A 72,089-nucleotide genomic window follows, 5' to 3' on the forward strand; every position below is an offset into this window, starting at 1 on the left:
CTTACTGTTGGAATGTGTTATACTGAGAAGCATTGTCTTTGGCACTGCATAATATACAACACACACCAACCTAACACACGCAGACCTGCATATTGTACACATGCTACAATCTTTCCTGCTACTTTGGCCAACTCAGGTAATCTGTGCTCCACTGTTATTATACCAACACATACATGTTACTACATTTCCACATAGGACTGGGGGGCACACCTGACTGTTACTATATGTCTACATAGGATTGGAGTTAGGCACACCTGACTGTTACTACATTTCTACATTGGATTGGGGGGAGCACACTAGACTGTTACTACAATTCTACATAGGATTGTGGGGGGGCACACCTGACTGTTACTGCATTTCTACATAGGATTGGGGGGCAAACCAGACTGTTACTACAATTCTACATAGGATTGTGTGTGGGGGGGGCACACCTGACTGTTACTACGTGTATACATAGGTATGGTGGGGGCACACCTGACTGTTACTACATTTCTACATAGGCTTGTGGGGGGCACACCTGACTGTTACTACGTGTCTACATAGGTATGGTGGGGGTACACCTGACTGTTATGACATTTCTACATAGGATTGGGAGAGGCACACGTGACTGTACTACATTTCTACATAGGACTGGGGAGGCACACCGGACTGTTACTACATTTCTACATAGAATTTGGGGGGGGGTACACTGGACTGTTACTACATTTCTACATAGGATTGGGGGGGGACACCTGACACTTGTACACATTTGCTATGACTGTACTGGTATGTCAGGTACTCCATTTCATTCTGTATTCTAACCTATCATGCTGACTAGAGGCATATCAGTGTACTACAGGTCTTAGGTTTGATTGACCTACATTTCAGTTTCTGACTTCTTACCCTTCAGAACTAACATCCCACTGCCTGACCTGTTGTAGTCTGTCTGTGTAAGCCTGTGGGGGGAGGTTGCCCATAGCCATCAATCAGAGGCCTTAGCACAGTCTTAGTTTGTGTTTGTCTACACCTGTCCTTCTGGCTGAGACTGTTGTTGGGTATATGAGCCTCCCTGACTGGCATTTGTGTCATATGGACACACATGTAGCCCAGCATATTTCCTGCAGTGGGTTTCATTACCTTGTCTAGTACTGGCTGCTATGGTGATACCAGTATTTGTAACAGATGTCATGCTGCCACTATAGGTGTCTACTATCTGCTGGCATCCCATTCAGCCACCCAATTCCCTTGCATGCTCACATTCATACCATAGATGCAAGTAACAACACATACTACTGCATTTGGCAATTAGTAGGAAAAGTGACTTACCTTGTGGCTGTGCCACTATTGAGGATGGTGCTGGAGGGCTGACTATGTCAGATGCACATAGTACACTCCCTATACATGGTTAATCACAGGTACTGTCATGTTTGGCATCCCTTTTACTGTATGTGAGAGTCAGAGAGAGGTGTCATTCCCTGGGTCCTTACTGTGTCAGTGTATGTGCTATGCATTGCCTCTTTGCCAAGGCCAGGGCATACTGGGCACACCTCCTTCTGCCTACTGGGGCAGGCTCAGGTTTTCCTCCTCTGAGTCAATCTGTGCCTTGCAGGCCTTGGCAATGGTGGGGGGCTGTGTGGCCTGGCCCCATGGTGTTCCTGCTGCAACTATTTCTGCAGGATCATATTGTGTAGCATGGCACATACGATGACAATTTGGGTACATGTAGCTGGTGAGTACTGCAAGGCTCTACCGGATGTGTCCAGGCACTGGAACCATGACTTGAGCATCCCAAACACATGCTCTATTATGATTTTGGTCTGTGCGTGTGCCTCATTATGGAGTTTTTGTTTGGGTGTGTGTGCATTTCTGATGGATGTCATTAGCCACAGCTCCAGTGCGTAACCAGCATCCCCCACTAAGTGACCGTAAGGGATGTCCCCATTGACAAATCTCTGGTACACCTGCATCAGATGCCAGATGTGGGAGTCATGATAGCTTCCAGGACAGCCAGCACACACATTCATTATAATGCCCCGGACATTGCACACAACCTGGCAGTTGATGTAGGGGAAGCCCTTGCAGTTGAAGTAGACCCTACCCTACTCACTGGGTAGTGCTTTGATACATATGTGCATGCAGTCTATAGCACCCACTACCTCAGGGTATTTTGCTATTTGGTGGAAGAGACGCATATTGCTGGCAAACACCTCATGGGTGTTGGGGAAATATATGTGCTCACCAGCATTTGCTGACATGGCATCTAGGAACTGGTTAAGTACCATAGATGCTGATGCCTGAGGGATCCCCAATGATATCCCCATTTGGCCTTTGGAAGGTACCTATGGCTAGTATTCTTAGGTGTACACATACCTTGGTATCCACTGGGATGGGTTCCCCTCTGTTAGTTCTGTGTGTCAGGTGTGGCCGGCACAGCTTAACAATTTGCTGTAGGAGGTCCCTGTCCACTCTATAGCACGCCACTATCTCCAGCTCATGTAGCCCCTGGTAGGTTACCCTGGGTCTGTACACTGTTCTCCATCTCCTCACTGTGGGTTGGTCGACAGCATTCTCATCCTCACCACTCTCAACCTCTTCCACATGTTGATGTATGATAGCTGCTGCAGCCCTATCATTTTGTTGCTTTTGTTTGTTAAAAATTCCCCGCTTGTATACACTGGTGATGTAGAGTATGTGGGAAAAACAGAGGGAAAGGTGTTTGCATAGTTTATTGCAGTGTTCTGGGCTGGGCTGCTGCCTGTGTAACTGGCTGATTCTGATGCATTTCACTTGCCAGCTATGCTAGTTCTCCTTGATTACCTTCCTACTTTTGTTTTCCATTCCCATTGCCTTCCTGTTTAAGCCCGTTGCTGCGCAAACACTATGCTCAGATGTGCACAGAGCTGCTATTTCCTGGTTTACTTTTTTTTTTTCCTTTAAAACCCGGTGCACACTGCGCACACCTGCTTAAGCAATGTAAACAGTGCTAGGCAGCCTCAGACATGCCCACTTGTTTAGCTCGGCTAAGCTAAGGGCAAACCCGAGCCATGGGGCTCCAATAAGCTTACAGTATGCCTGACACCCCCCCCCCCCCCTATAATGTCAGCTAACTCTTAGGCTTGAACCATGCTATTCCTGCACTTATACGGTTGGGTGCTGGCTAGCATTGAGGGGAAATCTGGGATTCAGTATCATTCCCCTCATTTGCATAGGATTGCTTGCTAATGCATAGTCCCACACTGAGCCTTCCCCCTTAGCAATCACTATTCACTGGCCATGTTGTCTTCTGCCTGCCATTGAGTATAATGGCAAAATAGTGATTTTGGTTAGAATGCTTATTTCAGTTTTTTTTTTTTTTGGCCCAATCCCGTTTGCACACCACTTCCCTACACTTAGCCGAAATCGGCTAAAAAAATAAAAGTTTTTTTTTTTGCCAACTGTTTTCCATGCCAATGGCCATATATTTGGCCATTGGCATGCTTTACACATACTATACACCCTTTATTTGGAGTTGTCATGGCTCCATTTTGTAGTTACTAACCGAGTACATTTCTGCTCACTACACTAGTCCTGCACAGCCAGCTGACAGCTTCCTGGATCTCAAATTCACCTCATTTGCATGGTTTTCACCTGCAAATGGAGAAATTTGCATACAGGAGCAGTGTCTGCACAGGAATGGTACAGGAGCGCTTGTGCACATCCCTGGAGCTTATTCCTGGATTGCACGGTGGCCATATTGCCTCCAGGAGCTCCTGCACTATTCCTGCACACCATGCAGGGCTTGCTGAATCCGGGGGATAGTCTGATTTTTTAAAAACTAAAAGTGAAAATAATTAAATTGTCTTTCATCTAAGTTGTGTACAGCCCAAATAATTATTAAAGTGACATAAGGCTTACAAGTGAGTTATGAATCTGAGTTTAAAATGTACTTTCCATTATAACATAACATACTCCTCTTTCTATGCAGAACTTAAAGGACATATTAATGGTTCTGTAATATGCTAGGATTGTAGCCTAGACTTCAGTGTGTTGATTCAAATATGAGATATCCTGCATTACCACCATTTGAGATTTCAGTAATTTTTTCATATATAACAGGACTTTACATTTTAGCCATATCCAGTGTATCTCCTTACATGCCTTTTGCCCCCTACACTTTTTACATTCCCATTACTTGCCACTTGATTTTCTGTACTAATGTACTTTGGATTTTATTTGTATTTCAGCTGTGAAGCTCCCCCAACACCTTCTCCCACATTTTCTTGAAAGCAGTTTGAAATTTGATGCACAGAAGCCTGCAGTCTAACTTTGCCTGGCTTATGCAGCAAGATGTATTATCATTCTCATCCACAGTGCACCGGTCATGTAACAGAGGTATTTCTATAGCTTCCTTATACCCATCTATTCCGATATTGTTTCTCTTTTTCTTTAATTTTTTTATTTTATTTATTTATTTATTTTTTTTTACAAATATGTCATTTAGGCTTAAACTGTTAGCTTGCTTTGAGGTACCAGCCTGTGAATTATATTCATTTATCACACACAAAAGATACTTCTGTAAAGAGCCACCCACACAATCGCAGTGTGCTTTTATTTTAAGTGAAAACTGACAAGGCCATTTTTCTTAAAAAAAAAAAAAAAAAAAGGAAATGGATCCAGACTGCAGAAATAACTTATAATTCAACTGACTTGCTAGCTTGTAATTATGGTGAAAAGGTTTAAAAATAAGTTTTGCCATTTTCAGAAATGTAAAAAGTACACCTGCCACAAAATCCCAGCTGTAATAAAATGTTATATAAATAAAACTGCTGACGGGGGGTTATCCTGTTTTTTTTTCAGTTTTGCATATTGCTGTCTAGAGATAATTTTAACTCTTATGTCCTTTTGATTTTTGTAGCATTAGTTCAGTGGTGTACACATAAGCACTATGCCTCACAGAAACTTACAAGCTGTCACCATGTATTTGGAATAACATTCAGTGCCCTTTGCCCTTCCTCCATCATAGTGAAAAATGTATTTGCTAATCTAATAAATATGTATGCATGTGTGGGTATGTGGGTGTCTGTGTTTAAAAGATTTGTACATGCAGCTACCTTATCTGTTTGCCTTGTGTTTGTGGCCGGCCAGTTTAGTAAAGAGAGGTAAAAGCAGTGGACTGCTAGGAAGATATGTCTAGTAGAATTGCATTTCATTAATTCAAAATCTGTTTCTGTAATATCTACTTCTGAGAAAGTGACACCAAAACCATCCCTAAAAAATTAATTTGTACTCTTAAAAAGATAGACTAAAAAAATAAAATTTAAGAAAGAGTTGTCCTAGGTACATTGAAAATCCCAATTATATTTTAGTTGTATGAATTTACATTCTACATGCTTAACAGTGTCTGAAAATCTTAAATGGACTATTCCTAGGAGAAAAAAGTAAACTAAAAAAAAAATACAGGTAATATGATAACATAAAAAAAAATAATGAAACAAAAAGTGGGAGCGGTATGGTGTTCAGATTAGAATTCTACATCTATTTTTAATTTAGTTTATTGCTTTTGTTGACCAGGAAATCTCACTTGTTGCATGTCTTTTTTCAGTAGAGTCCATGGGAGAAAAGTCCCATATCATATAGCATATAGTTTACAGAAGACATTGATTACATAATAGCATGCAAGAGGCTTTAGTTCAGACTCAGTGCAATAAGAATTAAATAATGGTAGATAAATTAGCATGTTTATATCAATAATATGATTATTCTGAGTAGTAACTTTTAGGTTGGTACATGCAAAGCAAGCAAACCAGCAGGAAAGAACAGGCTGGATTCATACCAAATAGAGGGCATATCAATCAGATCTTCAATATCCGTCAGCTAATGGAGGAATGACTCCAATGTGGGAAATGTACAGTTATCATCTTTATTGATTTGAAGTCCACATTTGAGTGTATCCACTGGTCTGCCCTATGGAAGATGGTGAAGACTGACCATGTGCTGAAGAAAATCATCACACTCCTTCAAACGTCATACAATGGTTCATCCAACCAGGTGCACATTCAGAACTAACTGTCAGAAGAGCTTACCATCCAGACTGAGGACTATCAAAAAGATGTGGTCTCTCCACTGCTGTTCAAAAGAGTAGTAGATGCCATCATGAGGAGAGTATTTGAGGGCAGTAGTATAGTCTATTACAATGAAGTCCATTCTGTGACTGACATGTTCACTGATGACAGTGCCGTTTTCACATACAGTGATGCTGAGTCCACAGATATCCTCTACAACATCGGCCGCATCACCCAATTGTATGTCCTATAGATAAATGTGGACAAGATCAAAGTGATGGCAACTGACAGGTCATAAAACACTGTCTACCTTGGGGGAATTTGGATCCAACAAATGCAAGAAATCAAGTTTATGGATTCACTGGTCCAGGAGAAGAAAGTGACATCAACAGCTGAAGTCCATAGCAGGATTGGACAAGCCACTGCAGCATTTGCCTCACTCAAGTGGTGTCTGTGGAAGAAGGCAAACCTCTCTATAACCACCAAGATTCACCTTTTCTGGGCACTGATGTTGCCAATTCTCTTATGGATCAATCCTCCTCAAGCCAGACCTGAACAAGCTTGAGGTTTTCCAAATGTGATGCCTGTGCCAAATCTTGGGGATCTAACTTCATGACTGGACTAGAAATGAAAGCATCTGGACCAGATGTAATCAACAGCCAATGATTAGCAAACAGATCCATAAGAGGAGGCTACACTGGTTTGGTCACATGTACAAGATGGACACCTGCCTTTTGCCATGCAGACTATTATGGACAGAGAGCTCCCCAAACTGGAGAGTTCAGAAATCTGCACCAAAGAAGATGTGGGAAAAACAGGTTAAAGAGGACCAGAGAAGCTGGTGAGTTGAGCTACAGGAGGCCAATAACATTGCCATGGACTGAACAGCATGAAAAGGCATCATGAAGGAAGCCCAGAATCCAGTGGCACCCACAGTAGTGTACTGATTATGGGGTGAACCACCTCCAGTGGCAACCAGCTAGGGACAAAAGAAGAAAGGTGGTATATTTGAGGTCAGCAGAAGTGGGAAGGTAGAGAAGAGACAGTGAGTGTGAATGGTAGGGAAGAGGTTGTAGAAGTAATGTAAGGAAAGGGTAAGTAATGAGGAGGTGCATATTGAGGACAGAGAGTGGGGGAGAGACTGGAAATTAAAAGGTGGTAACTAGTCTGTTATCCTGAGGTGGAACAGGAGTACAGCCAAGAGTCTCTTAAGTGGGACTTCAGCATAGTTTGAAGGAGGTATTGCAGGTATTTTCTCTTAAAGACAGAGGAAAGTTGTTCCATATCTTTGCTACATGTGTAGCTTACAGTGTGTCACCAGCTGTGTTATTTGATTTTGCTAGATGTAGTAGAAGTTTGTTACTGGAATGTAGAGGCCTGGTTTTATATAGGCCTCTAGCAAGCCAGTTAGGAAGGGACAGAGAGTTGGTTTGTGATTGAGGTTGTGAATGGTGAGTAAGAAATCACATTCTGAAGCTCTGCTATAGTCAAATACCCCCCCCCCCTCAAAAAAAAATGTTTTGAGAAGGTAAGTATACTTCATTTCAATTATGTTCTTGCAGAATTTGAAGCAGGAGTTGAAAGGAAATAAGAGCTGCTTCTCAGTAAGTCTACCATACCATATAAATGGCAAAAATAAAATTTATCTGTATTATCTAGGTCTTCACCTCTCCCAATTAAAATTAAAGTTGTATCTAATTAATAACCAAATCAGATTGTGTCAAGTCTTGCATCATTAACATCATGATTCAACAACCCCCCTATGTAGTGAACCTCTAGGAAAGGCTTCAACATGGGTCCAGAAGTGGGACTAATCCTATTCTCCTCATTCTTAGTGCTCAGTGAACCAGGTTGCAATGAACTGGGTCAGAGATACAAACCTTGATCAAGCCCAGCTTGATGAAACTTACAGGATCCAATTAAAAAGAACATACTCTTGTTATAACAACATTATTAGAAAGCATACCTGGTACATAAAAATGAGTAAGTTATTTAATGATGCTAGCCAGTACCAATTACCTTCTTCTAAATTGTTGCTTTAATTAAATCAGTAAGGGAATAAATGAAGCTTCAAGCTAGAATTAGTATTGCACTTTTCAGTTTGTTTTGCCAGGGTGACAGCAAATATAAAATTATACTCTAATACTAAATGATAACTAAACACAGAAGGATCAAACTTTCATGATGCACAACCTGCATAGGTGTCAGGCATACAAGATTTTAAGGCAGGTAAACACATGGTCTCATGGTAAAAAGACAATAGTAAAATTATATGACAAAGAATCAGGGATAATATGCAAAGTATAGCCTTAAACATCACAATAATGGATGTACATCCATACCTATGAACAAAGAAATACATGATTTATTACTTGCCAATATCATCTCATTGATGGATATCTGTGCCACAATGAAATTAAACATACATTTTGTTACTTTGCTATGAAGCATAAATATAACAACAGTTATCAAATGTAGATATACATAAGGATCAAAGTAACACAGTAAGCTACATGCATATAAAATATGAATACCTCTACATTATGCAAATTGCTGATGCAAATATCAGTTAATACTACAGCAATCAATTACAGCAATATCTTAGTAAAATACTGATATAATATACAAATTCAGTAAAAGTACAGAGACAAACTCTAAAACAAGAGTATTTATTCCTTGTCTTCCTGTGACAAAAGTACACAATATTGCAACAAAACAAAATAGCTACACAACAGTAATGTGACTATGTGCAACATTCATTACAAATATGGTGACTATGATGTACACCCTTACAGTATATGAAATGTACCCTCTTTTCTTCCACATTTTTCTATTTTTATATTTTTTATGAGATAAAGGTAAGTTGTATCAGAGAATGAAAAATACTTCCTGCACACCACTACAGGGAGTATCATCTTAAGCAATACATCATGTCAGTATGTGTGTAATTCTTATTTTTACTCACAGCTGGGGAACTATTTCATCATGAGGACTCCACCTTTATGACAAAGCTGTAGTCCCTAGCTGCTGGTTGACTTATCCACTGCACTGCTACACAGTAGTAATGTTATATGCTGGCATTATTTAAAACAAAGTCTTACTTTTTGAAATGTATAAACAATATCCATTTTACTTCTCTCCAGATTTGCTGATGTATGTTAGCATAGAGTAATAATGTACTCTGCATGCATATGACAGTTAATATAGTGGCACATCTCTAGTACACAGGTACAATAGAGCAATGTGGCAAACAATGCTATGTATGATATGGCATTTAAACAAGATTTTGTGATCTACCTAGACACACACACACACACACACACACACACAACTATATATATATATATATATATATATATATATATATATATATATATATAATTATATAATCAATGGTCAAAATATCACTTGGTCAACATGCAAAACATGCATCATAACATGTCGACCATTCATTATATCATACAAACAACACATCAACACTCAAAACTCTGAGAAAGGACACAGAATTCCTTTTTCACTGCACTACCCATAACTCGATCACATTCAGCTGAAATTTGTCTGAAAAGTAGTACTGTTATGGCTTTTTTAAAGTTAAGATACATGTTAGGTTTAGGGTTAGGATTAGGGTTAGGGTTAGTTTTAGGGTTAGGGTTAGCGCTCATTACTAAGATGGGCAGGGAAACATTAGAAAGTAAGCAAAAGATAAAAGACACATCATCTTAAGAACTTCAGCACTAAGCAAATATAACTAGCATTGGGGAAGCTTAAGGAACAATCTTATTTAAAATGTCTTTCAATGTTATGACACTCAAAAGAGGTCTTCAGCCTTCTCCATCCCTGCCTTATCTTTTATATTCGCAAGGAAGAGAAGAAGGAGGGCCTGGCTTAACAAAGTAGAATAAGATGCAACATTAAACAACTCAGGGTATCTCAAAATCTAACCATGATATAACTAAAATAAATATGAAATAATATGATGATAAAACAGTTGCTAAACACTGAATCTTAAAGCTAGTAGGTCACAGTATATTATAAAGGTGTTTGATTCTCCAGAATGCCTATGTTATGTTTATCAAGATGTTTCCTAACCTGGGTCAGTTTTTAATCCCATTTCACTCACTTTTAATATGTAATTTTGTTGCATTGTGCTTCCTTACAATAAACAGCCCTTCACAAATTAATGCATTCAAGAAAAGGAAGCGCATACATGTTTTTAATTTCTTTGTTATGACGTTTTTTGTGTCAGCCAAAATATACCACAACTATGGATGCTGACATAGAAACACATGTATACGAGTATGAGTATTAAAGAAGACCAACAGAATTATCAATTCAAATTTAACAGTCCTTACAGGTTGTGCAAAGGTTTCAAAATCTTGCAAAAATCATTGTTAACTAAATCACATCTGCAGTTCTTTTCTTGCTGTTTGCTGCTTCATGCATGTTGTGCTAGTTGCATGGACTGCCTTGTCTCATTCGACTTCTTAAGCCCTATAACGCTTTTTTTTCAACAAGTATGCTCTATTTGTGTGACATTTTAAAGACTTAGTGAAGCAATACTGAAAAGTCTACTTTCGGCACCTGAAGTAAAGACCACATTTCTGAGACTTCTTAAAACCTATAATGCTTTGTACGTTTTCCCCTAAATTAAATTAAATTTTTTCTCTTTCACTATATTGTCTCTCTGTATGCAAACATTAGTGGCATGCACACTTTCACCAGTTTCTGGTTGAACCCCCCCCCCTTTTTTGCTAATGTATTAGATAGCCCTAGACATTTCCTTTAGTTGCCTATTCCTTCTAAACTCCCAAAGTAATTTTGTCTCAGTAAACCTTAGCAGCTTTTGTGTTGCTAACTTGATGGTTTAGTTATTGGCAGTTCAAATAAAGATGGGCTTTATATTATAAGCCTTCAGGATAGTTTCACTATTAACCTTATGTATATACATTGTTCCTATCGTTTGAAGCTATGACTCCTATTATTTTTAGTTACTCTATCACTGTAAGTATTGACCTGTATTTCAGATCTTCTACAGATTGTTTATTTTTTTTCATCTCCCACAGTTTTTTTTGTGTCAGCTCATCCCGCTCCATTTGCCCTAGCTACAATCAGGCTCACTTCACTACCCTACCCTACCCCCATTCTCACCCACCCCCCATTCTCATTAGATTTATCTCCATCCTGAACCCCACCCTCTCTCCATCATCCAATTAAATCCTTCCACCTTCAACAAACTGAAAGGCCCATCTTATCAACTACACCCACATAACTCCTCTATCATTATAGACCCTCCTATCCACTCATACCACCATTCACTTAGTATCATTCCCTGGATTATCTATATTTTAACTCTAATCCTACTAATAAAAACACATTCATACATGCAGCTATTTACCTTCACCTACCACCTTCTGCACACACACACACACACACACACACACACACACACACACACACACACACACACACACACACACACACACACTCTCTTCCTATAAAACTAAACAAGCTTAAGTACTCAAAATCTCTCCCTCTTTACTAGCAGTTAATACCATTACCTCAGACTGATTACAGCTACTACCACCTACCCCCAAACTTAAATTATGTCTAGCACTACATTAAAAACCCATCCCACATAAACCACAAACTCATACCAAATGTTTCTACTACATACATTAATGCAATGTGGGGATATCCATCCAAATCCAGGCCCAATTAACACTCATATTTCCACCGTGACCCAAGCTGACCAAATATTTCTCCACACCAAAACATCCACTGCTAGGCTAGATAATCACACATCTCAACACACACTTCACATAGTAACAATAAATACTCACAGCATCTGCAACAAAACTATCGAATTCCATGTCTGGTTAACTACTCACACCCTAAATATTATTGGAATAACAGAAACATGGCTAAAACTGCACATTGCTGACACTGAAATTCTCTCTCCAGTATATAATATAATTCATTCAGTCAGACTTCATAAAAAGGGTGGTGGTGTAGCATTAATATATCAATGCTCACTACATATAACAACCTATACAAAACCCATCCCCACTTTCAGTAACTGTGAGGTCCTACTTACATCCTTTCGCATAAATAGGAACAAAGAAATATGCATAGCAGTCATTTATATTCCCCCAGGCCATAATATCCACATACTCGAAGACATTTTTATCTTGGATAAATCAGACTATACTGCATGAAGCTATAATTCTAGGAGATACCAACATTAATCGGTTAAACTTAGACAACCTCTCCCTAACAAACAGCATAAACCTTCACAGTTTTGCCCAACTCATCACTACTCCCACTCATGGTCTATGAACAGACTCTGAATCAACCCTAGATTGGATACTTGCAACCCATCCCCAGAACTACTCAAACTCAGGCACCCTACCAAATACATTAAGCGATCCCCTTCCAGCATATACCTATAGGACTCACCCTCAAGCAGTCAAATTGCATTCATATAGTACCTGCAGGAATTTTGCCCACTTTGACCAAAATAAGTTTTTAAGTATCCTAAACTCCCAAAACTGTAACCCATTAAAATACTCCCCTTAGATGAAGCCACTGACTATTTCAACAAACTCCTTTTAAATACTCTCAATAGTCTAGCTCCAATGCATACAAAATGAACCAAAACTAACCATGCCCCCTGATTAACAAAACTAACAAAACAGACTATCTTTCTTAGAAACAAAGCATGGAAAATATAGCTAAGAGACAGAACAAAACAAAATGAACTCTATTACAAACAACTCCATAACAAATAAAAAAGAACTAGTGATACAAGATAAAAAATATTATTTTTTCTGCTAAACTCTTTACCTCATATAACAATCCCCAAAAATTGTGGAAGTCTGTCTCCTCTCTACTTAACTCTGGCACCATCCAAAACCCATCCCCTGCACCAGAAAAAAACCCACAAAAAAATACATAAGATTTTAATACCCATTTCATCTCTACCATCAAAAAGCTACTCAAAGACTGCCCATACAGCCCAAACATATACTATCCAGCACCTACAGAACATTCCCCCTCCCCTTCAGCTTACTCTAATACACAACCAGCCAGCTCTTTGATCTTGAAACTCCTAAGACAACTCAAATCTTGCTCATTGTCTGCAGATAATCTTCCCCCAGGATATCTGCAACTAGCAGCCAGCACAATAGCATATTCAGTTACCATTAGTATAAATCACTCTCTCTCTGAACCCCACATTCCTTTTCTATGGAAAAAATCCATCATTACCCCTATACACAAAGGAAGTAACTTCCATGATCTTTCTAATTACCACCATATCTCTATACTCTCCCCACTATCAAAAATCTTGGAAAAATGTGTTCACTCACAACTGATTCAGCCCCTCTCATGTAATGCTCTTCTTTCCCCTACCCAACATGGTTTATGGTCAGGGCATAGCACTATTACTGCCCTACTATCTTTCACTGACATTGTCAACAAAGCCTTGGATATATGACGTCCTACCTCTGTAATCTTACTAGACCTATCTAAGGCTTTTGACACAGTGTCACACACTAAGCTAGTTGTTCCCCAAAATCTCTCATCTAGTTTCCCTCTTACCTACAGAACAGGGAGCAATCAGTAAGATGGTTAAATGCACAATCCTATTACCAACCTTACAATATAGGAGTACTGCAAGGATCCATTTTAGGTCCACTTCTATTCAACATTTTCATCAATGACCTACACAAAGCCCCCCTAATCCAGAATCTCACCCAGTATGCTTATGATTCAACACTGATATCCACCTCCAACAATTTCTTTGACCTCCACACAGCTACACAACAGGCCTTTACTTCTATTGAATCATGGCTTATTGATGCACAACTTATGAAAACCCCCCAAAAAACTAAACTTTTACTATTCTCTACAAAATCACCTGACTTTGATTTCAAAATCCTTGCTAAAGATGGCACAGAAATGGAACTAGTGAAAACAGCCAAGCTACTAGGTATAATAATAGATAACAAACACATATGAACCACACATCCTAACTGCAATAAAGAAAACCCCCTTCAAACTAGGCAAACTATATCGCCAGAAGCTCTACCTGGATAAATATACCAAAATAAAATGAGCCAATACCCTACTAATTCCCTCCCTTTTATATGGTAGTGCAGTTTTTACTAATCTGCACACAACCCTTAGTAATAAATTACAATCTTGTTACAATAAAATAGCCAAATTTGCCTCCAAAAAAACACACCATTCTCATCATTGCCATGCTATCACCAAGCTAAAATGGCTAGAGATTTCCCATAATCTACAATACACTCAACTAACCTTAGCCCTCAAACTAATTTCTAAACCTAATGACTGCCCTGCTCTGAACTGAATCCTACATACATACACCCCCACAAGAACATTAAGATCTTCCTGTAATCTGATGCTTGCTGTAACTAAACCCAACAAAAGAGCTGAACAATGTTTTTTCTCCCATACCATAGCCAGACTATGGAATAACCTTCCATCTGAAATAACCCAAATTGACCACCCAAAGTTTTTAAAGTAGCTCTAAAAACACATTATCTAAACAATACTTCCTGCACATGCCTTAGGAGCAAACTACCTTAAACAGTACTTTCACCAAATACTAACATGACAAAACTTTACCAATGAAAGTATTTGTTTCTTAGTCCATTCTATTTCTATTGATGAAACATTACAACCTAGTGTAAGGATTTTTCTAGTTTTGTAATCACAATAAATATAAATTGAATTGTAATATGTTCTCTGCCTGCTATATCTGTTATACTTTTAATTTATTTTAACATTGTCATTATCTGTAATGCTTGTGGAACTTTTCTTCCTGGACCTCCACTGAAAATGGGTCTCTGACCGAGTGGACTTTCCCAGTTAACAAATGTTAATAAGTAAATAAATAATAAATAAAGTATTTAAAAGCAGATAAGTGATGAAAACGCGTTTATCTAAAAATCAAAAAAAAAATTGCTTTATTTGTTCAGCTTTACATATTTTTTCTTACATTTTGGTTTCCTTTTACCCTGTGCCCTAGGTAATTATTATGCAGTCTACCAGCAGTCAAAATGTGACAGCTCATTAACTGACTTCCCGAAAAATCTAATGAGCTAATACTTCACACGAAAATCTGATCCTAATTAGTTTTGTTTTCCATATCCCCAGCATACATTAATATTGTATTTAAATATTTTAGTGATTTCATAGGACTTAAAAAAACCTGTACAACTAAACTTCCATGTAAACCTTCTGCAGAATAAGAATGGCTTAATCTGACAAGGAAAGCCCAAAACAACATGTTTATGGATATGAATTAGATCTTAGAAAGAAAAATGTATCATACGAGTCCAATACGCATAATGGATTCCAACCTTTTGAACTAAAACATATTTATAAAGGACTGATAAGTGTGACTTATTACTATTATCATAGGTTTATAAATTGCCTTAAATAACATAAGAATCCAGGACAGGTATTAACCTGATATCAGTATACCTTGCTTTTTGCTTTAAATAATTTCTAACGTTCAATATCTAACCAGTACTCTTTTGTTAAATTAAATTTATCTAAATCTCATCTAGGCTTATGTGGTCAGTTTTTCCTAAACAATTATACTAAAAGACAAGACCAGATATATTTCATTTTCTTCTTTGCTTCATTTTTTTTGTATAAATATATCATAGAATGTTTTCAATGGAGAAAGTGGAACATAACCAGCATTCTAATGAAATATTTTATGAATATAATTTTAATAGATTTTGAAATGATAATAACATATTCAGATTTAGTAAAAGAATAAATGGAAAATGGAAATGATTATGATTAAAAATAAAATCATTTAATTATTTAGATTACGTCAAGAAGAGAAAATTTAAATTGCATATTTTATTCAACATAAAATGAATATCTTTGTAAATAGTTACATAGTTTGAAAAATTTGTCAAATGTTCAGTTACTTTGATTGTAGAAGCTAGTAGGTGTGTTTCAGTATAAAGAAAGCCAACAGCTTTTGTCCCAGGGACTAATATATGTTTTAATGAAATTTTATGTTTTACTAGAGCACAAAGAAAGATAATATTTTGTTGTTTTATGTGTGTGTGTGTGTGTGTGTGTGTGTGTGTGTGTGTGTGTGTGTGTGTGTGTGTGTGTGTGTGTGTGTGTGTATTCCTGTACAAGTGCTCAAGTCCCAAGCACTCAAAGATCACTATCTCAGAGCCAGGAACTTGGACATGTTGTACCTCTCATGGATTGTTGCTTGTGTGCCATTTCTGCTCCTTACTTAAACACATTATTTGAGTCTGAGCAAGGTAAGTGTGGCAGCCATGGGAGTGGAGGGAGTGAGAGGGCGTTCTAGTTTAGATTAATGCTGTAATTAGAAAGGGCATTTAGGTTTGGGTAGTGGGTGGAGAGTGTTAGGGTTAGGGAAAGGAGATCTAGGGTTATGAAGGGGAATTTAGTATTAGGGACCAGTCAAGCAGTTTAGGGCAGGCCAGTGGAGAGGGATTGGAGTATTAGGTTTAGGGAGCAATTAGGGACTTTAGGGTTAGGGAATGAGCACTCGGGTTAGAAACTGGATGGGAATTTTAAGGTTAGAGTTAGGGCTCTGGAAAGACTGTAAGGTTTCATTGAGTGGGGCACTGGGAGGGATACATAGTTAAGTAAGATCAGGCTAGCAGGTGTTAGGGTACTTGCATTTTTAAGCAAGTGGCAGTGAGTTTCTGGTAGGGCTGAGGATTTGTGTGTGCCTGTGAGTGTTTTAGGGCTAGGGTAATGTATAAGTAAGGGGATAGATTTAATATTTGTACAAGTGTACATGGGAAAGTTAGGGTTAGAGCTAGGATCAGGTAATGGAATAGATTTAGTGGTTTTTTGTGTGTGTGTGTGTGTGTGTGTGTGTGTGTGTGTGTGTGTGTGTGTGTGTGTGTGTGTGTGTGTGTGTGCAAGTGTCTGAGCTGTATTGTGGAGTGGTAGTGTTACAGAAGCTGCTGACCACCTTAGTAATGCATACTAACCCAAACCATACCCTTGTTCTTAACCCTAACCATGCACCTTACCTTCAAAAATACCTTTCTGAAACAAGTACACTATTTAGATAAATTTACACTGAGTGGTTGGTAGAGTTATGGATGGTATATCAGAAAAATAAATCTGTTTCCTTTTTCAATGTTATGGATATCAGTAATGCTTGTTGACATTATAATAAACTGTTGGCATTTTTTACTCAGTATTTTCAGTGCCAGTCATTTAACATGCCTACCATTTATTTTTCATATGTGTATATATATATATATAGAGAGAGAGAGAGAGAGAAAGACAGAGAGAGAGAGAGAGTTTATCCATGTGCAACTAACAGTGGGTAAAACTGCCTTCCAGTTTATAGCCTGCTACAGACCACCCTCCCAAACCCAGGAACCCCACTCAGCCTTCCTGAGAACACTGGAAATTATGAAGGTCTCTCCAAACACCATTATATTGGGCAACTTCAACTACCCAAACATAAACTGGGAGCATTACTCTAGCTCCAACACCCTAGCCCAAAGGTTCCTAGAATTTATAAACTCAAATGCTATGGAACAACTTGTTACCACTCCCACAAGAGGGGAAAATATACTGGACCTAATCATCACCAACATGGGGACTCTATGCTCCAGACCAGAAGTGTATCCCTCACTGGTAAGATCAGACCATAAACTAATCTCACTGGATATTCACATCCTGACTCCACCCCCTGCCCTGAAAACCACAGTGAAAAACTTCTCTAAAGCAAATTTCACACTCCTCAAAACCGAGGTGGAATCCTTCAAAGCCCCTGGGCCTGTGGAAAATACGGCCCAGACCACAGAATCCTTTATAAACGCATTCTATGAACACCTTCAGGAAAGCATGGATCATGCAATCCCAAATAAAACCAAGACCCAATCCTCCAAAGGCAGACATCCTGTCTGGTGGACCCCAGCCATAAACAAACTATACAATAGAAGGAGGAAGCTACTACATGATAGAGCAAAATCCCAAAAAGGGAAGGCATCTCTGATCAGTATTAGCAAAAAACTACGGGCACTCATAAAATCGTCTAAGGCCAGCTTCTAGAGAAAAATTGCACAGGACACTAAGGATAATCACAAGGCTTTCTTTAGTTATGTTAGGAACCTGGGTGGGAATTCCCAGATATGCTCAGAATTAGTCCAAAATGACAAAAAATACACCGAACCCACAGACATTGCCAACATCCTAGCTGACAGGTTCAACGTAACCCCCCCCCCCAGCAAAAGGGCAAATATCTATCCCAGCAGAGTACTGCCCCCCTGACATCTCAGATGCTCAGGTAAGAGCTGCCCTCTCCCAAGCAAAAAACACAGCATCAATGGGACCAGACGGTGTCCGGGACTGCATCCTACATGAACTCCAAGAAGAACTAAACCCAAACATAAAACTACTGTTCAATCTCAGCCTTACTACAGGATATGTACCCAAAGAGTGGCGTACAGCAACAGCGGTCCCTCTCCACAAAGGTGGTGCCTCAACGGATCCTGGAAACTATCACCCCATAAGCCTGACTAGCTTGGTCTGCAAAGCTATGGAAAGGATCATCATGGACCTCATAAATAAATATATTGGGGACCTACAGACACTGGATCCTACCCAGTTCAGCTTTGTTAAGGGCAGATCCTGCCTCTTAAACCTGGTTGATTTCTTTGAAACAGTCACCAAAGCCATTGACGAGGGGAAGGTGGTCCACACAGCCTACCTGGACCTTGCAAAAGCCTTCGATACAATACCTCACTTGGGCATTATAGATAAGCTCACCAGCTTAAATATAAACCCCTATGTCACTAGATGGGTTGCAAACTGGCTCAAGGACAGAACCCACATGGTTAGAATTGCTGGAGCCATGTCAGACTCCAAACCAGTTACAAGTGGCATCCCACAAGGCTCAGTCCTGGGACCTCTATTGTTCGGTGTATATTTCTCAGAGGTACAGGCCAACACGGAAGGACTATGGCTGACCAAGTTCGCAGATGACTGCAAACTGGGCGCCATAATCGACTCTCCAGCCGACACAAGCACCCTCCAAAAGGGCCTCATAGAAACAGACAACTGGTGCCAGAGCCATGGCCTCAAGCTAAATGCCAAAAAGTGTATAGTCATCCCCTTTGGCAAAAACAAAGTGCCCACAAATTACCACATAGGTGGTAATCCATTAAGTACAGAAGAAGTAATTAGGGACCTGAGGACCCAAGTTGATAGCAATCTCTCATTTGACAACCACGTGGCCAAAGTGGTTAGAAAAACATTTTATATAGCCCACCTAATCATGAAGGGATTCACATCTAGATCAGGGGAGGTCATCGTGCCTCTTTACGCATCCCTCATCAGGTCCATAATTGAGTACAATGCCCCTTTTGGGATGTACCTTACCAGACACTTGCAGCAACTGGAAAGACCCCAAAAGTACCTCACCAAGAGGATCAAAGGGCTCAAACAGATGCCATATGCTGCCCGTTTAAAGAAACACCAGCTCTACTCAGTGGCATACCGCCTGCTCAGAGGTGATCTGTGCCTGATGTATAAAGCCATGTCCAACCCGGAATTAATGGACATGCTGCACCTCAGAAAATCCAAATCCCATCGAGCTACGCGCTCGAGAGACTTGAACCTCAGCAATGAAATAAATAGGACATGCTGGAGGGACAGATTCATACCCCAGAGGCTCCCTTCACTCTGGAATAAAATCCCAGTCCAGGTTAGACAGAGTCCCTCACTGACTCTCTTCAAGAGGAATCTTGATGAGTGGATGGGAGATCGTAGGTTTACCCTGGGTATCACTTCTGTGTCACTGTTAGACAGAGGCACGGTATACTAACCTCGAAAAAGGGCATAGCAAAATTAATTTAAAATGGGTGGCGAAAGCCAAACACACTCTGGCTAGGCTTATAAATGCCCTAGGGCAGATAGCCTAGTATGAACCTATGAACCTAAGTAGTAGAAGCTGATAGATATATAAAATATTGGGCAATAATACAATTTTAGTAAGACTGTCAAATTAAAAAATACCTTTTAGACCACTGGGGAACTAACCACTTCAGTTTAGTAATAACATGTAATAACATCCTCATAATTATTTGGCTATTGAAGCTAAATAATGTTTTATGATTATTCCTAAAAAATTGCTTGGAGTCCAAGTTTAAAGAGTAATTTTAGTAGGTCAGAATTTCATTTTTGATTTATCAAGAGTAAGAATGCATTAGTTTTGTTGTCACTGAATTGTAAATTGATAATGTTACAGAATTTCATCAAACTGCCATTTGCATGTGAAAAAGTCATTTATGTTAGTACTGGCAAAAGCATGTCATCTATAAACAATGATAACTGATTCTTTGAATGCTTAACCAAATCATAGATACCATTTAATATTGTATTCTCTAATATGGTTTGCTTGAAATTCTATTGCTATTTCAAAAACTAAAGGCCATAGCAGACACCTTTATTTCATAACAGCAATAATTAAACTTTTGTTTTAAGAAAAACAAATCAATTCTAAAGTAGATTTTAAAGTTAATATATAACTTTTAAAATATGTCTAAATTAATAGAAATTTGTATCTCTATAAAATTTTAAATAAGACTAATTGAAACTTTGCTTGTTCTAATATCTAAACTAATTAAGGTTAAGCTCCTGCTTGCTTGATTTGCATGGTCTAAGATGCTCATATTCTTTGGTATGTTATCTTACATTTATCTTATTAGCATTAGTCCTGTCTGGCATGGCAAGAAATCAAGATTTTGAGAGCAGCAGTTTACATAGACATGATTATGTTGTGGCTAGCATTTAATAATGCTTTTGTTTATTTATTTATTTATTTGACATTTGTTTAACAGGAAAGTCCAATTGGACATGAATCCCATTTTCAGCAGAGGTCCGAGGAGAAAAGCTCCAAAAAAATATAGTTCAGTTAATAAACTGCATAATATTATCACATGAAATGCAGTAACAAATAATAGAATCAACATCCGGGATAATTAAAGCCAGATCAGAAAATCATACAGTGAATATTAAACAACAATCATAGGATATTGAACACCTAGTAAAGTACAATCAATAGCGATAACCAACGGTAAAGATGTGAAGCATTTTAAATATTGGCAAAAGACTAAGAGAAAGGAAAGAGATGAGATTAGGAAATGGATTTAAAGAACGGAGCCATCAGAGAAGTAGCTGGTACTTTGGCTAATAAGAGAAGGGAGGAAAGGAAGGGAGAAAAGAGCTATGGTCAGAAAAGGAAGAAGGGAGAAGGAAGGAAAAAGGAAGAGAAGGGAGAGAAAGGAAGAGAAGGAAGGAGTAAGGGGTAGTGCCAGCCTGGTGTAAGACATGTTCAGAGGCAGGAGTTAAGGAGAAATCTCTTTAGAGATTGTTTGAATATGTGACTACATGACATCACTCGAATATCTGTAGGAATACTGTTCCAGACCTTGGCTACTGAGTAGGAACATAGGCAGTGACCAATAGATTTTTTCAGTTTACGGATTTCAAGGAGCTGCTCCTCAGATGAGTGAAGAGGGTGATTAGGGAGGTAATGGTTAAGAATAGTGCTGGTTGCTGGGCAGGATGAGGATTTGTATACCATTTTATGAGCAAGGAGGAGTTGGGTGAAGTTCAGGTAGTTAGGTAACTCAAGCTAGTTCAAATATCTAAGGGCGGAGCACTGTTGGGAGTTGTACGACTGACTGGCTGCAAATCTAGCTACTTTGTTATAGCAAAGCTCAAATTTTGATCTTAGGGAGATCTGAATGTTGGTGAAATGCGTGAAGCACATAGTAGTGAAATAAGGAGGTATGCATTCGATATAGCAACTCTTAAGGAGCTGGTAAGAAATCTTTTTGATCTATAGAGCATGCCCAGTTTTTGGTATGTTATTTTTATGCACTTTTGAATATGTAAATCAAATTTCAGTTGATCATCTATTATGACACCAAGTAACTTTGCATGAGGTACTATTTCAATTTCAGTATTGTTGAGAGAGTAAATTTTGAAAGTGCCTTTATGTGTGTTTGGGATTTGGCAAGAAATAAGAGCAGTTTTATTTGGATTTAGGAAAAGCTGATTGTCACTGAACCAGGTTTTCAATAGAGTTGAAAGCCTGCAGAGTGATAGATTGTAACTGGGAAGGACTATTAGATGAGCAAATGACAGTGGAGTCATCTGCTCATCTAATAGTTCTATAAAAACTACAATCTACTACATTTTTATCTTGGTTTAAAATATGGGGTAATAAGGAAATATTTCTACAAAGCAGTAGTGGAGAATATTGCATACTCATTGAACATTTCATGATCAAAATATTATATATGGAAACTTTTATATATTGCAGACATTGCACCATCTGTTCAATGGCTTTGCTATCCTTTAGATTTTTACTTTGTCTTTAATTCCTGACAGTTTGATATCTGTAATTAGATAATTGATATTTATCTCCTTTATTGTTTCTCAACATTATTCTAATACAATCATCCACTGTTTGTATATATTTATTATTCAGTGCTTTAGTTATACTGTAAATAATGTCAAAATATAATATAAATTGCTTAGAATATATTCACTATTACTTTCAATTTTATTTTCAGGTGAATTTTATTATTTCAAATATATTTGTGAAGCTAAAATTTTAGATTTTCTTGACAGTCTTTTAAGACCTGTTACATTTAAGGAGTAACTTTTAATTTTCATTTTGTCTGGAGGTGCAACTATTTTCTGCTCAAATATTTCTTGATATATGATAGACATGAAAATTAATGTCATTGAACTTTTTCTTTGGCCAGATGTAAATTATTTTGAATTTCCAAAAATTATGTATCCTACTTAAGTTCATTTTTGTGTCATAAAGATATTTTAAAATGAATATAACATTTTACAGTTATAAAATGTGTGCTATTTATTTCTGATTTATCTTTAAAAACACACAAAAGAAAAAAAAGCAATAAGCTAATCTAATAGCCATTCTTTAAATTGTTTTAATTTGATTGGCTATGAGGAATATGTCACTAAAATAAAAAGTCCAATTTCCTCGTATTAACAGTAGTCTTAAACATACAACATTACAGTCTGATATAGGCAAGAGAATAACTTGAAGCATCAGGTTTATTGATTAGATTAAAACAAATAAAAAAATTAAGCTTTATCAGCTTTTTTTGTGGTCTGGGTTCCAAAACATCAAAACAGTGTGTATAAAATGTGGCTTTATCTTTAAAATCAATTACATATTTTACATTTAAATTATCAGACTAACTCTTTAACCTTTAAATTGATGTTCAACTTGCCAAATCACAGGTTGTTATAGGAAATCAGTGTTGGTAAGGTTTCTAAGTTTGAACCAGCAGTGTTTTATTTGTTTTAGCAACTTTGGCATTAAAATATATACATTTCAGGATGTATGGGATGGCTTGCCTATAACAATAAGTGTGCATGAGGCATGCCCCCTGGGGGAAAAAAAAAAAAAAAATATATATATATATATATATATATATATATATATATATATATATATATATATTATTTTTTCCCCATTAGATCGAGTTCTAGAGAAGTTGATTTTGACACTTTTGGTCATCATTGAGTTGGACCTCAATGACTGAAAATTGAAGCCTTTTGCTACTGCTGAGACTGAGTTCATTACTAGCCAGAAACTCTTTTCTAACTAAATACAGTTGAAATCTCCTGCTAAGTTTGTATGCCCCTTTAAAATATCTAGAATATTGTTTAATATAGTTTAACTCACCTTAGCTCTCAGTCTATAAAATCAATAAATATTAAATAGGGTGTAAATTCTCTACAACAGCTGAAACTGCAAGCATTCAAATGTTATATTTATATGTTATGTAACTATAAACAGCAAGCACGACAGTCCTGCTACAAAGCAAGTTCTTGACTTAACAAACTTAAGGGCAGGGAGACTTGCCACAACTTGAAATGAAAATATATTGGCAGGTGGAAACTCCAACTACTTTTACAATACATTACTTGTATTATGCAGCAACACTGTAGAATCCCATAGCCACTTCTGCAGCACTCTGTTAGAAAGGATTTTAAATGAAAAAAAAAAAAGACCAGCAATTAATTATCTGGTAATAGTTCTTTAAAGACATCATAGGACAAAGGGATACTCTCTTTTCTCTTTTCAGGCCCTGTACTGATTAAATAGTGACAGTTCTTTTTTCCAAAACAAGTAATATAAAGTCCTTTCTGATTGATCTTGCCCTAATGAGTAGTAAGTGTACCACAGTCTCAGTGAGAAAAATGATATACAGTTATGTTTTTAAGACCTCTGGCTGGTAAACAATAACAGTTCTTTTAGGCTGATGCCTTTCAGGTATGTAACCAGTTCATGACTCACACCAATGAAAAGTCCCAGTAAGTTGTTCTTAAGGTATGTGAAATAAAAAGTCTCTAGCACACAAAGCAAAGTCTTTGACATACCCCTACAGCTTCTGGTAAATAGACCATGGCCAATAAAAGTCTTTGTCCTACTGCTACATCTTCTATTAAACAACAGACTGAGAAATAAAAGTCACTAGCAAACAAGACTTTGCGTAAAATGGTTTTCAGGCAATTACTTAACTAATCATATAGCCCAACATCTCCAAACTCACATTCCTTCACTGACAATACTGTTTAAGTTTCCAAACACCAGAAATTCCATTGAGGACAAATGCTATATTTTTGGAAATGATTTGTCTGGCCTCAGTGTTTGTGATGTCAGAAGAAAAAGCCTCCAGTCTCCTCATAACTCTCAACTCTAACTTCTTGACAAAGGCTTTATGTCTTGGAACTAACTGTTCTAGTTTCAAAGCATCTTACATAAGGAAACCTCCCAGACTGCACTAGACTCTCAAATATCAACTTCTGTCATGTTGTGAGTGAACTTTCCTTTGTAAGTACCCACTTGCAGCTACCTCTGCCTGACAACCTAGATAATCTTTTAAAGGTTCTAGCCTCAAGCCCTTCTTTCAAACATTATCCACTTTTAAAAACTACTTTTTGTCATGGATACATGCTCTGCCCTAACTAATGTACCTAATGGTCCAATATTTGTATATTACTACAATCCTCTAGGCAATTGCTGGTGGCACCATCATGCTGTGGTACAATCTTTTTAAGATTTTGTGGATTAAAAGCCCCTTTTCCACAAAATAGTTATTCTCTATCTTTCTTTTATAAGATTAAAAACAGAAAGTACAGTTGTGTAAGTGAACAGTAGATGTTGGAATGATCACTGCTGCAGTAGCCTATGGTATATGGGGTTATATCCTACAAGGATATAACAGTTGTCCAGCTTCCAAAGCTTCATGGGACCTTCAACCATTAGTTAGCTCAAGCTGAGCTGATGAAAAAGACTGACTTAGGTGCCAAAAGCTCTTCAGAGCTCTCATGCCAACAGAGAAAGGGTGGCTGAGCACTGAAAAGACAATGCTAGGAACAACAAAGAATAAAAGTTCACACCATGGCCAAAACAACACATCAAAAAAACAAAGGAATGGAATTAGGGAGTAGCTACTGTAGCAGTGATCATTTAAATATCTCCTGTTGTAGTAAATTTACTTACACAGCTATGTTATGTTCTTTATGTTGATCACTGCTGCAATAGCCTAAGTTATATGGGTAGATGAAACCAAGGCCATGGTAAAGCAACAAGTAATAGCCTTAGACAACCATTTGGAAAGAGTCTGCTTTGATACAGGTTATCTGTTCTTCTTACCTTCACAAGAAATGAACAACTGAATCAAAGGTATGAGAGATTTAGTTCTGTAAGATAGGATGTGACTTGTTTGTAGACATCCAATGTATGGAAAATCTTTCCTTCCTCATGTTTAGGTTCAGGAAAGAAAATGGGGAGATAGATAGTGTGGTTTAAAGTAAACTCTGATAACACTTTAGGCATAAAGAAGGATTAATTCTCAAGCAAACCCTGTCCCTGTGGAAAATTAGGTATGGTTTTCTCACCATAAGAGCTTATTGCAGAGTTCAGACCAATCACTAAAACTGTTTAGTATGTAAGAACCTCAAGTCAGTCAGGTTAGCTGGTTCAAATGGAGCCAGTCATAGTTTCCCTAACACAAACATAGGATGCCAAGGAGGTCCAACAGATTTTCTAGGAGGCCTCTTATGCAAAACCCCATTCAAAACATTTTACATAAGAATGTATTGAAAGAGGAGGATCCATGAGCAGACATACAGAAATTGCTGATGCATGAACCTTGACGGACGAGTAAAAAAAAAAAAAAAACAGGCCACATTGTAAAACAATAGAACAACTAGCCCTGAATGGTTGCAGATTATGTTGTTAGCACCAACTGTAAAACCATTTCTATTTGCTAATATATAGCACCTTGATAATAAACAGCAGGCAGTGCTATGGGACAACAACCTCTCATCCCATCTCCCTGTTACCCTAGGTGTTCCTCAGGGCTCTATATTGGGCCCCCTCCTTTTCACAATATTTATCAATGACCTCAACCTAGCTATTCCTTTAACTAACTGTGTACAATACGTAGATGATTCGACAATAATCTGCTCAGCTAAATCTCAATCCCAACTACAGACTCTAACTCAGACAATGTTCAATAAAACAGAAAATTGGTTTCTACAATACTGTCTCCTCTTGAACCCCCCCCCAAAAAAAAACTCCTCCTCTTCATTCCTACCCATAAATCACTCCTAATGAACTTTTCAGTCTTATCCAATAATGGTACATTCATATCTCCCGATCCAACAACTAAACTTCTAGGGGTAACCATTGATAACAACCTGAAAAATAACTAAAGCCAGGATAAACCTGGCTTTAGTTATTTTACAAGTTTGGCTCTTGTTGGGCTGTTTTGTGTTTTTTTATTGATAACAACCTGAACTTTGAAACCCATATCAACAATACCATAAAAACTGTCAACAGGAAACTGGGCTCCCTCTGTAGGATAAAACCCTTTTTCTCCCCACTAGCCAGAACCACTATTGCCTATTCCCACCTTATCTCCACACTTCTTTATGCTTCTTCCATATATACTAACTTATCAAAAAATAACCTTAACAAGCTAGCCAACGCTTACAATAGCATTGCCAGATTTGCTACTGCTTCCTCCTTTAGGACCCATCACTGCCATAATCTGAAACAATTAGGCTGGTTAGAGCTTCTGAATCAGATTCACTTTAAACAACTCACCATTGCACACACAAAACCCTTTTCCAACCTACCATTACCCCAATACATGCTAGTCTCTTTACCCAATATAAGATCCTTTCAACTTTATGCTCATCTAATAAACTACTAGTATCAACATGTAAATCTAATAACATGGCAGGAGATGCTCTGTTCTCAAATGCAGTTGGAAAGTATTGGAACCAACTCCCCCATGAACTTACATCACTGTCTTCATTTACACTTTTTAAACACAATCTGAAACTCTGTCTTAAAAACCATTGGTTATGTCCCTGTACAAATCCAGACTAATCTCATATTATATCCGAAATACCCTCTCTTAAGACCTAATTCCTGCTCTGTCTGTGTCTTTTTAGATCAAGGCCTATCCTTGGCAAAAACATATCTTATCCTAATAGGTATTTTAAATTATCTCTAGTTAAATTCTTCTGCATATAATTCTAAAGCATCCTACCTAAGGCAGGCAACAAGTATTGTTTAAACTGTGAGCATTGCTGAACTGTTGAAACTTGAAGTATGCATTTGTTTAACAATTACTTTCTAATTACTAACGAAGTCTTGTACATAAAGTCTAAAATATCTTATCTAATGCTTGTAACATGTTTTTGTATAAACTGTGAAGATTCCTGAACTGTTTAAAATTTGTAGTATTTAACTGTATAACAACTAGTACCTGTATGTTAGTAGTCTAGTAATGTCTTGGAGCTTATCTCCCCGGGACTCTACTGAAAATGGACATAAATCCAGTTAGACTATCCCGGTCAACAAATGTAAAATAAATAAATAAATAAAATAATATATGATTTACTAGTAACAGGCTTTTTTACCTCCATTAGCACCTGCTGCATAACCTCAGTAAACAGGTGCCTGAGCCAAATGAAATGGATAGGGGTCAGGGTGTATAAAAAAACACTGATCCTGTGTATGTCGATCCAGTCTATGAGGATGCTTGTGGTAACTGTACCACAATTATTTTGGAGGGAATTGCCTGTGAATCTTCAGAAGTACCCTGTATATCAGTGAAAAGGATGGAAAAGCATGCAGGAGCATTCTTATCCAAAGAAAAGAAAAGGCATCTGAATTCCAGGCTTTCGTTCATGAAGTCATGGAGCGCAATTTTGCCAGCTGTTTGTTCAGAGAGGAGGCAAATAGGTCAACTTGAGGAACTCCCCACAGATGGATCAAATCTTGGAACCCCCCCCCCAATCTAGTTTCTACTCAAGAGGGTCAACCCTTGTCCTGCTTAGCTTGTCTGTTGCACTTTTTGCTCTGATGGAATGTAGGATGCCTGTAGAGTGATATTGTGCTGTGAGGCACTATCCCAAGCTTGCATGGCTAGTCTGCAAAGGGTGTATGACCCATTTTCCCCTTGCTTGTTGATGTACCACATGACTGTGGTATTGTCTGTAACAACTCAAAGAGGTCCCAGGGATCAACCAGAAATGATTTAGAGAGCTGACTGCCTTCATCAGGACAGAGGGACCAAAAACTAAATTTCTGTCTTTGGTGTCCCACACAGCTTGCACTTTCATCCCTGATGAAACAGCTCCCCAAGAAAAGCCCAAGGTGCCAGTGATGACTGACTGCTTTGGAACAGGGTGGGAGGGAGAAGAGAAGACCTGGATTTAAGGATATTTGATGTCTCCACCAAATGATCTACCATCTAACAAACTCCAGCACTGAGATTTGAAAAGAAAAGGGATGTTGGTACTGGGACCAAAAAGACTTTAGATATCATTGTACCTTTTTCATATGGAATCTTGCCAGTGGAATCATGAGAATCATAGATGCCATGAGACGGAAAGTCTTGAGGTATTGACTTGCAGTGAGCAAAGTCTGCGTGAAAAAACAGAAACAAATCCAGATTCAGATTGTTTTGTTTTCCTGTGGAAGAAAAGCTCTTTGAACTGAGGTATCCAGCTGATGCTCCTGGAGCACAATCCTGTGTGAAGGAGTCAAAAAATACTTTTGAATGTTGTTTTGGAAGGATTACCCTCTGGAAAGGATGAATTTCCTCTTACTGCCAACTGTAACCTTGAAGAATGATCTTCAGAGCCCATTTGTCTAAAACTAACTGTTGGCAAAGAGAAAAGTGGCGACTCAGATTTTCTTGAAGGGAAAATGGGCTGCCAGGGTCAGGGTGTCCTCTTAAATAGTCATTCTGACTTGTTGGACAGTCCTTAGTTTTTTTTGGGGGGGGCTTCCCAAATTCTTTTTGGAACCTCCTTGAGATTTCTTCTTAAATGTCAATTTGCCTGCATTTTGTTGAGACTATTTATTTATTTAATTATTTTTAACAGAAATAGATGGGGGTTAGGTAATCCCTTAGAAAATTTGGAAAAAGAGGTCTTAAAAATCTTACAGATTCTCTGCATCAACTTACCCCTCTCATCACACTTTTTGATCACCTCTGCAGTAGAAGGGCTAAAAACTAAACCTCTATCCAAAGGAGAATTAAAAATCTGAGAAGTTCTATGAATGCATCCAGGCAAACCTTCTCCACACAGTACCAGTGGCCAAAGCCATTGATTAAGTATCAACTGAATTATACGCACACTGTAACAATGAATAGCAACTTGTACAATAGAATAAATTAAATTGTCTAAAGCAAATTTTTCTTCCAAGTAGAAAATGCAGAAAAAATATGCCTCATACTTTCATAATTAGTCATAATAACCTTTAATATAAGAACCCGAAGTTAAAACTGTGAAAACCAAAGTTGCAGAAGCATTTACTTTTTACTCGTTTGTATCAGTAATCTTCCCAGCCTAATCAGAAAGAGTTGTAATGTAATTAACTAAATGTTTAGCAGAAGCAGGATTAACTATAGCTATAGCTGCTGGATCAGGTTTCGGAGGAGTGTAAACAACTTAAAAGATTGAGGGACTTTATACATCCTACATGCCTTTTAAAAGGAGCTGGCTGGCTATCCGAAAAATTTCAGAGAGTAACACAAGCACTCCCCAAAGCTGACAGAACTGGAAAATGGGTGTAGATTCTGGAAATGCTTTCTTTAACAGCTCATAGCATTTTCTGAGGGACTGAGAAATCTCAGTGTTCTCGAACACAAAACACTGGATCATTCTGAAATAGTCACAGAAAGATAAACACCCCACGGAGAATAAGAAACTGAGCTCTCTTCTGAGTTTGAATCAGAAATATGAGGAGAAAAAACTGTATCTGTCCCTTCATCTTTCTATCTAAATTCAGAATCCTGAACCTCTTTAAGAAAAGAGGTATTCCTCTTTCTTATACCAGAAACTATTTTATAAGAAGGACCAAGAGCCTGATTAAACCCTGAGACAGACCCAGTAAATCACTCCTGTCTAAAGAAATTTGAGAAACAGTAGAAGCATGTTTAGTTTTCTGTTTCTTTTTGACAGGAAAAATGGGTCCAGCAATGTTATTAATGGCAGCAGCAGCTTCCCCAGGGATGGGCACAACATTCTGACAAAACAGGGAAGCCTTCCATGTTCCCTCTCCCATGGCCAACAAAAATGTCTCTCCCTTGCCCACTGATGGGATCCCAACAGCTACAGAGGCTGTGGTTAACTCCCTGACCATAGTGGTTGTAGCTGCTACACTACAGGGAGCTTGGATAAAAGATGAGTGATCTGAGGTAAAACTAATGGCCACAGCAAAGTTATCTACCTGCATCTGTGACAAATTGATAGTCTTCTGTTGTAGCAAAGGCTGGTTGCTTATTTTTTTTTTTTTTTATGGTTGGAAGAAGGACTGACCATGGGACCAACAATCTGTTCCATAAGCAAGCTTAAAACGATGCTGTCTTGCCAGGTAAAACAAGCAACAAAAGCTAATAAAACATTAAAGTCTTTAAAAGCCACCTTTTTCACAGAAAAACACAGCATAAAGCCCTTTAAAAGACTTTGCCAGACCCCAAAAGTAAAACGTATACAATTTTTCCACAGATAAAATGCTTTTTAAGTGCATTAAACAGCTTTTAAACTAACAGGAAAAAGAGCACTCCCATTCAAAAGTACAATACAGTCTTGTGACACTCCATTAAAACACAATCTTCCAACTTTAAAACAACTTTCCTAAAAAAGAAAGTGTTATCAAACATTACATTTCCTAAATAGGAAGTTTTTTTTTGCCCAAAGGGAACTTATCTACCCAGCAAAGAAACAGCACAAGCTGACCTTGATCCTTAAAAGCCTCTGAGGAGCATATTCCTTGGTGGAAGGAAACCTCTGAAGGGCTTGGCAACCAAATGTATTTTTTAGTCAGCTCAAGATGGTTTGGGTCTATGGAAGGTGCACTGAAGCTTTGAAAGCTTGCCAACTGTTATGTCCTTGTAGGATATAACCCCATACAGCTTAAGCTACTGCAACAGTGATCAGTATGAAAAACATCCTCAAAATGTGTATACCTTATTTGGTTATATCGACTTCTAATAATGGGTTTCTTGAAGAAAAACTAAATTTGGATTACAAATGTCAGGATTTAATACAGTTACCCCCAAATTATTAATATGAAGAAATATTAATTGATGAAAAGATAAGAGAGATTATGAGATCCAGATAATAATAATTATAATAATAATAATAATAATAATAATAATAATAATAATAGCAACAATAATAGATATAATCCTTTTCTGTAAAATATTTTAAAATCCTTCTGAAGAAATAATGATAAATAGAATTAAATAATGATATATGAATAATGTGTTAAAACAGAATCCTTCCATCCTCAACACCTTTTTCCCATTTTGCACAAGGGGTCAGGGTGTCACTTCAACAGTGGCAATCATTTCGAGACAAGATTTACATCGCTGGGTGGCTAGTCCTCCTGCAGTAGTTTATCTGTACCACTCACTCACACCTACAGCCAATTTAGAGGGTCCAATCCACCTACTGCATATCTTTGGAATGTGGGAGGAAACTGAAGCAAATCCACGTGACCATAGGGAGAACATGCAGACTCTGCACTGAAGGCACCCTAGCCAAGAATTGAACCAGAGAACTTATTGCTGTGAGGCGACAACACTAACTTCTGCACTAGTGCAGCCAACAATATGGCATTAATATTCTCATGACTAGGATTACCCAATTTGAGGGGATATTTTAGAGTAACACGGTTATGGCTCTTATACATAGCACAAGCAGAAAACTATAATTCAAAGTGGAAAGGAATGATGCTGATACAGGGACGAAGCTCAGGAAATATGGAGAGATTGGGATTTTGGATGGAGATTCTTAAGGAGAACAACAAAATCATACAGAGTATTATATTCATAAAATAGCAGGGAGTATTCTAAGAACCAAACCAGCATGAAAATGGAGAAAAGAGATTCTGCTGATAGGGATGACTGTGGTCAGGGATACAGATAATAAGCAGGAGGGGGCTGGAATTTATTGGAGAAAACTGCAAAGGAACCAAAGTACTGAGAGCAAATAACTAGAAAGGGAAAGGTAACAGAATGCGAAGAGGCCAAGAATTTATGTGGACTGCAGGTTAGAGATTGTCTTCCTTATCAAGGATTGATATCAGAGTATAGGCAAAGAGAAAGAAATAGGGGGGGTCCTATGTGAAAGACCAGCACTGGTAGAGATTTTAGTAGAATCTAGAACAGAAGCTGCAGTTAAAAAAGGAATAATTAGTAAAGCATATAAAATATTGCATGATAATTATAAGAATCAACCAGAGGAGCTTAGAAAGGATTGGGAAGAGAGACTGGATAAGGAATTTGCAAAGAGATAATGGGGAAATATATGTATATCTCCCAACTATGGAACAAAGTCTAGAAGATTTACAATCTTTTGCCTGGAAGTGTTTACATAAGTATTTTTATACCCAAGTAGACTCCAAAGAATTTTTTCTCAGGTGGGTAGCCAGTGTTGGAGGTATGATGGGCAAGAAAGTGATGGCTGACAACATATTTTCTGGGAGTGTAATGAGCTGGCAGACTTTAGGGATTACCTGCAGGCTGCTCTGTCAGAGATGCTGGTTGAGCAGATTGAATTGACTAGGGAGATGATTTTTTGAGTTATGATACAGAATCGGAATTGCCTAGACATAGTAAATCCTTGCTAAGTCTAATTATGGTGACTGCCAAAAAGTAATTATTAGAAAATGGAAATCAAAGTCTAGACCAACTTTAATAGTTGTTCTTCTTTCGGCTTTAGCCAGTTAGAGGTCACCACAGCTGAACTCCGGTCCACTAATGATTGGCAGTAGATTTTTTACAGGTGCCAGCTCAACACCCAACCTTCAACGAAGGCACACCCATTCTACACATGTCTTTCGAATGCCACTCGACCACGGGGAGGACATGCAGACTCCACACAGAAGGCGCTCCAGCTGAGAATCGAATGGGAGAACCTTTTGCTGTGAGGCAACAACACTACCTCTGCACCACCGCAGCTTAAGTAGCGAAAATAGTAATAGAGAAAAAACAACTGGAATAGGGTTCTTTAGAAAAAGGAAGGAGCAATCTACATAGGAAAAAATGGGAATTGTGGGTACAATATATGCAGTGCAAGAATCAGGTTTAAGAGGCAGGATTTGAATGAGGTATATAATGCTTAAGTGACAATGACTAGATGGTTTATAAGTGATGTATAATGTTTGCAACTACAGTTGTTTCGGTGGTGTCTTTGATGTATACTGTTTGCAACTAAAGTGGTGTCATTTTGTTAGATTTTCATGTATATAAATGTAAGATTGCCTATGTCATATGTGAAAATGTGTTTGTTGGAAAAGAAATATTCTCATCTGATGTGTGTAACATACCATGAAGATATTTAGTTTTATGAAACCTGATTATGGGACTTACAAGTTCTGTGTGAATATTGTTGTAGAATAGTAATGGTTTAAGTTTCCCTGACAAAAAAGTAAGCTTTTTTAGCATGTTAAAAACGGTTAGTCTAGATAAGGTATGCTTACTAAAGGCATATTTAGAGTTTTAGGAACATTTTAAGCTAAACACATATAGACATTTGGCAGGTGGTTCATCAAAATGTAGAAACCACCCAGGTATGAATGTGATAAAATTTTGTTCAAAATTAAATGTAGATTTTTGTAACAGAAGAAAAATACAAGGAAAATAATAGGTTATTGGCAGGAATATGTGGATTTTGAGGAAGTACGGTTGCTACTACAATCTGAATTAATATGAAACAAGTATTCCATAATCAAAGTTAAGAAAATACTTCATTTATATTATCAATTTCTCATTGGAGGAATTTAATTTTGTTTGGAGTATTTAATTGCATTTTATCCACTGAAGACTCGAGCATTGGTAACAGCTATAAATATTGACTATAATAAGAAGTTTGGAATGGTTCTTTAGGAATATGATATAACTAATCTTGTAACAGTGAATGTGTATGCAAATAAAACATATACCCACTACTGAAATATACATTATTCAATGGCCAGAAATGATAAAACCTTTGTTATCATTCCAGGTAACCATTTCTGATTTACACACAGCCCTGCTGTAGTACTGTGCACCATAGTGAGTGGTCTGTGTGGCTTACAGCAAATGCTGATCACCCCTGAAATTCCTGGGATAAGGTATTTATGCAGCTCAGTGATTTAAATAGTCACTCACATTATAATAAACATGTTCAAAAATTCACTTTCACCAATTAGACTTAGTGGGTGACATTGTATTAAACATAAGTGTTAGGGATTGGGTGAGTCTGTCTATCAGTGTAATCAAGTGAGGGGAGGCTACATGTGTGTGTGTGTGTGTGTGTGTGTATGTGTGTGTGTGTGTGTGTGTGTGTGTGTGTGTGTGTGCGCGCACTAGTTTTAGGGAATCTGTCACACCTCTACACTCCTCTAGACTGATGAGCACATCCTGTAATATTGGGGGGGGTGCATAGACACCAAGGAAACTGAAATGTGATGTTAGAATTATGTAAAAATTTAATAGAACAAAAGGGTTTGCAACAAGAAAGATAATGGGTGGAAAGAACACTAGACATCAGGGATACCCTTTATAACCTACCGATATTAGGAAGGTTTGTGGCAAGCACTGTGGTGGCAGGACAGGTAGCTTTCATCCTTCTAAGTTGGGAACTGCTGATTGAGAGCCCAGTGTCCAAGTGTATTAGTTCTGGTTTAGGCGCTTGGGCTTCAGGCCAGTTATTTTACATTAAGAAGGTTCGTGGACTGCACTCTTGTGGGAGAAGAGGCTGGACTCTGCCCTTCTGAGCTGGGAATTTTCTGGTTAAAGGTTTATAGTGCCTGAATATTTGAACTGTATCTTACTGAAATTGGTTCACCTTGTTTGCTCTAGCATAGACTAGATCCAGGCCTACTGAATCTAGCTTTGTTTATATACTTGTTGTTTGTTTGCTTGTTATTTCCTGGAAGCTAATTCACCTAATACTGAACTTCTCAGCTTCTGTGGATCACTAGTGATATCTGCATTGCTTACTGTACTTATTTCCTTGTTTCACTTGAAAGAAAGTTACTGTTTGTCGTTTTGCATTTAGTTACTTGTATCACATTGCACTCAAGTTACCTGGCACTTGCTCACTAAAGCAATTATATAAGTCAGCACTAAAAATTAAAAGCACTACACCCTCACTCCCCACTGGCCCTTGTTTTCAATTAAGGATTTCCCAATATTATTCTAGCATGTCCAAAGGTCAGTTGTCAATCTCCTCTCCGGTCCAGCTGGTGAATCTGGGAATCTTGAGGCAATGTTATAACTGCCTCATGTACACAGACAACCCTCTCCTCCTCCCACATAACACAAATACTTGCGAGATGCAGCTATTTAGCCAAACTGGAGGCTGAGCTCTCTCAACTCAGGACTGGCAAGACCAGACAGGAGGAGAAGGCAACTACACACACCACAAAACCAGCCTCACATAATGCTACCACTCCACTGAATCAAACACATAAACACACAAAGACATACTCGGAGGCTCAGAGTAAAATTTACCTAAACAGCAGAGGCCTCCAAAGCAGACACCCAAACAACTGCTACCTCAAGACACCCCACAAGCAACACATAAACCACAAAAGCAGTGTGCAAAGCAGTCACAGCCCTTAAGGCCAAATACAACACCAAACATACTTGTCATAGGTGACTCCATAGTCAGACACACTGACGTCCCACTCACCAGGCTGAACAAGGAGAGGGTCACAGTCAGCTGCCTATCGGGCGCTAGAATCCGCCACATAACACAAGCACTGGGTCACTCCACAGCAAGTACAAATATGACACAGTCATTGTCCATGCTGGTGTGAACGACCTGAGACGCACCTCCCTGGACTGCATGAAAAGAGACATAGAGGAGCTCTCTGATTATGTAGCCCAGGCAGGTATGACCCTAACCCTGAGCAGTATCCTTCCTTCACCAAGAATGATGCCACAATATAGAGACAAGATGATCAGCTTTAACAATTGGCTTAATGTCTGGTGTCATTCAAAGGGATCCAGTGTCTGTCTGCCTGGGATGACATGCTTGACAAGCCACGCTGCTAGGGACGGCTTGCACCTGTCACCCTGGGATTCGGATATTGGCTAAGGCTCTTGCCACCCCCATAGTGCCTTTTTAGGCAAGGCTCAAATTCTAAACCTACCACCCTAGAAAACAAAAATGGGAAGAAATTGAGGGTAATGCTGCTCAATGCCAGAAGTCTAAATCTCAAAATGCACGCACTCGAGGCCCTTCTCAGTATGGAGAACATCGATGTCTGTGCTGTAACTGAAACCTGGTTCAAGGCTCCTGAGAGCACCCGGCACTATTAGGTTTTACCTCATATCATGCGTTCCGCCCCAAAACCCGGACCACTCCACAAAAGGAGGGGTGTATCCATATTCATAAAGGATACTCACACCTCCAGGTTGGTGGCAACGCATGAAGCTTGAAACCATCCAGGTGCAACTAACAATAGGCAAAACTGCTCTACAAATTGTAGCATGCTACAGGCCACCCTCTCAAACTCAGGAACCCCACACAGCCTTCCTGAAGACACTGGAGGGTATAAATGTATCTCCAAACACCATCATATTGGGTGACTTCAACTACCCGAATATAGACTGGGAACATTACTCAAGCCCTAACTTTCTAGCCCAACGGTTCCTGGAGTTCATAAATTCAAATGCCATGGAACAGCTAGTCACTGTTCCCACGAGAGGAGAAAATATACTAGATCTCATTGTCACAAACATGGGGACAAAATGCTCCACACCGGAAGTATATCCCTCATTGGTGAGATCTGATCATAAACTAATCTCACTGGAAATCCACATCCCGCCCCACCCCAAACAAAAGACCATAGTGAAGAACTTCTCTAAAGCAAACTTCACACTACTCAAGACTGGTGTGGTATCCTTCAAGGCCCCTGAGTCAGAGGAAACCACAACCCAAGCTGCGAAGCCCTTACAAATGCCTTCTATGAACACCTCCAGGACTGCATGGATCAGGCAATCCCAAATAAAACCAAGACTCTTTCCACAAAGGGCAAACGTCCAGTCTGGTGGACCCCAGCCATTAACAAACTTTACAATAAGAGGAGAAAGCTATTACATGATAGAACAAAATCCATAAAAGGGAAGTCACCCCTGATCATTATTAGTAAAAAATACGAGCACTCATAAAATCAACTAAGGCCAATTTTGAGAGAAAATTGCCATGGATTCAAAGGACAATCATAAGGCCTTTTCAGCTATGTTAGGAACCTGGGTGGAAACTCACAGATATGCTCAGAATTAGTCCAAAATGATACAAAAATCACTGAACCCACAGACATTGCCAACATACTGGCAGACAGGTTCAGTGCAAACTTCACCCCTCTCCCCTAAAGGAGAGATAACTATCCCAGCCGAGTGTAGCCTCCCGGACATCTCAAATGCGCAGGTGAAAGCTGCTCTCTAAAGCTAAAAACACAGCATCAATGGGACCGGATGGTGTCCCCGGCTGTGTGCTACACGAGCTAAATGAGGAATTAAACCCGCACATAAGGCAGCTGTTTAATCTCAGCCTTACCACAGGATACGTGCCCATGGAGTCGCGTTCCGCAACTGTGCTCCCACTCCACAAAGGTGGCACCTCTACGGACCCTGGTAATTACCGCCCATAAGCTTAACAAGTCTAGTCTGCAAAGCTATGGAGAGGATCATAATGGAGCTCATAAACAAAGATATAGGGGACTTGCAGACATTGGACCCGACCCAGTTTGGCTTTGTCAAGGGAAGATCATGCGTTTAGAACATGGTCGACTTCTTGAAATAGTCACCAAGGCCATTGATGAGGGAAAGGCAGTCCATACAGCCTACCTTGACCTTGCAAAGGCTTTCGACACAATACCCCACTGGTATTGTAGAAAAACTTACCAGCTTAAATGTAAACCCATATGTCACAAGATGGGTTGCAAACTGGCTTAAGGACAGAACCCACAGGGTTAGAGTTGCTGGCGCTGTGTCAGACTCCAAGCCGGTCACAAGTGGTGTCCCACAGGGCTCGGTCCTTGGCCCCTATTGTTTGGCATCTACTTCTCAGAAGTACAGGCCAACATGGGAGGACTTTGGCTGACAAAGTTTGCAGATGACTGCAAACTGGGCGCCATAGTGGAAAGTGCATCGACACTGATATCCTTCAGAAGGGACTCACGGAAACAGATAGCTGGTGCCAGAGCCATGGCCTGAAGTTAAACGCCAAAAATGTATAGTCATACCCTTCGGGAAAAACAAGGTAACCCCAAGCTACCATATAGGTGGCAATCCACTAAGCACAGAAGAGGTTATCAGGGACCTGGGGACCCAGGTTGACAGTGGCCTTTCTTTTGACACTCACATTGCTAAAGTGGTTAGAAAGACCTTCTACATTGCCCACCTGATCATGAAGGGATTCACATCCAGATCTAGTGAGGTCATTGTTCCCCTGTACTCTTCACTTATCAGACCAATGATCGAGTACAATGCCCCATTCGGGATGTATCTCACCCGACATCTGCAGCAATTGGAGAGACCCCAAAAGTTCCTCACCAAAAGGATAAAGGGACTCCAAAATCTGTCATATGCTGCCAGATTGAAGAAACTCCAGCTCTATTCAGTCGCATACCGCCTGCTCAGAGGTGATATGTGCCTGACATACAAGGCCATGTCCAACCCGGAATTAATGGACATGCTCCACCTCAAAAATCCAAATCCACCAAAACCACTAGAGCAAGCGACTTAAACCTTAGCACGGATATAAATAGGACGTGCTGGAGGGATAGATTTATCACTCAGAGACTCCCTATGCTGTGGAATAAAATCCCGGTCCATGTGAGGCAGAGCACCTCGCTGACTCTGTTCAAGAGAAATCTAGACCTGTGGATGGGAGATCGTAGGTTTAGAATCATCTCTGGGTCACTGCTGGACAGAGGCACAACAAACTAATGGGCACAGTATTTTTTCATATAAGGGGTGGCGTAAGCCACAATAATTTGGGCTAGGCTTATAAATGCCTTAGGGCAGATAGCCTAGTATAAACCTATAAACCTATGAACCTATGAACCTATGATAATGGGTGGAAAGAACACAAGACATCAGGGATACTCTTTATAACCTACCGATAATGGGTGAAAAGAACACTAGACATCAGGGATACTCTAATGCCCTAAGGCATTTTAAAAAGTTAATAGCATAAACTTAGCAACAAAATAGATGTATGTGGCAGGGGGAACAGTAAACACTAGGGACACTCTTTATATCTTGCTCTAAAGGCATATAACTGGATTCAAATCCTGCTCCCTTGGAATTCACAAACAGTTCGTTTGCAGAGTTTTAGTCCTTTGCACTGCTTCTAGTTACAAACACTGTGTTCTACATATTATTTTAAGTCACGTAAATAAAGTGATATTAAAAATGGGGAAAAAAAGCTTCAAATCCTGTACCTTTGGCAGAAAGAGAAGCACATTACAACGCTAGAGATTTATTCCTCTATGGTTACTGAAGAGGGCTTGAAGAAGCTGTACTTTATAAACTATAAGAGGTATGACACTCTTACTGACTGGCATTATTGGCTGAGTGTGATAGTCCCTGAATTATGAAGAACAATGCAGGGGTGAAAGCAAGGACAGTTGAGAGTAGTGGGGATGTGTTCATGTGGAGGGGCTGCCATATGTCTTTATCAGCCATGGAAATTATTTGGGGTCACTCAAAAAGATAATAGCAACAGGTTTAGCATCATGACGCAGTTTTAGGATGACAAGAAGAATGAAACTCTACTGTCTCACATTGCTGACTGGCTATAATCATCCATGATTTATGAGGAGCATGGGCAAAAATTAAAAGGCTATAGCAAGGACATTGTTTTAACCAATGGATAGGTAAGAATTATGTCAGTGTATGCATTTGTGTATTAGAATATTTATGTGTGCTCTGTGTGTGTGTGTGTGTGTGTGTGTGTGTGTGTGTGTGTGTGTGTGTGTGTGTGTGTGTGTGTGTGTGTGTGTGTTTGTGTGAGAAGGAGTCTGGGGGTACCTCTGGCAATGTAATTCATGGGTCACTAGATGTGCCTACCACAGAAAAGTGCCAATTAGCTCTTACAGTAATTACTAATGATTCAGAGACATGCAAAATAGCCAAGAATGAGGTCTTTCCTCATTGCAGCTAACATGTCTCAGAATCAAATTTTCTGCAGTTGTAGAAAAAAAAAACATTTTGGCCATATCTCTTACTGTCTGAGGTAGGATGTTTTCTAAATCCTAGAGAAAATCTGTACAATTCATTGCGCAGATCCAAACTGCCTAAATCTTAAAGTTACGTTTACTTCTTTATGTGACCATGGACACTTCTGAGGCCAGATTAAATATGTTGGCACAGTGCCACAATGGGTAACATCACTCACAGTCAAAGTTTTTCCAGTTTGGTTCTCAGTTGGGATGTCTTCTCTGTGGAGTTTGCATATCCTCATTGTGTTCACATGTGTTTTCTTGGGATGAATCCATTGTGCCTGCATTCCAAAGACATGCAGTATGGTGGACTCGGGACTCTAAATTGCCCATAGGTGTGAGTGTTTGTGCATGTGTGATATTGTAGAATGGCCTGGTAACCTAATTATTTTTCTCCCCTTACCATGAACATTTTGTCAGTAGAGCTTGCTGTCCATAAGGTCACTCTAAGAGTCAGATGAAATTCCTCAAAGAGCCAGCAGGCAGTACATTTATTTTCAAGAATAGGGAGATTGTCAGAATTTTTTTAAATTACCTGATCTGAAGAATAAAATAGAGGTTTAGTAAAGGGAATGTTGTGAAACAAATGATAATGGTGAGTTTAGTTTACAAGTAAAGGTATTCAAATGTATTGACTGAGAAATAGTCAGCAATTGCAGAACCATTTATCTAAAGTTATCTGATTTGCTCACCTTTAGATGATGGCATCAGAAAATGTGTTATTGCTTTGCAGAGAATATCAAGGGATATGCTAGATATTTTGTCATTTTATACTGACAATTTAAATGAAATTTGTATACAGCAAGTTCTCAAATAATAAAATGGTGGGTTAGGTATAAAAAAAACTTAAGTACAGCAATACAATATCAGGTGACTGATATCCAATTTATATATTTTTTTCTTTATTTTACACATTTTAAACATTTTAATGACACTTGAGGAAAAAAGATAGAATCCAGATGGAAGTTTTCGTTTGGTGAAAAAAAAAACTATATGCTAAACAATGTATCACACAAAGAATGGATAAATTAAGCATACTACTTAGAATTTTGAAATGGGCCAGGATTAGATATATCACCATTAAAGTTCCTGAATAACATTTAAGATCAGGCAACTTGAGATGATAAGTTTTCACATCACAGAAAAAGAATGTAAACCATCATCTACCATCATCTTATCAATATTCATTAATATTAATGATAGTGAAATCAAATAAAATCCATTGTAGTACAATAATTACAGACTGGCTTAATTATTAAATACAAATTTTCAAAGCTACATAACAATATGGATGAAAATATTTAATTCCTTTACTATTCATTTAAAATACTGGGGTCAAGATGAATTCAGTTAATTCCAAGAATATAAGCTAAAGGTAACATTAAAAAAGTGCAAAATAGTTTAAAATAATGTATTCCTTTATTATTCTTTTAATGCAGTATGATGAAATTGTAAATTCATGTCAGGATTACAAGCTAAACATAACATTAGAAGCACTGGAAGCTTTAGAGAAAGCTAAGCGAAATAAAATGAAACTAAGTTTTGTCAGACTGGGACCTGAAAAACATTTTTAACAATTTATTTTGATATTTATTTCATATACTGTTTATATCTGGTTTCTAAAACTCCTTGTAGAAGCCATAATTTCAGCATTTGTAGAACTTAATACATGCAGGAAATAGTGTTCAGATCATTCATCAAGTTTGGAACTTCATTGAACCTTTGGTCACTTTAAAAAGATTTTTAGGACTGTTGTATAAAAAAAATATTTATTTAAATAATAAAAAATTGTACTAAGGTGATGTTTTAATAATTATAATAAAGCAATAGTTTAGATAGTTATATTTTCATGTAATAAATCAGTTAAGCAAAACAGACACCATGTAGGTTATACAATAAACTTTGAAAATAAATTTTTTATCAAAATTGTAAGTTTTCACATAAAGCTTAAACATGAATTAGTGTTGTATGAATGAATGAAATTATGTAAGAGGAAGAACAATATCTTTCATGGGATTCAATGGAATATTCATTCAAAGAAGAGTTAATGAGAAAGGAAGGGTATTGGAGGAGGCAGGATCAGGATTTAGGAGTTAGAGAGAACTGTTTAGGAGCGCTATACAATATTTTTCATTATTCCCTATATGGATATATGAAGTCTTGGCAGATCACGCTCTTTTAATGCATGTTGGGTAATACAGTGTGTGATTAACTAGCGAAGTAACTATTCTACCTTAACATCTATAATTCATTTGAATAAAACAATTTTAGTTTGAAAGAAAATTTGTAAATTTCCATTGAGATCTATTTCAACAAAGAATGCATTATGCAATTATGATTAAAAGAAAATGGGGTAGAACATTTCTAGAACTGATATTTATTAGAAGAATATAACAGAATTCTTAGAAATGGTTAAATGAAAAAAATGTAGTGCTCCATAGATAAAAGAGAGCATAAATACAAAAATCAAATCAAACAATAATAATAATAATAATATCAGTAATGTTTTGTATTTTAAATGCGCTATCTATAATAGGAAATATTTTGTGCTATGTCCATTTAAGTCCCATTCCATGAATATTTCAAAGAACAAAGCATAAAATGTTAATTTTTTGTTATAGTTTCCCCCTCAAGTTTCACTGATTTGGTAGTGACAGTGGTGGAACAAGTAGCATACTCACCTTTGGTGTAAAAGTTTTTTTGTTCTATTCCCCCACCAAGTAGATGGATTGCTGGCAGTGTAGCATGGGTATGTATGCTCACTCCTTAGTTTGCTGTCATTTGGATAAGATGTTAAACCAGAGGCCCATCTGCACTGAGTTGGTGGTAGCTTAAGTGGCTGTAGAAGATTCCACTGTACCTATCAAAAAGAGTAGGGGAAGTTACCCATTGTCTTGGCTAAATTTTCCCTAGCAGTATAAACATCACTTCAATACTCTTTTGAAAAGAAGCAACCAGTTTAGTTAGACTAACCTGGCCAACAAAGGATAAATAAGCAGCTGAACATGAACTTGTCAAACCCTTTTATATACAGATGGATATGAGGCAAAGATGCCTCTTTTGCCACTATTATTTCACTTTATTTAGAAGCATTAGCATAATGTATTAGATAGTCAACTATAGCTGGTTATACCATATGGCAAATATATTATAAGCTTTCTCTGTACAAAGGCAACCTCTTAGTATATTTAACAAAGCCAGAGGAGCACCTTCCACTCCTCTAATGTGAAATCCTGATATCTGATTCCTTCTTGGGCTATAGGATAAATCCATCCAAAACTAAAGTAATTAAGATTAACTATGGACCCTCACATAGGTTGATATCTTGCCTTTTTTTTCAGTAAAATAACAGCATTACTTATCTAGTTATTAAATTATGTATACCCTTATTAGCATTCCTCCATGCCACCTATAATATGATTATGGAGAAACAAAAGCAATACTGTGATGAAAGGAAATTGTTTTGTATTGTTATGTTTCAGAAAGCTACGTCAGTCTTTTGTTTCTCTTGCTGTTGATCATTTATGCCTCACAGCCATTCATTTGCCGTTTCTCAGTTCTGGATAAAACTTTACAATCCTACTTAAGACAATTCCTATGGGCTGGAATAAAGCCCTGCATACAGTGGAACCATCTATTCATTCCTTCTTCTGGGGCATGGGGGCTGGGACTCCTGGCACTAGAGACTCAGGGTCTCATTGCCAGGCTAAAAGTTTTTGGAGAACTAGACAATCTCAGTAAAAAAAAATATTTGGTGCAATATTTGACATCTCTCAAACACATGTACACAGATCATTTATATATTTCATTTTATGAAGGAATCTGAATTTAGATCTTATTCTAAAATTTTAACAGCACTGGTTAAGGGAGTTCTTAATGGGCTTAAGATAACTTTAACAGCAATGTAGATAAAGGATTTTCTTCCAAATGGCAATCCTAATAACTTGGGAGTATGGTCGCACACTGTTAATAAGGAATTCAAAACATGCAAAAATGTATAATATTGGGAACAGCTGGGCCATCACTGACTTAGGATGTGACTGGTACATTCTATAATTGTATGTGTTAGATGAAAGACTTGTATTAGTAGATGCCAGAGGGTTGACATACCATATTGGGGGACTCTGCGCTTAAAAGAATCATTATTTCATGGATCAGTTTCTTATACAAATACATATTAGGAGGTGAACACCATTTGAGTATACAAATTGACAGAAATTACTGGGATAAGATTCTTTTAATTCCATATGTATGTAATTCAGTCACAAAAAAATAGATTTTCTTTGGCTGGCTGTGCCAGTTCAATAATTTTTTTACATGATCTGCAAACTTTTTCAGCTGTATCCCCAATGAGATCCCTAGCTGTTGGAGATGTAGGCCTGGTGATTTTGGAGACTGGCTGCATATCTTTTGAGACTGTCTGCTCTTGGGAGAATTGAGGAAGTGGCTGCATTCAGTAAGTGATATCTTGTGGCCACAACAGGTGTGGACCACTAAAGCTGTATAATTCCTTGGTGACACGGTCATACTTCCTTTTGGAGTTCCTCACTCCAGACTTCTTAATCTACTTTTAATAACAGCCAAGAAATGTATAACAAAATACAGGAAGACAGTATTTTCACCTGCTTTTGCTGATTTGGTCACCAAATGAGTGCACTCCCTAGCCTAGAATTAGCATTGCCCATCCAATTGCTAAAGAAGAAAAAAAAAACTGTGTTCAAATGATCCCATTGGACAGTTGTTTATTTCTGACAACTGTGGTGTTTTTATGTGCTTATAACCAGCTTAACTTGTTAACCCTCATGCATGCTCTTTTATATTTATTACATTTTATTGTTATTTTTATGTGAACATACTGCTCTGTTTCTTCTTTTTCTACAATTGGTGTCAAAGCACTTAATAAAATTTGCTAGAATTAAACAAAAAGCATTGTTAATAGTAAAAAAGTCTAGAATGAAGAAAATATAGAAATAAATTTACTTCAATAATGGAAAATTTGGAAAATATTACAGGAGGTCATCTACTGGAAATGAAACTAATTTATAACAGATTATGAAGATACTTAATCTTGGTGAAGGTGTTGAGAACAGGCTAAAAGTTTTTGGAGAACTAGACAATCTCAGTAAAAAAAAATATTTGGTGCAATATTTGACTTCTCTCAAACACATGTACACAGATCATTTATATATTTCAATTTATGAAGGAATCTGAGTTTAGATCTTATTCTAAAATTTTAACAGCACTGGTTAAGGGAGTTCTTAATGGGCATCGGCTTTGTGGCGTGTCGGTCTAGTGTAGGGGTTCCATATATATATATATATATATATATATATATATATATATATATATATATATATATATACAATATAGATATATACATACATACGCAGACAACCATACATCCACATGTCGTTAGATATATATACAGCCATATATATATATGATATATATATATGCTTACATATACATATATATAAATATCTGTAAATGTGTATATATATATATATATATATATATATATATATATATATATATATATATATATATATATATATATATATATATATGTGTGTGTGTGTGTGTATATATACACAGATATATATCTATGATATGATACAGCACATAAGAATGACATATGATCACAGGCTGTGCCAATGGGAGAGAGAGGCCCAATCAACATATGTGTAACACATACCATTACCCCCCCTACAGCCAGACAAGGGAAACATACAAACAAACACACAAACAATGTAAACAATCCACTGCTCCCCAAACCATAGGCAGGATACAACCAGAGGGGGGAACACTGTGGACCCACTAAGTCTAATCTTGAAACAGAGACAGGAGCGTCCCTTGTGAGGCACCCCAAAAAAATTTTTGTGATTGGAGGCCCATCTGTGCAATGACTTTTCAAGGCAGGGCATGTATGTACTCAGACTACAAGGGTGGGAAAGCCTGATGACCCATGGGATGAGACAATGTATGAGATGGGTCCCGAGAAGTGGAGAGTGGGCATTGTGTAGTGGTGTGGTTAGACCCGACCTGCATCCAGAGTAAGGATGAGTGCTGTAGAGGAAGTGCAGGACTATTGGTATAAAATTATGGGCTGAGGCGTGCAAGTGTTGGCTGGAGTGATTCTATTTGGACTGCCCAAGGGATGTAAGCAATAGTGTGCATTGAGCAGAGCTGCCACCTAACGCGCAGCCACTCCTGGCATGAGTCTCACTGCAGCACAGTCTGTTTTACATGGCAAAGTATGGTATAACCAGATGTGTTGTTGCAAATCCGATTAAATAACACCAAAGAATACATGGTCACAACACCCCACTGTAAGCATGTAAGCTGATCTAATTGTCTTCACAATGTATTATTGTTGTCCTCACCCCCACCCAGGGCTGTGAGTGTCCAAACCTACCTCCAAATGCAGTGTATATACACAGCTGTTGCTGTAGAAAAAATGGTCAGCTGTGGACCTTCCCGTCAGCCTTCCTGCACATCCCAGGATATTTCCCCTACTATCTGTCCCTCTTTGTGCCCCATTAACACCACTTACCTATCAACCCCTTTATCATTACTATTAATGTTCACAGTTACAAGTAGGTGACACCCTCTTCCCCAACTATATTGGCAGAATCTGGAACCCTCTACCCACATGTATTACCTCAGCTGTCCCACATGACAGACGGAAATAACACATGAAGGAACACCTCAAGCACAATTGGATCAGCACATGCTCACCACCTGGCGAAATCTCCCCCAACTTACACTCTATACCCCTACATCAACTAGTGAAACTGACACCTCCTGTCCTGCCTCGCATACAAATCCCAACATCCTTCAAACCTTCCCTATTGCTCCCCTACCAATCATTCAGCCTAGTATTCAGTGACAATGCCCCCCCACCTACCTACCTACCCCTTCACTATTCTCTTCTACTCTACCACACAGGTATGGCATAACTAAACCTAACCCGGATACCTGAGTGTAACCTATCCAGAACTGTTAAACTGGAATCTAACTACACCTTAAACTGACCTTTGTCAACAGTCATTCCTGACATGTAAACCTGACCTAATCATGTATAATACATAATCCACATAATCCATAATTATATACATACATAATCCATAATCCATAATCTGTGATCCATAATCATACATAATCCATAATTATATAATATATAATACCATGCAAACAGTAAACAGAAAGATGGGCTCCTTGTATAGAACCAAACCCTTCTTAACTCCAACTAGAACCACTATTGCCTACTCTCATTTAATCTCAATTCTTCTTTACGCCTCACCTATTTACACTAATGTAAAAAAAATAATCTTCTCAAACTAGCAAGCTCCAACAACAATATTGCCAGATTTGCCACTGGTACTGCATTTCAAACTCACCACTGTCTGAACCTAAAGCAGCTAGACTGGCTTGAACTTCCTAACATTCTGATTTTTTCCCAACTTACCATTGCCCATAAGATCTTTTACCAACCAAATAATACTCCTATACTTGCTAACCTCATTGCCCCTTATAATAATCTTAATTCCCTATGCTCTTCTAGCAAACTACTTGCTAGCACAAGTAAGTCCAATAACTTGGCAGGTGACACCCTTTTCTCCAATACTGCTGGAAAAAACTGGAACCTTCTACCTATAGATCTAACTCTACTACCTTCACTGTCACTCTTTAAGCAAAAACTCAAAAGACACCTAAAAACTCACTGGTTATGTCCCTGCAATAACCCTGACTAATCTTCAACCATTCCCTACTTCTGTCTTCACACTGACTCTGGATACACAATCATACTCTGCATACCCCCTCGGTATACAGAAACTGTTACTAGTAGGATTAATATAACTTCCAGTATTTATTTAAACTATCAATAAACTTAAAGTACCTCATATATCATGTTGTAAGATGACTTATATAATCCTTTATACTCATCCTTCTTAGTATTGTACTTCTTCTAGACTCCTTTTTTGTATTCTAATTTCCTCCTACTTTATTTGTTATTCATCTGTATATGATATTTTGTGCTTTGTTTGGAGCTTTTCTCACCGGCCCTCTACTGAAAATGGAATATATCCAGTTAGACTAGCCCGGTCAACAAATGTAAAATAAAATAAAATAAATAAATAATACCAACATGTTAATGTAAACTAAGTATGAAGAATGAGGTATTTAGCTATGTTAAGTCTGTTACTCTCTATGAATGTGTACACCTCAGTATTACTTGTAATGTGTAGCTGGGGTTTACTGTGGAGCTCTACTCCCCTGGCCACCTCTGACAATGGAGAAGCATCCAGTCCGATTGTCCCGGTCAACAAATGTGAACTAAATACATGAAGTAGCATGGGGGTATGTGGGAGCAAGCAGGTTTAAGCCTGATTGGGCGGCAGTAAGCAATGCCCACACCGGTTAAACAATGTAGAGGCCAACTCAGTGAAAGCCACCGTAACTGGAGGTCAGCAATGCTGAGCCTTGTGCAAACCAGCACATGCCTGCCTACACTTGCTCTACAGCACCTAAGGCACTCTGTAGCCAACAGCTCTCATTGTGCCCATTAACAAAATAATCTGCACTCCTAGGTTGCAACCCCCCGACCCTGCATACTATAGTCTAAGTGAGTTACCACTAAGCCATGGCAAATACACATTCAGCTGCTGTTATCACAAACATATCATCCAGCACAGTCATTCAACAGTTTAGGAAATGTATGTAAGTATGTAGATTAATACCAGAAAACATGTGTACATTGCTCAACCACAGTATTCCGAGCAGTCTATGTGTATCAAAGAACAGTGCCTGTCCAATCATACTGTGAGAACAGTAGTCTTGCATAATACTGATGAGAATAATGAAAAGTGGTGCATGCCGTGGGGACGTGTGGGCGTGCTTCATGCACAGAATGTCACACCTGGGGCATCAGTTACGCAGAACCGGCAGATGAGGCTGGCCCAGTGTGTGAGTAAACCGCTGCTTCCCAAACCTCTGGCAGGATGCTACCAGTCGAGGAAACAGTGTAGACCAGCTAAGTCTACTCTTGACACAACAACAGGTCTGTCCCTGGTGGACAAACCAAAAATTGTGAGTCACATAGATGTTTCCACCAGTATCGGAGGAGGATCAAGGCTCAAGATATATCTATACTGGTGTACATGGCCATACATCTGTAAAGAGCAATGGCAGATTAACAAACACACATATGTCCACATGCACCGTTACTGGGGTTGAGAGGCCCCACACACTATATGTCTTGTACAACTAGGCATCCCCCCCACGGCCAAACACATCCGCCCCGCAATACACTACCAAGTGTTGCAGATCCTGTAATCAGGACCTGACATGACATGGGCACAGGAAGTTAACAATACAACATCCTACCTGTATGATGTCAGGCTGGTATTGTTGACATATCATGCAGTACAGTCTGCCTCCCATAGGTAATGTAAAATGTGGTAGCCATCAACATCCTCAGGATACAGATACACAGATACAGATATGCAAATACATATATACATATGTACATGTATACAAATGTATATATATATATATATATATATATATATATATATATATATATATATACACACACACACACACATATATACTGACTACACATACATACATACATACATACATACGCAGATATATGTACAGTAAGATACATATGTAGAAGGTGCACACAATATGGAACAGCCACTATGCCTACAGTTAACTCCTGAACAACTGGACACTGTATGGGCCACCCATACAAATGACAATCGTTGCCTGCAACATATACCCACAGAGAGGTCATAGGGAAAACACCACACACAGGTTTGCAGACATGGAATGCCTTTCATTGTGTACTATTACAGTTCTACATGTCATGTCCTATAGCTGTTCAGACACTGACATCCATATAAACAGAGGAATGCAACCGTGAAACAAGTATACTAATACAGTAGTCTGGAAAGGTTCACAACTGTTGCTTTCCAGGCCAAGCCCTTACAATTGTAAAATAGTGAGGACAGACTGAGCCACAGGATACCAAACGATGGACAATATGTAATGCAGGTGTATAGTTCATTAGCCTCTATCTACACTCTGTACAAGAGCAGTGGGTAAAAAAGACATCATGTGACCTAATGGGTTGTAACTGTAACATAACATGGCATAACTGACACCATCACATGCACACTGACAAACAGAACAGTCTGTCTGGCAGGAAGCATAGGCTTTCAGCAACCGAATATATGTAAGTGATATAAATATAGGTGAAGTATACGGCACTTTACATCCAGATACCTTAAGGCAGCTCACCCCTGATACCCCCACATATTTAACAGCCTAGGTCATTTATGGTGCTCCCTCCCAGACTCAATAATACAGGGCCATGTACCACTGTTACATACACTGGCCTCTGGAGTGCATAACAGCACACATGTATTGTGTAGTAGACACCCACACACATATATGTCCCCAGCCCCACCATGTGTGTGGGGGATACAACAGAAGTGGACTGATGGCAGCAATGGCAGTGTGAAATACTCACAGCCTACTACAGAACATCCCCCCACAGCATGTCATATGTGCAAAGCTTGATATGTAGGTCATGTACTGATAGCATGCAACACACACACTGCCAGTGGAATATCTGACACAGTTCCTGTGTGGTGGACAGACAACACATGATAGACACACTTCTGGCCACCAAGAGGATAGGCCCACAGTTGAGAGCTATGCAGGCAGACTGCATTCGAAGGTAAAGTAGTATGTACACACACACACACACCCTGTAACACCAGTACTCCTACAAATATGTAGGTGCCCTGAGTATGCCCGTTCTCCTGTAAGAGGTTTGTTACCTGCTGTCTGTAACACTGATGCCCACACACACGTAGGACTGTACAAACATCCACAGAATGTCCAGGTTATGTCATTAAATATAACCCCTACTGTACGTAATATGTGAAGCGGTCTGAGATCTCACTGGCTTGTTAGTGGATATGATGGCACTAATTATGGTGTACAGCACATATGCACCACGTCATGCATGACATGTGTACACAGGTTGGCAGAGTTGTGGCTGGCAGCACATACACAGGGCCAATACTGACATGTTGCTGTGATACCCTCATACATTTACTGTTGTAACAGGGTTTGTGGCAACATATGTCCTATGAGGGATAAGACGCCAGTAACTGTCATGGCTTTCACTATCTACAGACTGCAATCCTCACACTACCATCTGCAGTCTACAGATAGATGTTCCATTGGTAACACATGAAACCAAAGGCACAACACACTGCCCTGTCTGCAGATGACCCTGCAGATGAGGATTCCACATCAACATGGAACTGCCATAGCAGGTATGGAGACATGTAGGAAAGACATATCCACACACACACACACACACACACACACACACACACACACACACACACACTGTTAAACCAACAGTATGCCACATGCAGTATAGCAGCACTTAAAGTCTGTAGGCAGGTCAGGCACATCCCCCTCCTGTATGTTGCCCTGTTTCCACAGTGTATGTTGTTAGAGGTAAATTACCAATCCATCTCAGATGCTGGTTGCCGACCAACAGATCTAGTTCTTGCTCACAGTGAATGACAAGGGCCAACACCAACATGATGTTCCTAGATATCGGAGTGTGTTTCTATGCAATTGGCTATGGGAATGTTACCACAGCTCTTCCATGTGCAATCAGCTAGGGGAGGGCTGCGATTCATGCAGAGGCCATCAGCTGATCATGTGCATCACTTAAAATACACATGCTGCTGCCTAAGCAAAGCAGGTGTAGGTCTCCACATCCACCATAGAGGGAGTGGGAGAGGCAGACAGAGACAAAGACATGTCAGGGAGGGTGGGAGAGTAAAACTGCAGCTTGTTTGTGTCAGACATCTACCAGCACAGGGTATCAAAACCCTGACAACTATGTACTGCTATAACAGCTCGATGGAGTTACTGGATGCGCCACATGGGTTACCTGTTGTGGAGCCCTCAGAACATATTTGTGATGGTGAGTGACATCTGCAACAGGGATACAGTAGCTATATGGTAGGTGACGTACACATGCCTGTCTGCATGAACAGGTGCCAGCGTCAACATGCCCACACTCTCACAGGGGCATGCACACATTGACACACTTGGCAGGGCCAGGAGTACAACTCATCAGTAGCGGGACTGCCACAACACATCATTGTGCAGATATCACATGCACCACATGGGTCATACAGAGGTTGTATGGGCAAAGGGTATGAGGAGGTGTCTGACATCAGATAGCATGATTCAGTATGCCCATGGGGGTTGTAGTGAGTGTGGATGTGAACATACGCACCATAAAACACACAGACAAACACACAGGGTGCCACTACTGACATGCATGGGTGCATGTCTGCATGGGTGTGCGGTGGTCGACTGGGAGAACAAGCTATACAAGGGTAGGTGATGGGTATACCTTGGCATCAGGCCACATGACAATGGTCTGCATTGTGTCTCAGGGCTGTAGTTTCCACACTTGCCCACGCAGGTGGGTATTGTATCCCCCATCCAGTCACCTGGGTGACTATTGTGTGTATCCAATACTGTGCATCACTTGCCATGTATGTGTTCCTTAGTCCATGACATGGACAATGTCTGGGATATGCACACCTCCCACATGCATGTACAGTGACATGTGGAACTGTACCTGAGGAGTCTGGCCCATGCTGTGAACACAGATTGCCATCATATTTGCCAGTCTTGCCCACCTGTGAATGGGTACCAGGTTTACTCTGCATCTACATTGATAGCATGCTAACATCATTCCCTGGTGTCAGTGGCATCTGTCCGTACAGGGCATGTTGTCAGGCATGGTATGTCCATTGTGGGACACGTGATGTTACCACAGGTGGTGCAGGTGTCCATTGGGGAACATGGGGGAGGTGCACTGTCAGCATGTATGTGTATATTAGATAGATGGACAGGGTGACATGCCCTCTGTAGCCCACTGCGATCACTCCATAGGTACTATCAGTGGCCAATATGCAGTGTACTACCTACATATTGGCTGTTGCCTAGGCATGTGTGTGCGTATGTGACATGTGTTGAGAGTGTGCTCTGGGTAATACTGGGGTTGCTAAATGTGATTGCCTGGCCTTGATGTCACATGTATGGGTATGGATATGGCTTTGCACCCCAGCCTCTCAGCTATTTCACATCTGTTATCCCTGTACAGTGGACATTGTGCTATATAGTAGGGCCACCGTATAAGAAATATGCAAAACCCGCTCCACATTGGCCACAGGTGTCAGACGCACACACCTACCTCTAAACAAGATACAAGTTACGAACAGACACACACACACACACACACACACACACACACACACACACACACACACACACTTGTCATGTCCGGGAGTAGAACTCCTACCTAACTAGTTTATTACACCACAGCACTATGCAGTTATAGTACGCACCACACACATTACTGAAGTACTCCTTCCCCAAAGGTGTATTTCACAATGAATGACATCAGCAGGATTGCCAAAGTATGCCATTTGAAATGTACTGCGGGTGACTACCCTAAAATGCATTGCTCCCTACACAGACAGTGAGACAATACACAAAACATCCACAACTGACATGTGTGGGTATAGAACCCTTGACAGAGGTCTATACCACACTACAGTATGGAGCTGTTATAGGACACACTACTGGTATTACTAGACAACTCCTTCCCCAAAGCTGTATTTCACAATGAATGACATCAGCAGGATTGCCAAAGTGGGCCATTTGAAACGTATGGTGTGTGACTAGCCTATAATGCATTGCTCTGTATACCGACATTGACACACACAAAACATCCAGAACTGCCATGGGTGGGATGGAACCCTATCACAGTATTAAATCACTATCCAACAATACGCAGTTACACAACGCGCTACCTAGATTACTAGGATACAACTTTCCCAGAGGTGTATTTCTAGGTGGGTGACATCAGCAACCTTACCAAAGTGGAGTATAGGAATTTTAAGGAGTGTGACTACCCTAAAAAGCATTGCTCTCTACACAGACAGACACACACACTAGCACACACACAGTTGCCACATCTGCGGTTAGAACACCTAACTAGCTACTTTATCCCACTACAGCAGTATGCAGTTACAGGACACACTAAGGAGATTACTGGGCTACACTTTTCCCAAGGGTGTATTTCAAAGAGGATGACCTCAGCAGGATTGTCATAGTAAGGCTATGGGGAGGTCAGTGTGTGTGTATGCATGGACCATAACCCATTCATCTAGAGGTTGACACACCACATGCGGGCACACGCAGGGTTATATTCTACAGGCACGTGTACACAGCTGCTAGATGACTACTTCCTTGTACAGTCATGTTGCACAGCTAGCACTTGCACCACATAGTCCATAATGCTGACAGATACCGGTGGCTAATGTCTACAATAAGTGACATCTGAGCCCCATGTGGTTGTAGCCATTTGGCTGTGTGCTGGTTGGGACAAGCCTCATAATGGTTGGCTCCTTGTCACAGTCACTCTCTTCCACACATCTATGTATGTCTATGTTTGGCTTATTATAGTGTATTGTCCTTGAATATATGTATGTATTCCTATCCACTGTGTGTGCAAAGCATGAGTGGTGCATACTGAGGAGTGTCTGCACTAACATCTCCGACTGCCAGATATGTCTGGTCCACTGTTGTTTGCAGACATGGGCTTCATTTGTTTAAGTGTGTAAGCATGTCCAGTATGACCTTTCAGTATGTTGTTGACTGATATTGCCTTCATTCCTCTAAGTGTGTGAGCATGCCCAGTATGCCCTTCTGTATAGAATGTGTGGATCAATTCCAGGCAGTTTGTACTCCAGTACAGACCTTTGTGTTGTACACCTACAGGTAGCAAAGTGTTTCTTCAGGGTATCCGTCGATCATTTGGCAATATGGGGACAAACTCAAACTATGCACTGGATAGTGTGTACTGTAGGTGATTGTGCCTGTGCTGCTTCAGCTGCATGGTACTGCTGTTAGCAGAGATATTCAGATGTGTACTGTTATACACAGTGATGTTTTCTGTCTTCATGTACTATCAGGTGGACATTCTTGCTCACAGTGATGTCTTGGGGGACAAGGGTGACTGCAGCTGTGGGCAGACAACGACGTATTCATGGTAAGTTATGCCATTCTGGAGGGGGAGCTGCAGACACTTGCTTCTGGGTCTGTGTATCTGGTTCAGCACCTTGGTACAGTGCTGGCAGAGGATCCCATACTTGTACACCCATTGACATGACAGTATGGGCTTATCTTGCTGTGGCAATACCTCACAGCTGTACAGATTCACACAGGTTACCCAGAGGCAGGGCCAATGGTTCAGAACATTAACCCTGTTGTGGTGTACGGGCAGGTGTGTAGCCACCCATTTATGTGTTTGCAGCCAGGGATAGTGTGTGCACACAGCTTGGTGTCGGACCCTGGACATTCCATGCTGCCCATGCTCCCACCCCTCCTCTGTTATTCTAACCTCTTCAATACATTATGTATACATTCTCTGATACTTTCCCTAAGGGTATTACACCATCACAGGTGTGTGTTAGTGTTGGTCCACAGTTCATGCAGTGGGACATGGTGGACATGTTACTGTGGTTTGTCCACATGGCCTTGCATACGACTTATGTGGAGTGTGCTATGTTGTTATTTGGGTGTCCATGACATAACATGCATTGGCAGTATGTGTGAGATACAGGCCTTTGGCAGAGGCCTGTGGAGCATTATGTGTTGCTGTGGGACACATGTGGCAGGACGTTGCATTCTGTCAGGCTTACAGTCTCAGACCACCATACAGTATATTCCCCTGGAGTGACAGGGTAGGTGTAATAGGAGTTCATGCAAATACCTTCTATCAGTCTTGATCAGGTGGTGTGAATTTTGGCAGGGTGTAATGTACAGCTAGGGACACACCTGCATGGGACATCTGCACTGCATGCTGCATTCTTCTCTGTAGTGTCTGCATGTCCTCCATATGTCCATGTGGATTTTCAACAAACTAGACTCCACAACCTGTAAACCACACAAAAAAGCACAGTAACTCAAATCACTATAAGTAAGATCACCTTGGATAGAAATGTTTTCTCACTTTTTCTAATATTTCTTACTGTTAGTAGTTTATAGCTGTCCTCCATAAGGGAAGAACACCCCACCCTCCTTCTTAAGCCGAAGGTTGTCCAGAAAGTGGGGCAAGCGTATGCAGGGGACTATTCACTCCCCTGTTATGTGCTGAGATAAGTTCATCTGAATCATCTGTAATGCACTCTGATAAAAGTTGAACAGCAGAGGGCAAAGTAATTAAGGGGTCACAGGTGTTTAAGCTCTTGTACAAAAGCAGCTAAAGATTAGGGCTGCAATATGGGATGCTTATTTGCAAGTTGAATCAGGCTGTGATAAGACCAAGAAAGGGACTCTGGCATCAGATCTAAGTATGCCACAGCTAGTTGTTAGACAAAATATAGGCTATTTTAATGTGAACAAACCCAAATCCCTTCATAATAAAAAAAGCTACTTTTTTTTTCAAAAAGGTGCTGGCTCCTTATCAGTCCAGACATTAAAATATTCAAAAACAAGCCAATTGGGGCAACCAAATCTAGAGGAGGGAAAAAAGTAGACAGTGAACTCATAAAGGAACATCATTACATGATTAGGTGGACAGTAAGCAAGGAGGTACCCCCATTTTATTTTGGCATGCATGACATACTCAAGATTTTTTTTTCAGCTACAATCTTATTACTTTTTTAGCCAAAAGAGCAGACAAACTTTTCTGTCCTTCTCAAAATAAGCTGCTGATATGTAGAATTCCTGTATGCATATTAAATTAGGCAAATTAATTCTAGTTGTTGTACGTAGACTAGCATAAACAATTAAAATACAGTCACATATAATGTTACAGAAAATATAACACACAACTTGTCTTATGACATCTGGGTATTACTTTTGGGGTACAGAAAGCAGAAAGATGAAACTATAGGTTTGTGCAGTAAAGGATAAAGTGTGCACATCAATTACACATGTAAACAAGCTTTTTATGTCAGAATCAATGATTGCTCCTTTTGGTGACGCCTGTATAGGTTCATAGGTTCATAGGTTCATACTAGGCTATCTGCCCGAGGGCATTTACAAGCCTAGCCCATAGTTTTTTGTTTTCGCACCCCCTTAGTTTAGGGAACTATAACCCATTTTTTATTTGCCTGTGTTCTGTTGAGCAGTGACACTGTAATCTGGGTATATCCTGGATCTCCCCATCAATTGGTCAAGATTCACAGCATAGGAGTCTTTTGGGTGATGAATCTATCCCTCAGCACGCCCCCTTTAATAGCCGCGGTCGGGCCTTGTATGTTAGGCAAAGGTCACACTCTGAGCAGCGTGTACTGCTGAATAGAGCTGGAGTTCTTTCAGTCGGGCAGCATAGGACAGATGTTTGAGACCTTTATCCTTTTGGTGAGGAACTTTGTGGCCTCTCCAGCTGCAAGTGTCGGGTCAGATATATGATGGAATGGGGCATTGTACTCAATCATTGGTCTGATGAGTGATGAGTATAGGAGACTATGACCTCCTTTGATCTAGAGAGAGAATCCTTCATGATAAGGTGGGCAATGTAGAAGGTCTTCCTAACTACTTTAGCTACATGGGTGTCGAATGACAGACTACTATCAACCTGGGTCCCCAGGTCCCTGATAACTTCTTCTGTGCTCAGTGGATTGCCACCTATTTGGTAGCTAGGGGTAACCTTGTTTTTCCGAAAGATGACTATGCATTTTTGGCATTTAACTTTAGGCCATGGCTCTGGCACCAGTTATCCGTTTCTGTGAGACCCTTCTGAAGGATATCTGTGTCAGATGTGTTTTCTATGGGCGGCCAGTTTGCAGTCATCTGCAAACTTTGTCACCCATAACCCTCCTGTGTTTGCTTGTACGTGACAGGCTTTGAGTCTGACATGGCGCCAGCAATTTTGCAACCCATCTTGTGATGTATGGGTTAACATTTAAGCTGATGAGTTTTTCAATGATACCCGAGTGGGGTATTGTATCAAGGCCTCATCAATGGCTTTGGTGACTGTTTTGAAGAAGTCAACCAAGTTTAGAAGGCATGATCTGCCTTTGACAAAGCCAAACTGGGATGGATCCGAGGTCCATTATGATCCTCCATGGCTTTGCAGATAAGGCTTGTCAAGCTAATGGGCCGTATTTTCAGGGTGTCGGTGGAGGCCTTTGTGAATGGGACCACAGTTGCAGTGATTAAACAGCTGTCCTAGCTGTGGGTTTAATTCTCGTTGAGTTTGGAGGAGCACACAGGGGGACACCATCAGGTCCCATGGATGCTGTGTTTTTGCTTTGGGAGAGCAGTTCTCACTTGGGCGTTGGAGATGTTTGGGGCTGCAATCGCTGGTATAGATATCTCCTTTGCTCTTAGTTTTTTACTATAGGGACAAAGGGTGTCTACCTTTTTTTAATTTTGCTCTATCTTGTAGTTGGGGTCCACCAGACTGGACGCTTGCCTTTGGTACAAAGAGTCTTTGTTTTGCTTGGGATTACCTTATCCATGCAGTCCTGCAGGTGCTGGTAGAAGGCATTTGTAAGTGATTCAGCGGCTTGAGTACTGTTTTCCGCCGGCTCGGGGGCCTTAAAGGAGACCACACTAGTCTTTAGAAGTGTGTATAGATGGATTAGTCTGCCAGATTCTGCCTACCCATTATGTATATCATAAAAACCTAATACAAAATTTCTCATCTTTTGGCATGGTCCAGGACCCTTGCCAGTTTTTTCCCAAATGCACCCATGCTTACTAATTCATGCAGGAGAAAAGGGAGATCTGTTCTGCAACTTAAAGGGCCCTTCAAATCTTCCATAAGTGCATGTCCATCTACATTCACAGAGCACCCTCAGTGACAGTCTCTTACACTTTTATAAAAGGTACGATTTTGGAATAAGGAATAGCAACAGAATAAACTACAATATATCCTTTGTTGGTTTGATAAGTCATTGGAGGAGGATTCAAAACAAGAAAATATGGAGAGACATTTGAAGTGAGATACTTGTCAACTGTATGACTAATACAACTATTGCTAGACAGAAGTTATGTACAGATGAGCAGCCCAGTGCATATAAAAGTGCATGGCATCTATTTGTCTGAACCTCTAGCAGAGGTCTTGGTATCTTTATGTGTGACCCTTCAGTTGAGGAAGAGTAAAATGTAACATATGCAGGACACACTGAAAGGTTGATTTCACAGAATCACAACCCCTAGTTAACATCATAGGAGTTTTTGCATCCTGCATCTATCTCTAAGATTAAGCTACATGAATCTTCTGCCTTTAATTAAAAATTGCATGACTTTCCTCCAAACAAGCTAGCTATCTGAGAATCCAGGATCTGGTCTTATCCATGCAAAGCACCTCATTAATCATTCCCCTTCCAACCTGTGAGGTAAACAGCCTCCTCACACTTCCATGTAAGCAACCACATTCTAACTATCCAACAGATGCTTCTGGAAAATTATTTTGTTAAACAGAGTAAATTGCATGAGTTCCAAATCATTGTTATTATAGATGTCCCACACATTGACACGGCAGGGGGAGATACTTCATCACATTTACCCATCTCACAAAGTTGACATCTACTTTGCTTAGTGACAAGGACCCTATCCCTTCCCATGGGTCCCCAAGCAACTTGTTAAGATGTCTACAGTATATTGGCTAGGACCCTATAATCAACAGTCACCAGAACCACCCCTTGAATATTCCTGCCAACAGCTCTTTACAGTATATTAACCACCAGAGACTCAAGACTTTTAAAGAAAAGACTAAAAGTAGACACTATATTGCATTTTTTTAAATCTGGAAATTCCCATCCATTTCTGTACTGACCACTAGATATAGCTTTTACCTTCTTGTCTTTTTCTTAATCTGACTGGAATTGTAAAACTCTAGTTAGGAGTGTCACTACAATGTAGCTAGATGGATGCAAAGGGATATGACTTGTGTACTGAGGTAATGTAAGCTTGATAGATAGACTACCATTTTAAAAGTGCTATGAGTCATGGCAAGTAGGTGGCATTTACTCCATGTCCTGCAAAAAGCCTTAACAGACATTTCCAAAGACGCATGATAATCCAAGATTAAGACAGTGGTGCATCTTAATCTTAAGTATCTCTGGGTGCTGTCTGCATCTGCAATATTAAGCAAGTTACCCAAAAGGACCAAAGCACACCCAAATTATGCCATTGTCCTGGTATTTGTACATAAACCCAAGAGCACCCCAAAATGGGCAATACTTTCTTCATCCTACTGGAAACAGTGCTATAGTTCATTAACTAACCCATCCTCCAAACTATACCAGTGTATGCAGGATGCTGCAAGTCTAATAATAATGAGAATGACCCCATTCACAATAGGAATAAAGGCAGAGTAATCATATGAGTGATTGTAAAAGGGAGGACCTAAAGGCTAGTTGATAACAAACCAAGCAGTTGGACTATGATTCAAAAACTTGAACAACCTAATGAAGTGAGGTGCAAATACCATATCCTTTAGCACTATTAAAAAGAAGCTCTACTCTTGAGTGCCAAAAGCTTCCATGATATCCAGTAAACATGATGTAGGTGGGCAAAAGCTATTCTCAGCCTCCTACAGCATGGAACATAGTTAGCAAAATGCCTACCTTTTAGAATGACCTATGCTGTTGAAATAAGACAAGTTAAAACTGACACCAACCTGCCCACTGGCATTTTGGCCAAAACCCTTATAGTGATATTCAGCAAAGAAAAAGGATGGAAATTGTGACTTAGCTTTAACCAGTTATGGCTGAAGCAATAGCTCGACTACAGGTGGCTGGCAGAAGATCCTTTCCTAAGGCCTGAGTGTGTACCTCCAGAAAAGGACCCACTTGCTTTACTGGAACCAGTTTGTAAAGGTCCACTTATAACCCCTAACTGCCTTCGGATTTATCTGCCTTTCAGCTACTAAATGCCTGTCAATATGAGCTCCTAAGATATACTGGCATTCTGCCTTCTCCTATCAGATTTGTCCAGAACAGGTAGCCCATTTAAAACATTGTGCAGCCTAACTTGCCTTATATCCACAAAGAGCTCAGTTCTGTATAGTGAACAGAAGAATTTGCTAAAGATCCTTGTGATCTGATCTGATCTTGGTCTTTGTGTGCTTTCCACCTGCTCCAAGACCTACAAATGTGAACTCTCTGCTTGTCTTAACATTAGCTTACAGGCCAACAGATTTACTGCCCATTTCTGAAATCTGAGTAGATGCCCCACCAACCCCACCCTGTCTTGAAGTAGTAAACACCATCTAGATAGAGCAAAGAATAGCCATCTCAGTATGCCTGATCTTAATCCTATTACATAGCCAACTGTGGCAGTCTTGACACAGTAACTCTCTCGGACCATCAAACTTCCCTCCCACTGCTCTCTTCGCTCATTTATTCCTTGAGGCCAAAGACACTGGTTTCACTGTTTGTTCTTTTCTTTCAAGGTGAAAATCAAGCTAATAGGACTGGTGCCATTATCATGAGAGGTTCCAGGATTTTTGATAGCCCTACATCTTTCTTCCACATACCACTCAGTTTGCAGACATAGGAAATAGGTACAAAGAATCTTAAAAAGTAGGTGCAAAGCCAAAAACACAGAGGCATAAACAGCATAAAATTTGAATTCCTACTAACACATAAACTCTTCCCAGTTCTAGTAGTATTTTGGGATACTACTCAGAAATACAAGTTTAAAAAACTGTGAACGAGTAAAATATAAACATATTATCAGATATATAGTGCAAAATATGTAGATTTTAATACATTATAATGCAAAAATGTACCTCACACAGTCATTTATTTTTGTTTCTGAAAAAAGGGAGATATAACATGTGGGTCTCTTTCATTAAATTGTTGGCGGTACTAGTATCTTGGTCATGTAATCTGGTTTCCTATGTACTAAATATCTTCAAAAGTGTGTGTGTGTGTGCGTGTGTGTGCGTGTGTGTGCGTGTGTGTGTGTGTGTGTGTGTGTGTGTGTGTGTGTGTGTGTGTGTGTGTGTGTGCTTGTGTGTGTGTGTGTGTGTTGGGTGGATTCAGAAAATCGTGTGGGATTATAAATCAAGCTTGGAAATAGGAGCAAATCTCCAAAAATAGGTATACCATGTAAAAGGGTAAGTCGTACCTGGTAATAGGAACAATCTTTCGAAACAGGTACATTTCAGAGGTCTGCCTCACCAGAGTGCTGGCATATATATACTTCAGGCTAGGTAGAAAAGGAGGAGTTGTCCAGACACAGAGAGTTGTCATGCCTCCTCAGCTCTATCCCACCACCCACAGTCTGGTGTTTCTTCCAAGTGCAAGCCTCTGCCAGAGCACAATGAAGAACCAACCCATCTATTCTCTCCCAGCCATGATAGGCACACCCATACTCCCTGCCTGCATCATCAGCTGTGAAACTGTTAATCAAACTCATGTCACCTGGTCTGTAGTCAAGGCTTAATCCCTGTAAGCCACTGGTGCAGGTCTTGACAGATGTAACACTCAGTGATGCAGCTCCTTTACTCCCTTCTCTGGAACCTTCATCTTCTTGACCTTGCTAAGGTGCAGGCCTTGGCAGATGTAACAATAATGCAGCTCCTTGACTCCTTTCTCTGGATGGTTTATCTACCTGACCTTGCTAAGGTGCAGGCTTTGGCAGATGTAACACTTAATAATGCAGCTCCTTGACTCCCTTCTCTGGAACCTTCATCCTCCTGACTGTGCTTCTTTTACGTGCTACTCTACTGATCACCTGATCTCTTAGTTATTCTATCAACATTTCCTTCAAAATCTCAACAGGGTAGGTGTCTTTCTAGCAGTTACAGTAAAGATCTTTAACCCAGTCTTGAAATACTTTCAGTATTCTCTCTTGTTTAATTTGCAGAGGATCCAAACCCTAAAATATAAGCCTGCATAACCCTTTCTTGACCCCCATACCACTATCAACACGGCCTGCACAGTTAAGTTTTGATCCTCTATGTGTCTGTATAGGGCCAAACTAAGATATTCATGTAATAGAAAAAGGAGGTCATGCTCTGCTACTGATAGATGCCAGTGTAGCACAATACATGTACTTCATTTCCCCTATTTGGAGGAATACCAAAAATCTACTAATCCAAATGGTTACAGCCAATTCCTCAAAATGTCTGTCAGCCTTTTATGATGAGTATCAGATTGCTCAGTCTTATCCAGTCTCTAGTACCTACAACTCAACCTTTAGACATTAAAAATAGGTGCAAAGGCCCTTGAAAAGTAGGTACCGCCAACCAAAAATGTGGACATGTAGTTAACATAAAATTTGAATACCAAAACAGTACATTGCTGTTCCCATTTCCAGTAGGAATGTGGGATACTACTTAGAAACACTTGTTTAAAAAACAGAGTGACAGAAATGATGGAAAAATATAAGCACATTATCAAAGAGACAGTGAAAAATTTGTAAACTTAAATGAACTATATTGCAGAATTCTGCTACACAAAGTCATTTGTTTTTGCTTCTGATAAAGGAACATGTAAGAAGTGTACCCTCTTTCCTTACATTATTGCTGCCACTAATATGTTGATCATGTAGTGTGGTTTGCTGCAAATCAGACAGCTTCAAAAAGCATGTGTGGTGATAGGGATTCAGAAAAGTCTATGCAATGAATAAATAGCCTTGAAAATAGGGACAAAACTCCAAAAATAGGAATAAATGCTGGGGTCAATCAGGGTTGAAAATGGGTATGTTCCTACATTTGAGACACACTTAAGAAATCTGCCTAGTTTCTAGTTGTGTTGAAACCTCTTCCAGTTATTAAACAATTAGTATACTCTTGACATTTCTGAATTTTTGCAAATGTACATTTTTGGCCATCTACCATAACTGAATCATTCTATGACAGGACTTTGATTAGTCCCTGCTGACTGATATACTGCCACTATGCATATATCCTCACCATTGAATCCTGGGACCCATACTCTTTCCTGTCTTCATTGTCAACATATGTTTGGATGTGAAAGATGAAAGCGCTTAATCTTGGTGTGTTTTTTACTGCAATAAACGGAGTTCATATAAAGGCTTGTTTGGTGTGTTTTCTGTTTGGTTTCTGGTCTTCTGTTATTCGCATTGCATCAGATATTTGGTTTATATCTGTGGATTTAACAGGCGTAAACTGCATCCTTTATACATACAGTATCAACAGTCTGCTTTCTAATAACTCACTTCACAAGTTGCAAGATAAAGTGCAAAATGGTTTCCATTTATTATCAAACTGGTTAGCAGAAATATAACTTGTAATTAACTGCCAAAAAATTACTACTCTACTTTTTTGTTATGCATCAGGACAAGAAATCAAAATCCCTCTCTAAGCATTACTGATTCCCACAATTCACCTTTACCTGTTGTTACAGAAGAAAGATACCTGGGAATAACAGCTGATCAGCGACTAACATTCACCTCACATTTACAAAATATCACAACAGCAACACTCGAGCAGTTAAAATCCAAGAAAGCCTTGGATTTACAACTGATGTTCCCAGAATTAGAATGCTGTTTACCATTATATACTCTACACACAACCCAAAACACCTTTAACCTCAAAGTTATAGTAAACAGACTATGCAGATTCACATCCCTAGGGGGTCCAGGAGAACAGTCCTGCTGGTCACTGTAAAAAAGTAAAATGGCTACCAATATTTTCCAGGGTCACTGTGCTACTTAAATGCCTCACAAACAAATTACTTAACTGCCACTGCTGCTGTCCACCACTAGCATATAAACTATATCACAGCCACACTAATCATACCCTTTGCTCATATTCAGAAAATGCAATATTACTGCCAAGATCGCACTTCTCCAGAGAAATAGGTGAAAAAGCTTTCTCAAAGCTTGTGCCAAAATCTTGGAATTTATTATCAAGATATTAGAAAATATTAGAACAATCCAGGAGTTAACTACTTTTAAAGAACAGCTACCTACATTTCTTAGCAATGATATGAGTGTTGCTCTTTGGACACTGGCTAAAAATCTGACATCAAGTGGTGTCAAGCACCAATCAAATATGGCAAACCTTATGATATATCCCATTTGACTCCACACATACTTCTGAATGAAAATATATGAAAATAAATGAATAATAAATAAAGCACTCCTCTTTTCCAATGCTTTTCAGGTGGAGCTGTACTGGAAGTCTAGTTCTGCTGGAAACCTAATAGATGATTTTACATTTCAGTTGACTTAGAGGATTAAGGAGCTGTTAACAAGCTGTTTCCTGTGGTACCAGCATTGCAAGGTTTGATTCCTTTCAGCCTCCATTGTCTAACTGTTTGATCACTTAACCAGACAATACTCCCAAGTTGAGTCTGAAAATGGTCCCTGGAGATAAGTGCTCTACCCTGGAAACTAAATAAAAATATGTTTACATTTCAACAAGAATCAATAGACTCAATGCAAAAGTAAGTTGGTAAGGCCCTTTTATAATTCTCCCCAACTATAGCACTCCTACTTTGTTTTGTTTTTTTATTTTATTTTCAACAATAGCTGTTTCAGCTTTGAAGGCCGCACACTACTAATCTGTCAGTTTCTATAATTTAGACCTTATAGCTGCAATGCAAAATGGTGCTTCTTAGGCACAGCTGTAATTGACTTGTTTCTTCTAGAACAGTTTTTAGAGCTGTCGTCATAGTATCTGATATAGCATGCAGCTTACTTATTCCCTGTATGCTGCTGTGTTGTATCTTATTTACAGATGCTGAAAAAATACTACCTTTTTTTTTTTTTTGAATGCAGTCAGTGACTTCTGGAACACAGTACCAATGAAAAAGTGGAATTCTAAAACCTCTCAAACTTGCCAAGAATCCAGTTTTGTTAAATAAGCTGGTTAAATGGGAAACATCAGCAGCCAGCAGAGTACTATGACACCATATAGCTGGGCACGTCTCCATCAACACTCACACATATACAGAAGGGTTGAAGTCTCGTTTATAACCTGGGATAGATGCATGAATGATGATGAAACATCACAAACCACCCCACTCCCAATTCTATCCTGTCTCTGGGTACAGCGGCCACCAAAAAAAAAAACAAGGATTGATTTTACTATTTAGACAGGTCTACATTTTAAATGAAAGGTCAGCAGTGTGCAAAAAGTCTGAGATGATTCCATGATTCTTATGCATCACACTATATGTCTGCAGTACCTCTCTGATATAAAATACTATGAGACAAGTATACCTGCTGGACTGCAGGAGAATAAAAGGGCAGGATAGGTTTTACCCTGTTGCAGTGGATAGTGAATGACATATGGATTACTGACAGGTCCTTCTCTCACCAAGGAGTCTATGTCTGAAAGTAAAACATGCACACACACACACACACACACACACACACACACACACACACACACACACACACACACACTTAGCATTAGTATTCCATTATTAAAGAAACTTGAGAGGATCTTATTTTATTTTCATTTGATGACTAGGGTAGAGTACTAATTACACTGGACCATTTTCAGGTTCTGCCTGGGGGACAATAAAATCTGTATACCAGAATTCACAACAATAAGGCTTGCAAAATGGAGACTGCACAATAGAAATTGCAATAAAAATTACAAAAATAAGGGGATACAAAATTAAGGTTTTATACAAATAATCTTAAAATAAGAAGTTCTATTATATATGATGACAGTCTGACACCATGCAAGAAATATGCTGAAAACTACTGTAAACCTAAATAATATATTTGATAGACTAGTAATAAGGTACAAATAGAAGTCCAAGTTGTAGAAAGAAGAAAAACAGTATTGGTTAGTCGCTTGAAACAAGAAGTACATCAAGTGTAAATGAGATAAGTAGAAAAGAATAACATTTACACTATATACAAACTGACTTCTGCTGAAAGGTATAGAAATTGCATAATTATATATTGGAATTTGTCTAAGGGAGAAGAGGCTTTGTCATGGCATTGTTATTCATGCATTTGCATTTGGCTTTGTTGATCGGGTACTATTTCAGCTTTGAGTGGAATTTGTTGAGGGATGGTAATGCTTTGATATGGTTAGGGAGGGAAGATCTCATTTTAGGGGTGAAAATGGAGAAGGTATGTTCAGTTGAGTTAAGTTTAGTGGCTAATTGAAAGAGGTTTACAGAAAGTGTTGAGAAAGATATTAGGTTGTAGGGATTAGATCTCTCATAACATCTCTGGGCTAGAAAGTGAAAAGATTCAAGGCAGGTTAGTTTATTGACCTGGATGGACACAAGGAGAGTTGACCTAAGGTGGAGAGGAGCTGTGTGGCTTTTTGAAGTGTGAGGCAATGGCCTGCATGCCTTGCAGATAGATTAGTGAATTGGAATTATTGTTGCAAGTCACTTGGAGTAAGTGGAATTTCTTTCAATGATAGGCTGCAAAACAGAGGCCATATTCTAGCTGGGGGAGCGGAACTCCATTCCAGAAGGCTCCCTGTCTTCAATGGAGAGGAAGATAGAAATTTGAATTAAGGAACTGTTAGGATCTGGGTAAAAGGTGGGTAAAAGTTTAAAAAGAATGTAGATTTAAGTTAGGGATACCTCAATAATGAGGAAGGTGGAAAAGATATGAGATATTAACTATAATAAGAAATATCAATACTTTCTTATAAGGCTAAGGTGTTATCATGATGTTAGTGATAATGATGTTAGACTTGATACATTGTTAATACATTAGGAGTTCTAGGTATCTGATAAATAAGCATTTAGTTTTGACTGAAACACATTTTTGACTAGTTCATGACTTCATTTTTGAAGGAATGGCTGTTTTCATTGTATAAGGGCATAGAGTTCTTTCCTAGATCTGTTTATGAATGTTGCTATAAGGTATGGCATTTGATTTTTCTTTTGTTTTGGTTTGGTTTTGCTTGCTGATTTAAAGTTCTGTATTGCTGAATATTAGATGAAATTGGGCATTCTTTACATTGTTTTCATATTAAACCTCATATTTTTGATTCATTTGGGTACATCTATTTGTGTTATGCTTTTTTAATGTAAAGGTGCTATTGAACTAAGAACATTAAGAAGGGTTAAGATTAAACAGTTTGCTTCATTAAGGGAGAAATGCATGACTGGTGCTCAATTACAGTTTTTAAGTAGAGAGTTAAATGAAGTATTTTTGAAATGTTATTTGGCTGTCATTGGTTGTTTCCATACTGGATATGCTGCACGGTGATCTCTTACTGAATCTGGTTAATTTCCTGCTACAGTAATTTTGTTAGGGGTTGTAGTTAGTATCTAGTCTATTATGCATTCTTTTCATGTTGTTTTGCCTATTCTTATTGCAACTGTGAAAAGCTAAATAGTTTAACATTTGTTTTCCCCCTCTGCAGTGCAAGCTCAGAGGCTCCTCTTCTTGCACTAAATCAGTTCATTTGTTCTGTGGGGGAGAGCAGGGCTTCCTTAGTCTAGGCAAGAGTCCTATGGCATATTAAATGCTTCCCTGGGTAATTTAAGCAGCACATTCCTTCCTTGACAATAAAAATTGGGTCAACTTACTGAATGTCTGGATCAGTGTAAACCTCCTCGCATCCAGTGGGCCAGCCCGTCCATCACAGGAGAAGCTCTTCAACCTCTACTGGGTGTTACCTGTAGCAGAAAGCATGTTCCCACACCCTGTCTTGACTATGAGTGTATGCACAATGGGGGCATGTGCTCAAAGGCTCGTACATAATAGGTGCAACATCTAGTGCTTCTGCTAAGTGTCATCCAGGTGAGGCAGCACAGCTGCCTCCTTCCCTCTTTAAGTTGGGTGAACCTGTAACAGCCACACAATCCCATACTCTCTGCCAGCTGTATCAATTGCCTAATCTGCTAACTGAACTCAGGTCATCTGGGTCATAGTTAGGGCTTTATCCCACTACACCACTGGATCCTGCTGTTAATATTGAATTTTGAGTGTTCAGGAACCAGTCTGTGTTGACATCATATAGTAATATAACATCTTTTTTATAGCTGTCATGATCCAAGTTAAGATATCCCCTAATTTAAATACAACAGTCATAATATCTACAATAGTCAAGATAGTTTTCTAAATCCTCCAAGTCTGTTCTTTGCTGCAATACAAATGTAAATGAAGATTGCCACAGTAAATTCCTAGAACACAGCCTGGCATACAATAACCATGAAGTGAGCAGACTGGCAGTTAAATACAAAGTCATCCCCGTTTTGTCTTTAACGCTGCAGTGCACTGAAAAATGTCTGCAAGTACTCTGTAATATCATTGCTAACTCAAGGGATCCCATCACCTAGTGGAATACTCTGACTTATAAACCTGTGAAACCAAACCACAAAGTCGACAAAGCAGAAGAACAAAAACAACTAACCAAAGGGATAGCAGTAGTTCATAAGCTAGACATCCAGCTGTCATCTTGTATATGATTTCTGAGCACAACTGAACAAGAGTGCAAAATGGAGATAAAAAATGTAGTAAGTGAGCCTGCCTTTGTGAGGAGGTAGTATAGTTAAAATGCATGAAAATGCAAGAATGCAGAGAACAAATCTGGTAATTCTTAAAATGGATGAGAATAATGGACTTTTAGTTAATTAGGAACTATAAAAAGATGATTGAATGATAGATTACATAAATAAAGCAATCAATAACCTCTGTAAGAACTCTGTTTCTACATGTGTGTGTGCGTGTGTGTGTGTGTGTGTGTGTGTGTGTGTGTGTGTGTGTGTGTGTGTGTGTGTGTGTGTGTGTGTGTGTGTGTGTGTGTGTGTCCTGACTGATGAAAAATATGAAACGAGTTTACCAATTAGATATCTTTTGCACTTTCCAAGCAAATTTTTATTTGTGTGTTAAGCAGTTGAGTGCTACAGACACGTGCCTTTTTTTCACATCTCAAAGAAGTAAATGCCAAAAAAGGAGCAGTCTAAGGACTGATCCCTGAAGGACTCCACTTATGACTGGCCTCTTTACACAGGTGGATTCCCCAATTCTAACTTCCTTGGGTCCTGTCTGTGAGTTTGTCAATAGTGCTTGAGTGGGTATTGTGTCAAATGCCTTGGCCAGGTCAAGGTAAGCAGTGTGATCCATTTTTCCCTCATCCATTGCTTTGGTTACCTTCTCAAAGAAGTCCACCAGGTTGAGTAGCATGATTTGTCCTTGATGAAACCAAACTGGGTTGGGTCCAGTATCTGGAGGCTTACTATATCTCTATTCATCATTCCCATGATAATTCTTTCCATGGCTTTACATATAAGACTAGTGAGACTTACAGGCCTGTAGTTTCCAGGGTCTGTAGATAGCTCACCTTTGTGCAGATGGATGACTGTTGCTGTTCTCCATTCATGAGGCATGAAGCCTGTTTGGAGGCTACAGTTAAATAGTAATTCCAGAGGCCCTGATAGGTCATGTTCCATGTTATATAGAAGGCATCCTGGGATATTGTTTGGGCTCACTGATGCAGTGTTCTTGGTCTTAGAGCATTAAGGACCTGTCCCCTAGTGATAGTAGGGAGAGTTATATTTGATGGTATTTTATGAGGGAATGTTGAGGGGGAGAGAGGAGTAAAGTTGGAGCTGAATTTATCATCCAGGAGGTTTGCAATATCTTCTGGCTCAGTATAGGTGGCTCCATTTTCAATCAGCTCTGCACACAATTGTGTATTGCCATTGAGGTTGCAGACAACTAAAAAATGCTCTGTATTTGTTCTTGGCGTGTGAGGCCAAACTTACCTCAAAATTGGCTTTGGTAGACTTTATTTGTCCTCTGTGTTTGTTTAGTTTGAGAGTGCTTTTATCCTGTTGGGTGCTGCACCTCCTAATTTTTACCATGATTTTCTTCCATCTGTTATACAGCTAATTTTGTGATTCCACCAGGGTGACTTGTTTTTTGAGTTAGTTTTGTACTTCTTCCTGGTGGATTAAGCTGCCTGTATGAACTTATTAACATGTTTGTACAGGGTTTCGGTGAACAGTTCTGCATTGGCAGCAGTGTTCTCAGGGTTTATGGGGGCTTGAAATTTTGCTAGGCTATCACTTAATAGCAGAAAGTTAGCCTTAGAGTAGTTTATGAATATTCCAGGTTTAGCTGGGAGTCCAGGTTTTATTTTTACTTCATAGGAGACCATTTTGTGGTCTGACCTTACCAGGGAAGACATTGCAGTAGGG

This window comes from Protopterus annectens, chromosome 6.part0, assembly GCF_019279795.1.
Source record: "Protopterus annectens isolate FY-2018-M chromosome 6.part0, PAN1.0, whole genome shotgun sequence".
NCBI lineage: Eukaryota > Metazoa > Chordata > Ceratodontiformes > Protopteridae > Protopterus > Protopterus annectens.